This window comes from Trachypithecus francoisi, unplaced genomic scaffold (genome assembly GCF_009764315.1).
Source record: "Trachypithecus francoisi isolate TF-2019V2 unplaced genomic scaffold, Tfra_2.0 Lachesis_group10, whole genome shotgun sequence".
Lineage (NCBI taxonomy): Eukaryota > Metazoa > Chordata > Mammalia > Primates > Cercopithecidae > Trachypithecus > Trachypithecus francoisi.
Window position 1 is genome coordinate 46,936,987 of NW_022681455.1, and position 50,727 is coordinate 46,987,713.

Below are 50,727 nucleotides of genomic sequence, written 5' to 3' on the forward strand. Positions count from 1 at the left end.
ATTTTGTGCACATATGTGTGAGTTCCTTTAGCATATAGACCTAGGAGTGATGTTTCTATCCTATGAACTGTGCACATTTCAACTTCATTAGATAGCATCAAATTGATGTCCTACTAGATTTCCTATTTTCTTACCTTCTTGTTGACATTGATATTGTCAGTCTTCTTAATTTATGCCAATCTTAGCTTGAGGTGGGTATTTTACTGCTATTTGAATTTATATATTTTCTGATTACTTATGAGGCTAAAAACCTTGTTACATGTATATTGGCCATCTGGGTTTTTTGTGAATTAGCTACTCATATTGTTTGTTCATTATTTCCTTAGATAATCTCTTTTTCTTGTTATTGATTTGTAGAAATTCTTTACATATCCTGAATACTTATTCTTATTCAATTATATGCACTATACATATTGTCTCTCATCTGTGGCTTGTCTTTTAATCATGTTATGTTTTTGTCATGAAGAAGTTTAAATTTTGATATAGTCAAATGTATTATTCTTTTCCTCTATAATTTCTATGTTTTTTTCATGTTCAAGCAATCTTTCTTGAAATCAAGGTTAAAAATATGTTCCTATATTTTCTTTTTCAAATTTTATATTTTCATATTTACATTTTTAATCTATCTAGAATTTATTTTTGTGAATGGTGTCAGATGAACATTTAATGTTTTTCCTCATATGGAAATGCAATTATTCCAACATTATTATGAAAGAGACCAGGATTTCCCTCTTGACTGTTTGGTTTCTCTCATACACAAAAGCCCCACATGTGCTTGCATCTATTGGGATATTACCTATTCCAAGCTATAGTTTCATTTTGTCTTTATTTTTGGAACTATTACACTCTAATTACTGTAACTTTACAAAAGTTCTTGATATTCTTTTAGGGCGATTCTTTTCTCTTTATTCATCCTTTTCAGAATTTTCTTATCTATTCCTCAAGGTTTACTCTTTCATGTGAATTGAACCATTTGTCAGCTTGACAAATTCCACTGAAAACCCTGTTAGGTTTTTTACTAGAATGAAAATGAATTTATAGATTAATATTGAAATAATCTATTAATATTTCATATATATGTATATATATAGAGTCAGTTTTTTTATGTCCTTCAATAATTGCTTTGTCACAGTTCCATAAATTTGAATTTATATTTTATTTGAATTAAATACTTAATAATAAAATGTTAAATTATTTTTATTTTTATTGTTAAGAGGATCTTCTGTTATATTATATGAATGGCTATTGCTGCCCTATAGGAATGTTATTACTTCTTATATGCTCATTTCAGTATTAATTTTTCAAACTTTTCCCCAGTCTCTGAAGCTTAAGCATTTAAGGTAAACTTAGTGTCTGTCCTCGAAAGAGTCAATGCTGTTATCTTTGACTACCTTTTTTAGCACTACGGTACATATGGAAGGGTCAAAGTTTCTAATACAACCGTCAGGGTAAAGTCTAAAAGGTATTTATGACAAGGTGTCTGCTAAAATCAGCTCACTCGCAGCAATGGCTTGGACTAGATCCACATGCATTCTCTCCTTTACCTTGTTTTTTGCCCACATAGCAGCTGTATCGGTAAGTAGAGTCCTGCTTTTTGGATATTTAGAAATATTAATTCTAGTATACGTTATCCATTTTCTGTATATTTATTTTTTTTCAGATTAAGTATCTTCCTAAAGAAAATGGTAAGAATTAGTTCAAATGCACAGAGAGTGTTTTTAAAGTTTTTTCGTTCAGCAAGGCTAATAATATTTTTTTTCCTCACTTTTAACAGTACATGATGCAGACTTTGGTGAACAGAAGGATATTTCAGAAATCAATTTAGGTGAGCTCAATTTTTGCATTATTAAAGTATTGAAATTACTTAAAACCCAGTGATGGGATTACTGAAAAGCACTTTCCTTCATAATACTGTATTGTGATTCTTTGGGGGAGAAATATTTATTGATGCTTTGTGAGAAATTGCATTTTCTGAAAGATAAAAATGTGGAAAGAGAAGACAGTTAGACCAGACATTCTAGGAGAGCTAGGGAGTCCTCAATGGATCTAGATACATAACAAGTTTCTCTTTATAAAAAATTTATTTTTCCGATTTGTATTTGGAAGAAAAGGAAAGGAAATAGATAATTATTCTGATTGTTAAAGAAAAATATAAGAATAAGCCTCTGGTTATATTTAGTGGGGAAACAAAACCCAACCCCTCCACTGGCCATGATATTTTTATTTGTCCAGTCTTGTTGTGGAGTAAGTGCTGTTTTCATTTTTTGGGGGGAGGAGCAAGTGGTTTCTCATGGTTAGAGTGACCTGCTCAGGATCATAGGTAGCAGTGACGGGGCTCACTTCCAGATCTTGCAGCCCGTACCTTAATAGCTCAGTGCTATCTGAAGACTACAAAATGAAAATACCTATACCTAAGGGTCCATTTTTCTGGCTTTCTCTCACTCACAGAGAAGCCAGTTAGTTGATATTTAATTGGAATAGCTGGAGAATGGCTGCATAGGCAGAGCAGAAATAGTTTAGGAAGGTAAATGGGTGAATACATGAATGAGTGCCAAGACTTCAGAGCCAGGCACTAAAATATCTCTTTTTAGAGTCAGCCATTGTGTAAACAGTTCAGAGAATCTGATGTATTTTACAACAGGGCTGGGATTTGAATTTTTAGAGTTTTTCTAAGCTCATCCTTATCTATCTAATAAAAATAATTCTTTACCTCTTTGTCATTTTGTACTCTTCAGGCCCACCACCACCTCTGAACTTTGACCCCAGTGAAGAAATCTCATTACCATGTAATCTTTTTTTTAGGCCATTTCAACCAAGCCACCAGGATTGATTGGGTTAGCCATATGGCCAGATTCTAACACCGTAAATTGATGGTGAAAATCATATAGAGAAAATTGCCACCTTTCACCATCTTCTTTTTGCCTCACAAGGCTGACTTAACATTTCTTATCCTCCACCCCAAGACCTGCTCCTCTCAGTCCTTTTCATTCCAGTAAATGTAACTCACTCCTTCTAGATTTTAAGCTCAGAATCTTAGAGTTGCCCCTAACTCTTGTCTTTCTGTCATACTTTATGCAAAATCTGTCAGCAGATTTTATTAGATCTATTAGATGCTATTAGATCTACTTGATCCTTCCTTCCTTCCTTCCTTCCTTCCTTCCTTCCTTCCTCTCTTCTCTTCTCTCTCTTCTCTTCTCTCTCTTCTCTTCTCTTCTCTTCTCTTCTCTTCTCTTCTCTTCCCTTCTCTTCTCTTCTCTTCTTTCTCTTCTCTCTCTTTTTTCTTTCTTTTTTCCCAAGATATGGAGTCTTGCTCTGTTACCTAGGCTGGAGTGCAGTGGCACAATCTCAGTGCACTGCAACCTCCACCTCCCGGGTTCAAGGCATTCTCCTGCCTCAGCCTCCCAAGCAGCTGGGATTACAGGTGTCCACCACCACGCAAGGCTAGTTTTTGTATTTTTAGTAGAGACAGGGTTTCTCCATGTTGGTCAGGCTGGTCTTGAATTCATGACCTTGTGATCCGCCCACCTCATCCTCCCAAAGTGCTGGAATTACAGGCATGAGACACAGGCATGAGCCACCGGCATGTCCGGCCTAGATCTACTTTCAAATCATACCACATTTGAGACTTTTCAGTACTTTTACTGTCCCCACCTTGGTCAGCCACCTCATATCTGACCTGGTCCTTTCAGGGGCCTCATAACTGTGCTTCCTTTTCTGCCTTTGCTCCCTACAGACTATTCTGCACAACATAGAACTCTTCCTTTAATATCCTTCAGATCATGTCATTTCTCTGCTCCAACCTTCTAATGACTTCTCCTCCAACACAAAGTAAAGGCCTTAGAGCCTTGATTCCCAAAGTGTGTTCCACAGGCCAAAGTGACTTGTGTCACTCAAGAGCTTTCTCTTGGAAATGCCGCATTTGAGGATCCACCCCAGACCTACCAAATTAGCATCTCCAATTTGACAGACCCAAGTGGTTTCTATGCACATTAGAGTGTGAGTCGATCTGCTGAAACAGGGTTTGTGACTACTCTTCCTCTTCCCACTTGAGCTCTCCAGCCACCCTGACTGCACAGCTACTCCTGTAAGGAAGTGATTTTCAGTGTGTTGTCCCCCAGCCAGCAGCATCAGTAAACTTCTTAGGAATGAACATTCTTAGGCCTCGCCCCAGACTTAATGAACCAGAAATCCAAGGGTGAGGGCTCATCAACCTGTGTTGACCAAGCCTTCCAGGGGACTCTGATGCTCCAGTTTAGGACCACTGCCCTAAGACATCAAGGCTTTCCTGCCACAGGACCTTTCTATCTGGTGTTGCCTTTACCTCCACCACACTTCCTTCATTCCCTTACTCTATCATATTTCTGCTAAAATGCCACCTCCGCTGGGGGGGCCCTCCCTGGCAACTCTTTAATAAAATAGCAAACCTATCTCACCTCAGCACTCTTCCCACCTTACCTTTCACTTGTTTCTTTTTTATTGTACTTTTCACCATTCGTCATACTTTACAGTTATTTGTTTATTTGTATGTCTCCCTCTTCCCCCAATCAAGAGTGTCATCTCCTTAAGGACTTTGTTTTATTCTCTGCTATGTCCCAGCATCTAGAAAAATGCTTCAGACACATTAGGCATTTAATAAGTGCGCACCACATGAACAAACTGGGTAATGAATAGATTGAGGCTTGCTTTCACTGGATGTGCATTTCTTTGGGAAGTTCTCCCTGCCCCCCATGACCCCATCCATTCTCACTGACCACTGGGGCCAAAATCTGAGTGGGCTCATTCACTTCACTCTGGAAGAGCTCCCTCAATTCCATTATAATGCAGACCAGGTGTCAGGAAATACAGATTTTTGCTCAGGACAAATAGTAGAACTATTCTCAATGAAAGAATAGATGGACCAGAACAAAGTCCTTTTATTTAAAAGATTATTCAAATCTGGGTCCTACTGACAGTGGTACAGTGATGTCATTGCTGTTTGTGGTTGTTTAATTGCACTGCTAGCATACGAATAGGTCAGGGCTAAGGAGGTTAAGCAACCTAGCAAATGTGTGCATGAGGAAGGGAGTGATGCAGGGATAGCCCTAGTTAGTCACTGGCAAATGAAATCATGATGCCTGCTAATACCTAACACCTCCTTGGTGTCCTATGTATAAATGGAGCTGGTTCCTGAATGAGCCATTGGCTTTGCCAAATGGGGCCTCTGGTGGCTCGTGAGACTGTGGTAATTAATCTGTGCTTTGGTTTCCCAGCCTGTAAATCAGGGCTGTCCTCAGAATGAAGTACAATCCAGTAATTCTGTCTGAAGTTGTTGCATTTTACAGAAAATGTTGCTTGTCACATGAGAGTTATGATAAGTGATGCTCTTTTAATGCTTGAGAAATTTTCCCACAAAGATCTTCACTTTTAAGAATCTTGCTTACTGAAACAGGATGAGGCCAAGATTAAGCAATACCAGTAGTGGGAGAGTGTATTCTGCTAAGCACCTGAGAACAGATGTTTGGAGGTATGGTTTTGAATGGATCTGTCCACAATCCTCTGGTCTTCCTTATGACGTGGGCAGCACCTTGAGCTTGGTTTTGGAGGGTATCATCGTTTTTTCATGGGAAAGAGCAGAATACATTCATTTACCCTGGGACAAGAGGAAAATGGTACAGGGGCAGAAAGAGCCCTGAATGGGAAGGCAGGAATTTCGATGCTCACTTGGCCCCTGGATTACATAGTACATCACTTCATGTCGCTGGACTCTATTTTTTTCTCCATTTCTCTCAATATTTTTCTTTTCTTTTTTGAGATGGAGTCTGGCTCTGTCATCCAGGCTGGAGTGCAGTGGCGCGATCATGGCTCACTGCAACCTCCACCTCCTGGGTTTGAGCAATTCTCCTGCCTTAGCGTCCTCAGTAGCTGGGACTACAGGTGTGCACCACCAAGCTCAGCTAATTTTTGTACTTTTAGTAGAGAAGGGGTTTCACCACATTGGCCAGGCTGGTCTCAAACTCCCGACTTCGGGTGATCCGCCCACCTCGGCCTCCCAAAGTGCTGGGATTACAGGCGTGAGCCACCACCCCCAGCCATTCTCTCAATAGTTTTCATCCTCCTTATCAGTGCTGCCTCAAATCCCTTTTTTATAGTCAGTGATCAATAAAATCCCTTCTAACTTATCTCTTACTTTTAAGATTCTTAGACAAGATTTATTGTTCCAAAATTGAAAACAGAGTCTATGACAGTTCATTGGCCATTCATATTTGCTGAGCTGGAATTTTTGCATTGTTTTGAAAAGTTTTGCCACATAAAGACTAATATTCAAAGATTTATAATGGCAAAGATTAATTTTATTATGAAAGATGCCTTTTAATAATGTTCACTCAAATATTGTTTTTTTAAAAAAATTCCATTTCCAGCTGCAGGCTTGGACCTCTTTCAAGGGGACATCCTCTTGCAGGTGAGTATCTGTCAAAGATGCAGTAAGTTCCTCAGGACAGACAGTACCATTGGGTGTCAGTCTCTGCTCTGTGGCCAGCCCTGCGATGGGCACTGTGAAGGAGATAAGAGAAATCTCATCTATAATCTGTTCCAGTGAGGAGTTCCACTATAACTGGTAAGGACAAAAACAGAGGGAAAATAAGTAAACAGCATAAAAGAGTCTAAAATAATTAAATGGTTTATCTATTTAATTTTCCTGGGATTGCAGGCCCCCTTTATTTTGTTCTTAATAATTTCTCTGATTTTTCCAAATTATCTCTCAAGGGACTTCTATTGCTTTCATAATCAGAAGAGAAATTGCCACTAAACTGTTTGAATTGTGTGATAGACTGTTTGCTGTGTGAGAGTTTATTGAAGGAGGAAGTCAAGGTGACCTTGAGGACTAAGCTTCCCACTCACCTTTATCTTTGTTTTCACAGAACTCCAGAAATGGCCTGAGAGACCCAAACACCAGGTGGAAATTCCCCATTCCTTACATCTTGGCTGATAATTTGGGTAATATTAATTGCTCTTAATTAGAAGTTTTCGGTTTAACTCTCTCTCCCCTCTCAGCCTGCTCATGGGCTTCACATTGGGAGTAACCACCAGGGTCTAAGAGGGTTTTCAAGTCCTGACGAATCTTTATCTCATGGGGAAAAAGACATGACATTACATCAAAACCAGTGCTGCTTAACCAGTCTGAGATACATAGTATCCAAGAATAACTTTTAAAATGCAACACACTTTAAAGTGTTAGTATAACCAGGAGCAACATGAAAGAGCAAAAACCCAATGAAATATAGTTTGCATCAGAGCAAGGCAAAGTTTGCACTTTGTTTAGGTGAATCTAAATGTAGTGTGAGGACACTATTTTCAGCATATTGATTTCTTCTCTTTTTGTTACGAGAGAAACATGCCACACTTTGAGAAATAGACAAGTCCATATTTCATATGTTCACAATCCTTTTTTCTTGGTGTTATTAATGTCTACTCTTTTCTCTCTTGAGAAAAAGATCTGAATATGGTACATTTTACTCATTGTTAGAAATAATGACTAGTAGAATCACTTCTCTGCCTTTTAGCTAAGATTGTATATAGAACTAACAGCCGGTAGAAATAAATAAATATTAGAAGCCCCATGTAGGCACCCTCAAGCAGTTGACTGACAGCTGAGCAGCCATGATGACTCAATGCCTACAAGGCCCCACCTGCTTAGACAGATGGACAAGATTAGAGTGAAGAGGGAAAGCCAGGACAAGGTTGCTTCATCTTGTTGGGCTGCTAGGCTGCTTATAGTCTCAGCAGGTGTAGATTATGTTTCAGTATTTTCCATCCTCTTTATCAGTGCTGCCTCGGATCCCTTTTTATGGAGAACAGCTAGATATAAACAAATGTTGTTGTTCTCAACTAATACTTGGAAAATTGAGTTATTTTCTCCAGTGTTTGCCTTGCAAATTCATGGAACACCAATACTTAATGGAACATGATTTAAGAAACACCAACTTTAAAAGGGGTTCTTTCCCATTACAGGTTCTTTTATCCTGGTTGTCACATCTCCGCCACCCTATTATGTGCCAGGCACTGTGCCTTCATCTAATATTTTATGTAACCTTCACCATTGCCTCTGTGAGGTGTAAGGCAGTGCTTCTCAGACTTTAATGTGCATAGGATTCATATGAGGAGCTTGTTAACCTACAGAGTAGGTCAGAGTTGGTGCGTGAGATGTTGCATGTCCAATGGTCCTCCAGTGATGCTGATGCTATTGGTCCCCATGCAGACCACAGCTTAAGTGGTATGGTCTCTCTAGCTGCAAGGTAGGTAAGAAATTATATTTGAGAGTGATTTGAGACAAGTGACCTGACATAAGATAAAGGTAGTAAGGATACAGTAGTATTTCTCAAGCAACACCATGTGAAGGTCACCTTTAGTGTTAAAGTTCAGATGCCCAGACCCAGACCACTGTGAAAGCAAACTTTCTAACTAGAGTTCAATATTTACATAGAATTGTTTTATTCAAGTTAAATTTACATAGAGTGAAATACACAAATCAGTATATAAGGCTTTTGACAAACACATATGCCTATATAATGCACACTTCCCTCATTCCATAAAGTTCCTTTCTAGGCAGTTCCCATCCCCACTCCCTAAGAGACAACCACCATTCTGATTTTTCCCCATGCATTAGTTTTTCCTGATTTACAATTGATTTACAGATAAATGAGCTCATATACCATAACATTTATTTTATAAATACTGTGTGTCCGGCTTCTTTGACTTTTTAAAGTTCTTCCATATTGTTGTGGATCAACAGTTAAATCTTTTTTTTTTAACTACTCAGTAATATTTCTTTACATTAATATACTGTAAATCATTGTCTATTTTTCTGTTGGGGCTACTATGAAGAAAACTATTGTGATAATTCTTTTACAAGTTTATGTGAATACATTTTTTATTTATCTTTGGTAAATGCTTAGGAATATAATTGCTTGGTCACATGGATAACTGTGTAAGAAAACACCAAACTGTTTTCCAAAGTGGCTGTGCCATTGCACACTCCTCCTGAAAATATATGAGTGTTTCATTTGCTCCACATCTTCACTAATGTTGATAGCATTAATCTTTGTAATTATAGCCATTTTAGTAGTTGTAAAATGGTACCTCACTATGATTTTAATTTGCATTTCCCTAATGATTAGTGATATTTAGCACATTTCAGTATGCTACTGGCTGTTTTTGTATCTTCTTTTATGAAGGTCTGTCCAACTCCTTCATGAGTTTTAAAAATTATATTGTTTGTCTTTTTATTATTTGTAGGATTTTATATATTATGGCTAAAGCCCTTTGTCAGATAGATGTATTATACATATTTTCTGTTAGTCTGTTACTTACCTATTTGTTTTTGTTTTTCAAGCAGTGAATTTTGAAATGCAAAAGCTTTAAATGCTGATAAAGTGTGATTTATCAATTTTTTAACTTACAGTTTACATTTTTACATTCTAAGAAATCTGTGCTTAAACCAAGTCGCAAAGATATATTCCAATATTTTTTTGAAGTTGTGTGGTTTCAATTTTTGTCTATAATTGATTGCAAACTAATTTTATGTACAACAAGATGAAGAGCTTGAGATTGGTTGATTGGTATTTATTAGCCCAGTTGTTCTAGCAACATTTGCTGTAACACTTTGCTTTTCTCATTGAGTACTCTTTGCAAGAGTCTTGTTTGCCAAGTTTTCCAAGACTCCTTATCTCTTGATCTGGTATCTCTATTTTCTTCTCTTATTCTACTTGTCCATCATCATGTCAAAAATCACTATGTTGATTGCTCTAGCTTTATAGTTAACCTTGAATTGAGTGCTCCAGCTTTGCTCTCCAATTTCAAGACAGTTTAGCCTACTCCAGATCTTATGCGTTTTCATGTATATTTTATAATCAGTTTCTCTAAATAGCCTGCTAGGATTTTGATAGGAATGTGTTGATTCTGTACATAAATTTGTAGAAAACTAGTATCTTAAAAATATTGAGTCCTATAATCCATAAACATGGTACATCTATCCAGTTAATTTCAGTCTTCTTTAATTTCTCTAATCCACGCTTTATAAATTTCAGTGTAGAGATCTTGCGTGTCTTTGGTAAATTCATTTCTAAGCATTTTATATTTTTGATGCTATTAAAATGAAATTTAAACAATTTTTTACCACTTAATGTTTTCTGCTAATACATAAAAATACAATGGAGTTTTATATATTGATTTTGTATCCTGTTACCTTGCTAAATTTACTCATTAACTTTAATTGTTGATTTGTAGATTTTTTTTTAGGACTTTTAATAAAAATTCTTCTTGCCTATCAGTATAGACAGTGTTACCGGTTCCTTTCCAATTTTTACACCATGTATTGCTTTTTCTTGTCTTACTGTTCTGGCTAGGACCGTCATTACCATGTTGAATAGAAGTGGTAAGAGTGGACATCTTTGCCTCATTGGCTTGTTTTAGTGGTAGTATTCAATACTTCATTCATGTGGGACATGAATGTTTTCCACAGATGCCCTTTGTCAGATGGCATATTTTCATCATGAATAGTTGTTACAGTGTATCAAATGCTTTTCCTGCAACAATTTAGATAACTATACTTTTTATTCCTTATCGTGTAATATGGTAAATAACATCAAATTTGAATGCTAAACCAACTTTGCATTTCTCAGATGAGCTCTACTTGGTTATGATGTATTACCCTTTTCATATTTTGCTGGATCCCATTTGGTAATATTTTGTTATAGATTTTTGTGTTTATATTCATAAAAAGTATAGGTTTCTAATTTACTTTTTCATAATATCTTTATTAGGCTTTAGTAATAAAGCTATGTAGATCTCAAAACCATCTTGAAAATGTTTCCTCTTCTTTTATCTTTTGAATAAGTTTGTGCATGATTAAATTTTTTTCTTTCTTAAATGTTGGTAAAATTCACCAATAAAATAACCAAGTAATGGAATTTTTTTTGTGGGATAGTATTTTTATAATGAATTCAATTTATGTAATAATTATACAATTTTTCTTATTTTCTATTATGCTGCTTTTATTAAATTGTATTTTTCAGTAATAAAAAATTAAGATTACCTTAATAGATGCAGAAAAAGCATTTGACAAAACTTAACAATTATTTCAACTAAGTTGTCAAAATATTGGCATAATATCTCATTATCTTTATAATGTCTGTAGAATCTTTAGTAATATTCCTATTTCATTCTTGATATTGGCAATTTGTGTGTTTCCTCTTTTTCTCTTGACATGTCCTGCTAGGAGCTTATTGATTTTATTAATATTTTTACAGAATCAACTTTTGATTTGTTAATTTTCTCTTGCTTCTCTGCTTTCTATTTAGTTGCTTTCTGTTATCTTTATTATTTCCTTTCTCCTACTTATTTCAGGTTTAATTTGCTCTTCTTTTTCTATGTTCTTAAGATGAAAATTCATATCACTTATTTTAAATCTTCATTTTTTCTGATGTAATATATTCTACAACATGGTTACTAACGCTATAAATTTTATTTGAAGCACTGCTTTACTGCTTTCTTCAAATTTTGATTTGGTGTATGCTTATTAAAGTTTAGTGTATTAATAGATACTTCATAGTTTATCTTGTGAATATTTTCATTCATGGATGGGATAAAAGTGTGTTTAAATTTTTAAAAATATTGTCCTTTGCCTTACTACTATGCAAGCATTTTGCAATGTTATAATTCCATTTATACCCCTGCCCTTTATGGTTTAGTGTTTTCCATCTTATGCTTCATGAGTCTCACACTATAGTGTTAGGATTTTTGATTTAAACAGTTGTCTTTTAAAGTAATTAATGAGAAACAAGACAGTCTTTATATTTACTTTTATATTTGCAATTTCTGGTGCTCTTCATTGCTCCTGTAAATTTGAATTCTTATCTAGTACCATTTCTCTTCTGAAGAACTTCCTTTAGCATTTCTTATAAAGCATATCTGTTGATGACAACTTCTGGTTTTTCTTTTACCTGAAAATGATCTTTATTTTGCCTCCATTTTGAGAATATTTTAACTGGAAATAGAATTTGGGTTTAGAGTAGTGTTAAAATTATTATTTTAACATTTTTCAGTTTTAATGCAATGTCTTTTTGTTTTCCAACATTTGATTATAAAAACTTTTAAATAATCAAAAAGTTAAAAGCGTTGTGCAGCGAACACTCACATACTCACAAACTAGATTACAATTAACAGTTTTATTTGCTTTATCTCATCTATCCATCCTAATATCACTGTATGAATCCATTGTATTTTTGATGCATTTCGAAGTTGCTTTCAGACACTAGTAGACTTTACCCCAGTCACTTCAGTATGCATGTAATTAACTACAGTTCAATATTTGTGTATAGTTCCCTTTAACATAAAATATATATGTGGTAAAATGCATGGGCCTTAGATATACAATTCAATGAGTTCTTAAAGATTTATGCACCTATGTAACCCACATTCCTATCAAGAGATGGAACATGTTTATAATATATATACCTCTGAAACCTAACTTCCTATGAAGAGATGGAACATTTTTATCATTCCAGAAAATTCTTTTATGGCCCTTCCAAGTCATTCTCACTTTTCCAGAAAAAAAAAAGCCACTGTTCTATTTTTTCTTTTTTCTTCATACGTGAATTTAACCTCATCTAGAATTTCATATAAATGGAATCATATGTTATATACTCTTGATTAAGGCTTCTTTTTACTCAGTAAAGTGTTATTGGGATGCATCAATGTTACTGTGTTTATCAGTAATTTGTTCTTCTTTTGTTACTGAGTGTCATTTCATTGAATTGAGTATGTCACAGCCTGTTTTACTATTCTCTTGGATTGAATCTATGTTTTGGCTATTATGAATAAAGGTATTATGAACAGTCTTGCACATATTCGTTTTTAAAATATATTTTCATATCTCTGGCGTAAATACTTTAAGAATAAAATTGCTGGGTTATAGTATAGGTGTAGGTTTAGTGTTAGACCTCTTTCAATATGCTGGTACCATTTTACACAACCACAAACAATGTATGCGAGTTTCATTTACACCATGTCTTTGCTAACATCTGGTGTTGTCAATTTTTTAAATTTTAGCCATTCTTTTGGGCATGTAGTGCTACCTCATTAATTTATTGATTTTTATTTCCCTGATGACTAGTAATGTTGATCTTCTTTAAAGTTAGTTATTGGTCATTTGTATATCTTCCCTTGTAAAATATGTTCTCGGTTAACCCATTTAAAAAATTGGGTTATTTGTTATTTAGTATTGAGTTGTAAGTGTTCTTTATATATTTTGGATATGTCTTTTGTCAGATATATATTTTGCAAATATTTTGCTCCAGATACACTGTTTCTTTTCTCCAGTGTCTGATAAGAAATCATCCATCTTTCATATTGTTGTTCTCCTGTATGTAATGTCTTTTTTCTCTAGTTCCTTTCATATGTCCTCTTTATTTTTGTTTTTATAATGGTTTGATTATGATATGCTTATGTTGATTTTCTTTTTATTCATCCTGCTTGGGCTCACCAAGTTTCTTATATTTTTAGCTGATTTTTAAATAACCAAATCTGAAAAATACTAGGCCGTTATTTGCTCAGATATTTTTCTGTGCGTCGCCTATCCATCAGAGACTCTAACTGCACATATCTTAGACTGGGTGGTATTTTTTGCATTGGTCACTAAAGCTCTATTCATTTTTCTGAACATTTTTCTCTCTGTCTCTTTTATCATTGCCAGTCAACTTTTAAAATTATCCAGTGAATTTTTTATTTTGGATATAATACTGATAGAATTTTCACTGGGTTCTTTTATATAATTCCCATTTGTCTGCTAAGATTATTTGCATGTTCATCTTTTTTTTCCATTAAATTCTTTAACAATGTTTGTCTGCTAATTCTAACATTTTAGTCATCTTGGGGTCTGTTTCTCTTTCTAGTTACTGCTTTTAATATTATCTATGGATAACAGTTTCCTGTTCCTTCACAGGTCTCATAATTTTTGATTATATATTAGGCATTATATTACATTGTAGTGATTATGCATATTCTCATTCTTCTCTGAATTGTGTTAATTTTTGTTAGAGCAGTTAAATTACTGCATGATCATCTGGAATTTGTGGAGGCTTTGTGTGGTTTTGTCCTTGGTTCAAGGCAAATATCTTAGTGCTGGAACACAGTCTTTACTGTTAAGTCACGGTCCCTCTGGGGTTTCAACGGAATGCCTGAGTTTCCCCAGCCCCTGTAACTTTGCATGACTCAAACTCCAGATTGTCCCTCCACTGCAGTGGGCAGCAACTGATGTATCTGTTCAGGTTGCTCAGTCTTCCAATGGCTCCTTCCCATTAAGGGCCTTGGAGCCTTCTCCCATTTATGCAAAGTTCATGAGTTAGACAAGGATTGAAGGGGCACTTATCCACAAACTTTGGGATGAATCTCCTCCTTGTCAACCATGACTTTCATTTCCAGGACTTCCTCCCTTGATTTTCAGACACTCAGGTTAAAACTCAGCCCCAAACCTGTCCCTGTGGTATGTTAAGAAAATACAACTGCAGATTTATACCTGTGTTCTCTTTTTCTCGCACTGAAGAAATTAAGACTTGCTCTCATGCAAAAAGCTGTATAAATGTGAATCTTACCCAGTAAAATTTTCCTTTTTTAAGAAAAAAGTCCTCCATTTTCCACCTGCTTTAGCTATTTTCCAGCATATTTAAAGAGTTTATTTTCTTATTTTTTCAAATTTACAACTGTTATCTGTGGGAGGATTAATTAGATTCAAGCTCCTTGACCATTATGAGCACCAGAGATTCTCTCAAAGGATTCTTAAACTGAATCTAGGTAGCCTTCTTATGCTTATCTTCTAATACACACAGCCATTGGTATCTGAAGTTAACTCTTCTCAAAAGAAAAAGAAAAAACAGAATAAATAAAGTTAACTCTTCTCATATTATTTGATCCAGGGTTAAAAGAATGTTAGTGGTTTTCAAAACTAACTTGTTGTTTGACACAGAACTATGTACAACTTACTATGTCAGGGCAGTTGGCTAGGAAGAAGAGTTACAATAAGACAAAAAGTATACCCCATTCTCTCAAGGAGCTAACAGTGTCTTAAGTGTAGTAAACCACCTACATAAAGATGACTCATGAAATCAAGCTTTGGCCACCTATAACCTTAGCACCTTGCAAGGCCGAGGCAGGAAGATCACTTGAGCCCATGAGTTCAAGACCAGCCTGAGCAACTGAGACCCACATCTCTGAAAAAGAGAGAAGGGGGGCGGGGAGAGAGAGAGAGAGAGGAAGGAAAGAAGGAAGGAAGGAAGGAAGGAAGGAAGGAAGGAAGGAAAGAAGGAAGAAAGAGAAAGAAAGAAAGAAAGAAGGAAGGAAGGAAGGAAGGAAGGAAGGAGGAAGGAAGGAAGGAAGGAAGGAGGAAGGAGGAAGGAAGGAAAGAAGGAAGAAAGAGAAAGAAAGAAAGAAAGAAAGAAAGAAAGAAAGAAAGAAAGAAGGAAGGAAGGAAGGAAGGAAGGAAGGAAGGAAGGAAGGAAGGAAAGAAAGAAAGAAAGAAAGAAAGAAACGAAGGAAGGAGAGAGGGAGGGAGGAGGAAGGAAGGAAGGAAGGAAAGAAGGAAGGAAGGAAGAGAAAGGAAGAAAGAAGGAAAGAAAGGAAGAAAGAAAGAAAGAAAGAAAAAGAAAGGAAGGAAGAAAGAAAGAAAGAAAGAAAGAAAGAAAAAGAAAGAAAGAAATGAAGGAAGGAGAGAGGGAGGGAGGAGGGGAGGAAGGAAGGAAGGAAGGCAGGAAGGAAGGAGGGAAGGAAGGAGGGAAGGAAGGAGAGGAGGGGAGGAAGGAAGAAAGGAAAACCAAATGTGGCTCCTGCATTCAGAAGAGGGGCACTCAGAGTTGCCTTCATGGAGAAGAGGAAGACTTCAAATGGGCTCTATTTTCATTTATCCCAATGATGTAGAGGCAATTTTTACAAAATTATTACAGAGTTGCTTAGTTCCCTCTTTACGACTTATTCAGGTGTGGAGAAGGAAGAAGAGGTATGATTTAAAAACTAACCACTCTCAGAAATCCCACCACTTGGATTTAGGATTAAAAAAGTCACATAGCCTTCTAGGAAGCTTGACTTCAGTATAATCACTTTTTTTCTTACATTGTTGTAACACCACAGCTATCTTAGGTATATCTCTTTGTATTACAGATGTAACTAAATGAGAATAGGCAAAAGTGCATGAAAATCTCCCAGCAGATGTAATGAATGCTCTTGTTGTTGTTGTCTGTGTTGTTTCCACAATTAGTTTATTGACTATTCCCATGACTATTTCTTTAATGATCTTGATATGATATTATGACATCCAGGCTATGAAGCTCCAACTTGATAGTTTATCAAATGAAATAAAGGCCAGAAAAATATGATGTAATTCCTGGCCAATAATTATAAACTCTTTGAGAGAAAGCACTAAATCAAATGTGCAAGAAATATAATTTAATTTTATATAGCTTGGCTTAACTTTTAACTTAGATTCTAGCCTTCAGTAAGTTGATGGGAGGGGAAAATATACACAAAGTAAAACATAATCTCAGTTCCTCTGGAGTATCTTTCTTCTCTACCCCATCTTTGTCTTACAATGCCAAAGTGCATGCATGCTAGGTGAAATGAAAGGCATTTGATCTTTGGTCATTTGTCCCCACAGGTTACTAGTCAGCATCTATTTTTCCTGCCACTTCAAGTCCGCTAGTCTTCTGCTGCTTGGGTACTGAGCTTGGGTTACAGAAATCTTTTCTAAGGCTGTGTGCAGTACTAGCTGTCTGGTCTTGCCATCTCCTAGGCATCTTTCTGGGAAGCAGGGTAAAATACCGTATGTGCTTCTTATGCTCTCAGAACCCACAAACCTCTCTAAGCTCTGCTTTCCTCCTCCAGAAAGAGAGAACATCTTTTTAGATTGGGGTAAGGAACACTATCTCACTGCCTTTCTCTAAGGTACTTTATCTATGTCTACTAAAGCCAGAGCTACTCACAAGCCACTTCTGTTTTCTGCTCTGCCATGTGACTCTCCTGAGGCAATGCACTCTAAATCTCAGCTTCAGTGGGGGAAAGGGAAAGGGAGAAAGTGTTGAAGTTATTTTATTATTTTATTTAGTCATATACACATGTGAGTATTCTTATTTTGTAGACACATATGCATTGTGCATTCAAGGTATGCACTTAATGTTTATGTCCACAACTAAGTTTGCAGATGTCCATAACCAATTTTGCAGTTTTAGTTACCAGGAAATCTATTTATTAACAAAAAATCTATCATGCATCTCTGTGGATTTCATGTGGTAGCATGTTTTTCTCTAAACTATAAGTTATAGATATTATCCAAGGTTTAAACTAATGCTCATTGATATTTTCACTGATGTCTGCAGGGCTGAATGCTAAAGGAGCCATTCTGTATGCCTTTGAGATGTTCCGCCTCAAGTCCTGTGTGGATTTCAAGCCCTATGAAGGAGAGAGCTCATATATCATATTTCAACAGTTTAACGGGTTGGTATGAAATTTTACAGAGTGAAAATCATGCATACTTTGGTTTATAAAAAGCGACACATCTCTTTCAAATGTGAAAAGAAGAAATTGGAAAGAAACTAAATGGAAAATCAAATTGTTCACTGTGAATTTTTAAATTATATAACATTTTTAGCATACTCTGTACAGAATGAATTATTTGGATATGTCTTGGCTTCAGGGAAATCTATTTCAATACTATTTGTAGGTTTAGGTCATGTTTTAAATTAGAGTACTTTTTTAAAAGTCAGCTTTATTGAAGTATAAACTTGACCCTTTAAAGAGTACTGTTCTAAGTTGTAGTACTTCGTTGCTAGACTTTGAACAGTTGTAGATATAAATTTGCTCTTTATAGTTATTTATTTCTAAGAAGAACTAAATGATGTATCAAGGAAGAAGCCGTTTTTCTTCAATGGTGTTTATGTCAACCAATAGATTGGGAAGCAAAGCCACCATCTGTTGTGATGCTGTATGTTTGTGTCTTCAGCTCCACATGGGGGTATTTCCTCACTCCTTCACAATGCAGTTTCCATTGCTGCCTCCAGGCTTTGCCTGCAGCAGTTGTCTGGTTCTGGCCATGTGTGATTTATTTATTTATTTTTGGTGACATGAATATGTTCTTTAGCAGTGATTTCTGAGATTTGGTGCACCCATCACCCAAGAACTGTACCCGAAGTGTAGTCTTTTATCCCTCGCCACAGCCCATCCTTTCCCCTGAGTCCCCAAAGTCCACGTACCATTCTTTTGCCTTTGCGTCCTTATAACTTAGCTCCCACATATGAGTGAGAACATACGTTTGTTTTTTCCATTCCTGAGTTACTTCACTTAGAATAATGGTCTCCAACTCCATCCATTTATATATATATATATATACACACACACACACACGTATATATATGATGGGCATTTGAGCTGGTTCCATATTTTTTCAGTTGCAAATTGTGCTGCTATGAACATTTGTGTGCAAGCATCTTTTTCGTATAATTCTTTTTCTCTGGGTGGATAAATACCTAGTAGTGGGGTTGCTGGATCAAATAGTAGATCTACTTTTAGTTCTTTTAGGAACCTCCACACTGTTTTCCATAGTCATTGTACTAGTTTACATTCCCATCCACAGTGTAAAAGTGTTCCCTTTTCATGCATCCACACTAGTGTATATTATTTTTTTATTTTTTAACTATGGCCATTCTTATAGGAGTGAGGTGGTATCACACTGTAGTTTTGATTTTCATTTCCCTGATAATTAGTAATGTTGAACATTTTTTCATATGTCTGTTGGCCTTTTATATATCTTCTTTTGATAATTGTCTATTCATGTTCTTAGCCCACTTTTTGATGGGATTGTTTGTTTGTATTTTTCTTGCTAATTTGTTTGGGTTCTTTATGGATTCTAGATATTAGTCCTTTGTTGGACATATACATTGTAAAGATTTTTCTCCCACTCTGTGGGTTGTCTGTTAACTCTGCTGATTATTCCTTTTGCCATGCAGAAACTTTTGAGTTTATTTAAGTCCCATTTATTTATCTTTGTTTTTGTTGCATTTGCTTTTAGCTTCTTAGTCATGAAGTCTTTGCCTAAGCCAATGTCTAGAAGTGTTTTTCTGATTTTACCTTCTAGAATCTTTATGGGTTCAGGTCTTAGATTTAAGTCTTTGATCCATCTTGAGTTGATTTCTATGTAGGGTGAGAGAAGAGGATATAGTTTCATTCTTCTACATGTGGCTTGCCAATTATCCCAGCACCGTTTGTTGAATAGGATGTCGTTCCCCTACTTTATGTTTTTGTTTGCTTTGTTGAAGATCAGTTGGCTGTAAGTATTTGAGTTTATTTCTGTGTTCTCTATTCTGTTCCATTGGTCTATGTGTCTATTTTTATACTTTCCTGTTTTCATGACTATGGCCTTATAGTATAGTTTGAAGTTGGGTAATGTGATGACTCCAGATTCATTCTTTTTCCTTAGTCTTAAGTTGGCTATGTGGGTTCTTTTTTGGTTCCATATGAATTTTAGGACTGTTTTTCTAGATCTGTGAAGAATGATGGTGGTATTTTGAAGGGAATTGTATTGAATTTGTAGATTGCTTTTGGCAATTGTGGTCATTTTCACAATATTGATTCTACTCATCCATGAGCATGGGATAGCTTTCCATTTGTTTGTGTCATCTATTATTTATTTCACCAGTGTTTTGTAGTTTTCCTCGTACAGGTCTTTCAGTCTTTGGTTAAGTATACTCCTAAGTATTTTATTTTATGTTTTGCAGCTGTTGTGAAAGGGGTTGAGTTCTTGATTTGATTCTCAGCTTGGTCACTGTCAGTGTTTAGCCAAGCTACTGATTTGTGTAAATTAATTTTGTATCCTGAAATTTTACTGAATTTATTTAGCAGTTCTAGGAGCTTTTTGGATGAGACTTTAGGGTTTTTTAGGTATACAATCTTATCATCAGCAAACAGTGATAATTTGACTTCCTGTTTACTGATTTGGATGCCCTTTGTTTCTTCCTCTTGTCTGATTGCTTTGGCTAGGACTTCCAGTAGTATGTTGAATAGAAGTAGTGACAGAGGGCATCTTTGTCTTGTTCCAGTTCTCAGGGGAAATGCTTTCAACATTTTGTCATTCACTATAAAGTTGACTGTGGGTTTGTTGTAGATGACTTTTATTACCTTAAGGTAGTCCCTTCTGTGCCAATTTTGCTGAAGGTTTTAATCATATAGGGATGGTGGACTTTGTCAAATGCTTTTTCTGCATCTATTGAGATGATCATGTGAATTTTGTTTTTAATTCTCTTTATGTGGTGTATCACATTTATTGACTTGTGTATGTGAAACCATCCCTGCATCCCTGGTATGAAACCCACTTGATCATGTTGAATTATCTTTTTGACATGCTGTTTGATTCAGCTCACTGGTACATTGTTGAGGATTTTTGCATGTATGAACATATTAGGGGATACCAAGGGATATTGCTCTGTAGTTTTCTTTGTTTGTTGTAGGGGATGGGGGTGTGGTTCCCAGTCTAGTGGAGTTATATTCCAGGAGGGATTATAGCTGCCTCTGCTGAGTTATACAGGTTGCCAAGGAAGTGGGGAAAAGCCTGCAGTCACAGGTCTCACCCTGCTCCCATACAGCCCGCAGCCCTAAAGGCTGGGCTTATTCCCACCATGCCCCTTCAACAGCACTGAGTCCATTTCCAGGCGGCTGGTGACCAGGGCTGAGAACTTGTCCCAGACCACGAGCCTCCCTGTTGAGAAAGCAAGCAGACTCACAGGTTTTCAGCATCTCAGGGAGCATGCAGCTGTGATCCAGTTCCTTCAAAGGGTCTATGGATTCTCTCGGCTTTCCCGGTATGTTCCTGCGGTAGTTCTTGGAGCAAAAAATCGTGATGTGAGTCTCCATACACTGCTCTGTCCAGGCAGCTGCAAACTAGTCCTGCCTCCTATCACCCATCTTAATCCCGAGACCTGACCATGGGGTTTTAATAATCATGGATGGATAGTGTGATGAAAATGGTAGTTAGCACATGATTTAGCCTCTTAGGAAAAAAATGCAAAAAATAGCAGTTAAATAAAAGAAAAATACTGATAACTACTTAGATACAAATTAAAAACCTCACTCACCTGAGTAGTTATTTTTGGAGCTTAATTATTTATTTTGTTTATTTATTTTTTTAAGACAGAGTCTGTCTCTGTCAGCCAGGCTGGAGTACAGCGGCATGATCTCGGCTCACTGGAACCTCCGTCTCCCAGGCTCAAGCAATTCTCCTGCCTCAGCCTCTTGAGTAGCTGGGATTACAGGCATGTGCCACCATGCTCAGCTAAGTTTTGTATTTTTGGTAGAGACGGAGTTTCACCATGTTGGCTAGGCTGGTCTTGAACTCCTGACCTCAGGTAATCGGCCCATCTTGGCCTCCCAAAGTGCTGGGATTACAGGCGTAAGCCACCATTACAGGCATGAGCCACCGCGCCCAGCTTCATTCTTCTATTTTTTAAAAAACTGTACACCTACTACATTCCAGGAAGTATGTTTGACTGTAGGTGCAACAAAATATGCAATACGGTCTTAGCCCTCAGCAGGCTTACAGTTGGCGGGTGGGGATGGTGGAGAAATTAGTATATTGTCTTAATACATGACAATGAGTGTCCCAGGTTGCAGCAGGGCAGGAGTGGGACCACTGAGAAAGTGTGGGATGAAGCATCAGGGAGAGTTGAGATGAGTGTTAGAAGAAGGGAGGACAAATTGGGGACAGGAAGGGGGGAGAGGGTGAGGGAGGAGAAGGAGGAAGAGGAAGGGGTGGAGAGGATCAAAGGGAAGAAGAAGGAGAGGGTGAAAAGAGAGCAAACATGAACCTGAACCTGGTTACATGGAGAACCCCCTAAGTTCGGTGTGCCTGGAGTTTTGCATGTCAGTGGCAGATAATGAGCAGGAGCCAGGAAGGTGAGCAGGAGCCTGGTGATGGAGAGCCATGTGTGAGGGGCCTATTGTTTGGTGCAAGGTTCATTCTATGCTAGTTTTCCATTGTAGAAAGATTACTTGATCAACAGTGGTTAAAGAATTGAAATAGAGCAAGACTGGTGGCAAGAGATCGATTAACGGATGCTCCCATTTTCCAGGGGAAAAATGGAAGGGACCTGCACCAAGGAAGAAGCAGGTGATACAAAGAAGAGGGAATGGATTTCAGAAATATGTGAAAAAGTAGATTTATTAGAACTTAACCTTATCAAATTGGTTAGTGGGAGGGGTTAGGAAGGGAGAGGAGTCAAAACTCTCCGAGATTTTGGATTTGGATGGCTGGCAAGTGGTAACTTCATTTGCTGAGGCTGGGAATATTGCTGAAAGAATAACTTTGGGGATGAGGTAGGAGGGTAAACTCATCTTGTGGCATGTATTTTATTGCTTGAGGTTTTTGCAGGTCATATAAACGGAGATAACCAATAGTAGTTGGATGGTTTATTTTTCCGTAAAGGGGAAACATTTAAAGTATATCTCAGGCCTTGCAAAGACCACACATTTCAGAGGCTCTCTGCTTTTGACTACTGCATTTTGTCCCTTGGCAATCTCTGACCTTCAAGAAAGTACTAAAACCTTTAATTTTTCATTGAAAATGTCAGAGAAACAATTAACTTTCTTAATTTTATTTCCATTCTTCAGCTACCACTTTTGCATCTTTTTTTCATAAAGAAAACTCCTTAAAAATAAAACAAAATCCACATAATTACTTTCCAAAATTCTCCCTTTCCCAGTGAAGTTCTCCCGGCTTCTTTTTTTGTTTTCAACTGAGTCCCAAGTACTTGATTAAGGGGTAGGTCAGCTTTGAGAGACATCTTTGTAAAAATGCTGAATCTGGGAAACCCTATCACCTATGGCCAGGAGGTGTCTCTGTTACAAATAACTTAAGAGATGAAAAAAGAGAGGAAAATATTTTGGGAAGCGACTCACCCAAAGTGCCACTAAACCCTTCCGGGCACTGGTCCCCTGAAGTTGGAGGCTAACTGGGGCTCTTTCAGAAAGACAAGGTCAAAAGTTCTCAGTGAGGTGGAATGTATGGTATTTTTACAACTTATGTCTTTCTGTTGCGGGAGGAATTTAAAAAGAAAGATAAATAATAAATGCTTTCTCTGAGTTGTGAATATTTTGCAGAGTAAACTCTGATTTGGTAATAAAATGCCACTATCAGAGAGGCAAGTTGATCATGGTTACATTTGCATAACACTGTAAACTTACTAAAAGTCATTAATTGTATACTTAAAGAATTTTATAGTATGTAAATTATGCCTTAATAAAGTTATTAGAAAACAAATAGGCCGGGCGCGGTGGCTCAAGCCTAATATCCCAGCACTTTGGGAGGCCGAGACGGGCGGATCACGAGGTCAGGAGATCGAGACCATCCTGGCTAACATGGTGAAACCCCGTCTCTACTAAAAAATACAAAAAAACTACCCGGCGAGGTGGCGGGCGCCTGTAGTGCCAGCTACTCCGGAGGCTGAGGCAGGAGAATGGCGTAAATCCGGGAGGCGGAGCTTGCAGTGAGCTGAGATCCGGCCACTGCACTCCAGCCTGGGCGACAGAGCGAGACTCCGTCTCAACAACAACAAAAAAGAAAATAAATAAGACTCATCTTTGAGTTAAAATCACATGTTAGCCTTTAAAGCTATACTATGTCAATAATCTTGGGGAGAACAATGGCAGGTAAGACACTGTGACTGTCATCATGAAACTTGCAATCCATTGGTTGCATTTATGACTATCAGGAAATCTTTCTTTTCTGCTCAGCATTGGTTAAAATATAGATCTTCATTTGACAATTTAAAGCCAATAGGGAGGGATTGCATTGGGGAGTTATACATGATATAAACGTCATGCACATGTACCTTAGAACTTAAAGTATAATAAAAAAATAATAAATAAATAAAAAAGCCAATAGGAGACATTGTGGAAAGCTTTAGGTTTGCTAATAGAGGTGAAAAATTGGGTTTACGAGAAGAGAAAAAATAATTGGGAGGGGGCGTGGAAAGAGGAAGACATTCTATCACAAGGAATTTAGGGAATCTGTCAGAGGTTCTCGAGCCCATTTATTTCTGAAGGAAGTTATGGGTCCTCCTTGCCTGATACCCTTCAGAAATAAGTTAGGCAGCCTTCTCTGTGATGTCATAACACTATAGATCTGCTATTTGCAAAGACATGGATTTTATTAATTTGCTTTTTAATGAGGTTCTTTTTATGGTCATAAAATATATGCTTATTTATTATAGGAAATTTGAAAATTTATTAAAGTATAAAAGGGCTGGGTGCAATGGCTCACACCTGTAATCCTAGCATTTTGGGAGGTCAAGGAGGGTGAATCATTTGAGCCCAGGAGTTTGAGACCACCCTGGGCAACATGGTGAAACCCTGTTTCTACAAAACAATAAAAACATTAGCTGGGTGTGGTGGCACATGCCTGTAGTTCCAAGTCCCAGCCTCTCGGGAGGCTGAGGTGGGAGGATCATCCAAGTAGAGGAGGTTGAGGCTGCTGTGAGCTGTGATTGTGGCACAGCAACCTGAGTGGTAAAGTGAGACCACCATCTCAAAAAAAAAAAAAAAAATTAAAGAAAAAGAAAAAAGAAAGAAAAGAAAAAAAATTAAATCAACAACAGCTTTCCCTTGGATAACAATTTTTTAGATAAAGGCAATAGTGTTATTCTTTGGAGTGCCCTGTGGGTTTGTGGAGGTGAGGAGGAATGCCAAATTTTATTGCTTTCTACCTTGATGAATTGTTATGATAGGACTGATTTGCTTCTGAGTATATGCCACTTTTATAATGTATTATATCTTCACTTTTAAAGCCTGCATAGTATTCCCTCTGGGGAATGTTCCTTCTTTAAGTGTCCCCCATCTTTGGACCATTAGCATATGAGAATGCTGTTGGTAATTTCTTTTTAAAATCAAGCCTAATTCCCTCCTAATTTGTGTTTTGCAGTACTGTGAATGACAGCCACTTAAAAATTCTCTAGAAGAAATGTTTCCTCTTCTCCTCTTTAAAGGTGCTGGTCTGAGGTTGGTGACCAACATGTGGGACAGAACCTTTCCATTGGCCAAGGCTGTGACTATAAGGCCATCATAGAACACGAGATCCTGCATGCTTTGGGATTTTACCATGAGCAGTCAAGAACGGACCGGGATGATTATGTGAACATCTGGTGGGACGAAATTCTTTCAGGTGTGATTGGGTGGAGATTGCTATCACATATACACTGGCTGAGACCAATCCTGGAATGACCAGGCCAAATCTGTGTGGACAGGAGCTTCAGCCTCTCTAGTGGGAACAAAGACTATGAAGAGGTTATGAATTGTTGGCCCTTTATGTGGGCTGTGCTGATCTGACCGTAATTCATCGCAGATAAGGGTCTCAGGGATTGGTGTTAACTCACCGTGGGGGTCAACTGAAAGTTAATCAGAAGCTTTGCTTTATATCAGTGTTTTCATTAAAACTCTATCTAAAACCGTCTACTTTCCTGTCTTAATGAGGAAAGTGAATCCAGATATTACAGTCATTTCTCTGGATGTGAAATCTCCTGTGCCTCTAGAAGGCTGTTTGAGGTTTAGTTGATTATTCCATGACTATAGGACATACTTGAGAAGTATTTTTTTCAGTTGCTTTACCAAATCAATAAAAAATATTTAAAAACAAAAAAAAAACATGCTTTTATCTGAAATAACACCCCAATTATGTTAATTCTGGCTAGTTATCTGGGTTCTGATTAATCAAAGGTTAATGTTTTTTTCTTCCTTGTTTCTAAGTACCTTGCTTCTTCTGCCTCCATCTCATACTATGCAAAAGATAACAGTTTTGTCTTACATATTATTCAGTTATATTTTCTAAAAATTTCATTGTTCTTTAGGTTGTTTTGTTTTGAGACAGAGTTTTGCTCTTGTTGCCCGGGCTGGAGTGCAATGGTGCGATCTCGGCTCACTACAACCTCTGCCTCCTGAGTTGAAGCGATTCTCCTGCCTCAGCTGGGATTATAGGTGTGTGTCACCACACCTGGTGAATTCTGTATTTTTTAAGTAGAGACGGGGTTTCATCATGTTGGTCAGGCTGGTCTCGAACTCCTGACCTCAGGTGATCCTCCTGCCTTGGCCTCCCAAAGTGCTGGGATTACAGGCATGAGCCACTGTATCTGGCCTTTACTTTCCTTAATTGTTTGAGACAATGAAGTAGAGTGCTTTTGAGTACACTAGAACATTTATTGAGCAGTTTTCTGATGTACTAGGAAAAAAAAAAGTCAATGCTATGTTTCTGAAGATAACTAGTTTTTAAGTAGGAATTAGTGTAGAGAATGCAAAAATATTGTTTTCGGCAGTAAGAGATTAATGCAACTTTAATGTATTTAAAATGCCGTAACTGTTTCCAGGCATGGCTTTTATAAAACAAATCATAGCCTTGTGTAGGTATCTGTTTTATTTAGATCCCAATTTTATATGCGGATTCATATATTGCAGTGCATCTATAATAATTTTACTTTTAGGGGCTTGGAAGAACGGACCAACCTTTAAAATTAAGTATGAATCTTCAAAAGTTTTCTGCCAGGACTGTAATAGTTCATTTCAGAGTAAGACGGTCAATGATTTTCACATGAGATCAGGGTAGAGAACGCTGGCTAATCAAAATCACCTGTGAGGTTTCTCATCCTGTGCCTTCCCAGTCTCTTATATGCTGGTAACTCTATGAATGTGGGTCGGTGTAGTAAGGAAGAAAACTGTAACTTATAAGTCTGATAGGTCACCGGGTTTGAGCCTACCCACTTACTCCAACCATCTTACCACCACCCACTGGACCAGAGGCCAGACAGCACTCTTCTTTGCCTCCCAGTCCAATCTAGAAAAGTTTTGGAGCATATTCACCCAGAGATGAAATAATAGCTCAGGCTTCGTGTACCTATCTCTCAGTAGTAATTGTGTTATAACTGTGTGTGTAGAAGGAAGAAGGAAATGGAGTAATAGGTCAAAGGACTGAATCTCTGATTGCACTACTCAGGGGACTATTAGACTTTGTCTATATTTGCCTGTAAGCCCTAATTTCTTATCTTCCTGTGCATATACTTGGCTTTGATAAAAATTTTGTAAGAAAGCAGAAAACATTCCTATTTTCAAGTCTTATAGAAGACAATACTTCGTGCTTTTAAAATGGTTTTAGGCCAAATGAGGTTCCCTTTATCAGAGTGAGGGACATTTGCCAGGGTCAAGTGCAGACTTGCTCAGCTCTGGTTTGAGCACAGGTTGCTCAACACATATTTGCTCATCTCCTATCTGTGTTTTCATCAGGTACAATTCCATATATGTAAATTGCCTGCAACCACGGGAGAACTGTTCTCAAAAGAGACATCAAATCTAATAAGATCATCAACACAGGCAGTATTATTTATCAGGGTAATTTATGAGTTTTATTGATTTAACTTTGGTTAATAACAAGCTTTCTGTTTAACTTAAGAAGACACAGTACTGGCAACGTAATTCTCTCCAATGTCCATCTCCATTTCTTGAATCGGAATTGTGTTTTTGAAATTTGTTTCCTTATGCTAGGGAAAAAACTCAACTTTTGAGGTCTAGCAGGGGTTGACAAACTATAGTCCATGGGCCATATCTACTTGCTTTTGTAAATAAAGCTTTATGGAAACACAATCATAACCATTTGTTTAAGTATTATCTGTGGCTATTTTTGTGCTACAATGGCAGACTTGAGTAGTTACAACAGAGAACATATTTTCTATCTACTCTAGAACAGGTTTGCTGACTGACCTCTGGTTTACAGGATCACATGCCCTGTATTATAGCCCCTTTTCAGCTCTCAGCTGTGAGTCCCTATCCTATTCACTGTTGGGGGCCACTAGCAGCCTAGCACAGCCCTCAGTGGATACTAGGCCCAACAAAAACATGTTGAATACATTTTTAAAAATTATTCAAAATATAATTTCGAGTATATTTCGTTTGTTAAGTATTCTCATAAGAATCCATGAGTAATACAGATTAAAATAATCCAACCTGATGGGATTTTTGTTTTTGTTTTGAGACAGAGCCTTGCTCTGTCATCCAGGCTGGAGTGCGGTGGTGCAATCTCGGCTCACTGCAACCTCCACCTCCCGGGTTCAAGCGATTCTCATGTCTCAGCCTCCTGAATAGCTGGGATTACCAGCGTCCGCCACCATGCCGAGCTAATTTTTGTATTTTTTAGTAGAGATGGAGTTTCACCATGTGGGCCAGGCTGGTTTCGAACTCCTGGCCTCAAGTGATCCACCCGCCTCAGATTCCCAAAGTGCTGTGATTACAGCTGTGAGCCACTGTGCCCTGCCTCTAATCAGATGATTTATGGAAAATTAAGGAAAGCACATCCAGTGAGTTGAAAGTGCTTTGCTTCAGGAGCCACCGAAAGTTACCAAAAGATTCTAGACTCTTGATGCTCTTTACAATTCCATTATCTCAAATGACATCCTAGGACCAAGTACTGTGGAGGGATTAACTTTCCACTTCCCTGTTAGAGCCATTGTTTCTTTTAGACCTGTCCCACCTTCAAAAATGCTTTGATCTCTCTCAAGTAATTCCCAATACTATCCCCATGAGTTGGGAGAATGAAACATCAGTATTCAAATTTTACAGTTAAAGCAAGATATTGCTCAAACGTGGTCTTGCTCCTTAGATTTTCCGAAAGCATTCAGAGACTCCCTCAGGCACCTGCTGGAGCACCGCCTGGCCACACCACACTTCTGCAGTCCTGCATGTAACTCTGTAAGAGGCAGTTATGTTTTCTTCTCTCTAATTGTTCAAAGTAACTGGATGAGGCCAGGCACGGTGGTTCATGCCTATAATCCCAGCACTTTGAGAGACCGATGCAGGCGGATCACCTGAGGTCAGGAGTTCGAGACCAGCTTGGCCAACATAGTGAAACCTCATCTCTACTAAAAATTCAAAAATTAGCCAGCCATGGTGCAGCACGCCTGTAATCCCAGCTACTCAGGAGGCTGAGGCAGGAGAATTGTTTGAACCCAGGAGGCGGAGGTTGCAGTGAGCTGAGCTCTTGCCATTGCATACCAGCCTGGGAAACAGAGCAAAAACTCCGTCTCAAAACTAAACAAGCAAAGAAACAAACAAAAAGTGACTGGACAAAGAGCTAGAGAAGAATATGAGGATGGGAAGTTATGACTGGAAGAGTTAGCCGCATTTGCAGTCAGTTTTCCTATCACTCCACAGGAAGAAAATCAAAAATCTGCAAAACTTTCCATTAATGCAGCCCAAACAGTAAATTCCCGATGGTTATTAGTCAGTTCAAAGACCCTCTGATCAGTTATTTTGTTCAGTTTTTTACATGGCAGCACATCTTATCTCACTTTATCTCACTTATCTCACTTTCACTAATCTCAGAAAAATATCTACCTTTCCTCTTTTGACAGGAAATAAGTTTTCTTCTTCCTGTTTTATTTTTGTTCTCCATGAGGCTATTGCTGGAACAGAAGGATGTGAGCCTTGATTGACAGGATCCCCTGTCTTGCTTTCAGCTACTTACCTTTCCCTCTGCCCCTCAGATTTCCTTCTCCTAACCCATGAAGAGTAGGCCAGGTACAGCTCTGGGCAGACTCAGTGGATGAAGTACTTGGCTGTTAGAACGATGTGTCTTGAACATAATCAATTGTGAACATTTTCCTGAATTCAAAAATTGTTTTTCCTGTCCTTTGGAATGACTTCCTCAGCTTTGCTATTTTACCTTCTCTTTCTGAAACTCTTACACACACATACACACACACACAGATACACACACAATTATATGCATTTATAATGTACCATTGGTGTAAACATGTACATATACTTAGTAATTTCTAATATTTATCTGTATTTTATATGTATTTTATAGTTATTACAATATTGTACACATTATTGTATATTAATATATTAACTAATAATCAATGATACATAGTAATTTTATATTATATTGCTTATAAAATATAATTTATATTTAATTTATATTTAGATTTATTTAAATATATATTTATTAGATTTATTTATATGTTATATATCTATGTATTATTTATAGAGTATATATAATCAATATAATATTTATTAAAGTAATATTTATTAATAGTTATATATTATATATTATTTATAATATATTTATTTAAATATAATAAATCTATTTAAATATATATATTTAAATATAACTATTTCCCTTTTTTGGAGGGTCTCTGGGTCTGTAGTCAAAGAGCAGCACGGGGAAAATACCATGACAGAGCAGGACCTGTGGATTCTCTCCCTAACAGGTTACCAGCACAACTTTGACACCTATGATGACAGCCTCATCACAGACCTCAACACACCCTATGATTATGAGTCTTTGATGCACTACCAGCCTTTCTCATTTAATAAGAATGCAAGTGTTCCCACCATCACAGCCAAGATCCCTGAGTTTAACTCCATTATCGGACAGCGCCTGGATTTCAGTGCCATTGATTTAGAGAGGCTGAACCGAATGTACAATTGTAGTGAGTACCTCCGTTTCTGAGAACTTGGTAAAATAGCCTCAGCAGAGATTCCCTCAGCCTTAGAGATTTCCTTTACATTTTCCTTTACTCTTCTTTAATGTTCTAGCTAAAAGAATAAGAACAAACTGCATAACTTTTGTTGGTCTACTTCTAGACCCATTTGTTTAAGTATTGTCTATGGCTGTGTTTGTGCTACAATGGCAGAGTTGAGTAGTTAAAAACAAAAAACAAACAAATAAAACTATAACACCAACCTTACAGAATGGTTATAAAAACCAGTTATGTAGTTGTGTTTTGTAAAGTCAAAGTACTGGACAAATGTAAGGAGCTGTTATTGTCTAGCTTCTTTTGCTTCTTTTGGAGGATGCATTATTATGTAAAGCTCAAGATACGTGATAGACTTGAAAGCATTTTGTATCCTGCAAAATTCTTTATGTACATTAGTTATTCCTAGAGTAATCTAATCCTCTGGGGCAGGGTATTTTCTAAAGATGATCCCACTAGCCTTCAGAGATAAAATGTTTGATTCTGTTCAGTAAGTATGTACAGAAGACCTACTAAGTACAAAGCCAAGTATTATAGGTACCTTGTTCTTGATCTAAAGGAGTTAATGGTTGGTATTTACATAGCAGAGAATGATTATATATATATTTTTTAATCTTGACTCTGTGAGGTAGGTAGGGCTGTGTCTATATTAGCAAGTACTAAGATCTGATGACAGTAAGATTTGCGTTTGAGAAACAGTCAAGAAAACAAGCTTGTGATCCTGTTGTATCTGAACAATGAGGTTTTAGTGGCTTAAGACACTAGCTATTTGGAATGACTATCTTTCATTTTTAACCAGATGATAAAAATATCATTTGCAGCCACAACTCATACTCTTTTGGACCACTGTACCTTTGAGAAGGCAAACATCTGTGGGATGATTCAGGGCACCACAGATGACACTGACTGGGTCCATCAGGACAGTGCTCAGGCTGGAGAAGTGGATCACACCTTGCTGGGACAATGCACAGGTCAGTGAAAGTGGAAAGCAAACACATTGATGTGGTTCACCAGGTTCGATTAGGTTATGCTAATCTCCATGTTTTGCCTCAGTCAGAATGTTAGTTATCAAACTTGAAAATCTGAACAAGGACAAAAAAATTTCTCATATCTTAATTATTAACTCAATAAAAAGCATCCAGTCTCTGGGCACACAAAAGAAAGATGCATTTAAGCAAAACTGATATTGGTATATGATTGATAAGATAAAACCTCGTAAATAAAGGCAATGTCTGTAGAGCCACACCCTCCTAAAGAAATATAATGTGAGTCACATATGTAATGTAGAATTTTCTAATGTCCACATGAATCTGGCTCTGTGGCACAATGGATAACACATCGGACTTTTAATACCTACTTGAAAAAGTAAAAGAAAACAGGTGAAATTAATTTTAATAATGTATTTTGTAACTCAGTATATCCAAATAGTAGCATTTCAACATGTAATCAATATAAAAGTTGTTATGAGATGCTTCACTTTTTTCAGGCTAAGTATTTTAAACTTGACACATATTTTACTCCTGCAGTGCATCTCAGTTTGCACTGGCCACAATTCAAGCACTCAATGGCCACATAGGTTTAGTAGCCACTGTATTGGATAGCACAGCTTCAGATACTTCCTATATATGGTTTGTGTAGTGAAAAAGACAGACAGTTATGAACTAAGTGACTTCACCACTTACTAATTGAAATATGGCTTCACCACTTACTAATTGTGACCACAGGAAGTTGTTGTCATGTGTGTGTTTTTTCTAAAAGTCTTGGCTTTTGCAAGCCTCTGTAAACATCAAGATATTGATGTCTGCTTCACAGTGACAATGGAGGAAGATAATGCATACAAAGCCCCTACCTGCAGACCAGCAGCTTCACTTCCCATCTTTCCATCTTCCCTTTCTCTCCAGAGCTTCCATTTATTTTGTTTTTCTGTTTTAGCCTTCTAGTGTTCTGTGCCTGCCATTGAATTCATCTTAGCCATAATTGGAAGCAGATGAGGTTATAGATTATTATAGCTTTTTAAAGACTAGACTATTGTGAAGTCACTTAGTCTACAACTGTCTGAGAGTTGGTGAGATTCCCTTCCTAGAAGGGACACAGCCTGTCACCCAGATACCAGGCCACCACAGGGAATGTCAGAGGTGATAAGCCACTGACACTTCCTCCACCTTTGGAAGAGGGTAAAAGTTTCTGTCACAGATCAGATTATCAAACATATCATTCCAAGTGTCCAAAGGTTGATCCAAGTCTGAAGTGCTCTCTAAATTTCCGTTTTAGCCTCTAATCCAACCTATTCTGTGGGCTTGCTGCTAGGCTAATGTACACTTGCCAGCTAAACACAAAGGTAATCTTTACTGTGAGAAGAATCTGCTGAAAGAATGTTCTAGTAAGAGAAAAGGACCACAGCCCAGAAGAAAGATCTGGAAAAGCTGTATCAGGTTAACTTGAGCAGCTATTATGCTTCTTTCAGAGGAGGTATTTAATGAAACATATCCCTCTGCTAGAGAACTCTTGCATAGTTACAGGTGGATGCATAGACATGAAGAGCTCAAAGGATCCCTTGGGAGGAACCCTCCCATTCAAAACTCACAGAAAAAAATACACACCTAGGTATTGGCAGAGCTGGGGATAATTCAGGCCTCCTGAGTTCTGGACTTGAATTATTTGACTCTCAATGAATGCTTCATAAAAGAATTCCTCAGTAAGAATTACCTAGAAACCTTTTTAACCTTGTGCACTCTTTTTTTTTTTTTTCTAACCCAGGCATTCAATATATAATTATAATTCAGAGATCTCAGGCAAGTTCAAATATTGAGAAGAAGCTACAAGGGAATATAATTTGCCCTGCTTTAATATTAAAGTTATTGTGATATTTTAAGCTTGGTGGGAGGCTTATTTAAACCATCATTGCTTGCTGCTGATATGAAAGGCAAGTGCCTCAGTGTGAGGCAGGATGAAGCTGGGAGCATCACGGAGCAACACTGGAGTACCCAGCACTATACTGTACACTTACTTTATTTTTATCTTGCGAAATGTTTTGATTGAAGCATTTTGATATGGAGTTGAGTGTTGGAACACAGGATAAAGAACTTCTTCACATGCAAGAATTTTTCATTGTGCTTGACTTTGACAAGTGTGTGGTTTATCAAACGGTACATTTGTTTAGCTGCTTGATTGTTTTTAGGGGAATGAGTTTTGAGGTATCTGAGTCAGGTAAACCCCATCTCTGGCACTAATGTAGACACTTTTCACCCTCTTCAGTGTCCTTCCAATGCCTTCCTTTACATTCAGGAGAAATTTCCATTTAGTCTCTAATGTGTCTGGAATAGCCCTTCTTATAATACAGTAAAGATTATTTTTTGCCACTGATTATTTTTGCCACCTAGTTATTAGGCTAGCAACAGGGGAAACTGAACCCTTATCATTGTCAATGTTTAAAACCAAATCCTAAACCTTTGAATTCCACAGTGTCTTATACAATGACGAGACCAACCCAACTCTTTTCCTTGGAATGAATCTCTAATTTAAACGACGAAATCAATGAGAAAAATAGAATTCATCTCACAGACACCAAATTCCATCAAACATTGCTTGAAGCCTGTGTTTCTTTAAGTCAGAGGTATACATTTCACAATCTTGGAACAAAGGCAATCAAACGCAACAGTGGAGAGAAAGCTTTAGCCAGTGACTAAGTCCATTGAGACAGATAATATTTGTTGACAAATGTCCTTCTTTTTATTTTCCTCTGAAGAGTTCTAGCTTTTGTTGCCTGGACAATGGCCATGGTTCACTATTTCACTTTGTTTGGGTGGACAGAACCCTCGGGTGTGGGAAGCCAGACGTGTGATGTCTGGGTGCTCTTTCCATAGGTGCCGGCTACTTCATGCAGTTCAGCACCAGCTCAGGGTCCGCGGAAGAGGCAGCCCTACTGGAGTCTCGGATTCTTTACCCAAAGAGGAAGCAACAGTGCCTGCAATTTTTCTATAAAATGACCGGAAGTCCTACAGACAGACTCATTGTCTGGATCAGGAGGGATGACAGCACAGGCAATGTTCGCAAGCTGGTAAAGGTGCAGACTTTTCAAGGTACTTAGAGGCATCCACACAAGGAATGGATTGGGTTAAAATCTGGGATCCTGCTTCTTCTCCTCCTTCCCTCTTTCTTCCTACTCCTCCTTCTTCTCTCTTGCCTCTTCCTTTTCCTCCACCCACTTCCTCCTCTTCTCAGAGCTTAACATAATGTATGGCATGTTTTAATTACTCTATGAATGTTTTAACCACTGAGAAATTAGAAGCAGTATCTTGGGCTTAGGTAGGGATGAAATATACTTTTGTAAGAAGCCAGTCAGAATATACAAATCCAGTTTTCACTAGAAATTTAGAGACAGCAAAGGCCAAGACTGAGAAAATGGATGGTTCAGGAATGGAGATAAGAAGGTAAAAGACCTGTGGGAATTGATGCTGCTGAAGAGAGAGTAGTTAAATAGTTGACCAGCTCATGCCTGGAATCCCAGTACTTCGGGAGGCCAAGGTGGGCGGATCACAAGGTCAGGAGATTGAGATCATCCTGGCCAATATGGTGAAACCCCGTCTCTACTAAAAATGCAAAAATTAGCTAGGCATGGTGATGCGCACGCGTGTAGTCCCAACTACTTGGGAAGCTGAGGCAGGAGAATTCCTGGAACCCGGGAGGCAGAGGTTGCAGTGAGCCAAGATTGCATCATTGCACTCTAGCCTGGCAACACAACAAGACTCCATCTAAAAAAAAAAAAAAAAAAAAGAAAAAGAAAAAAAGTTGACCATAGTTTTTTGCATCTGTTTCAGAAAAACAAATGATACCATTATTTAATATGCTGATGTAACTTGAAGCCTACTTGTGAAGTTGGTGGCAAATAAATCATTTGTATACGTTAACTTCCTATAATCACTTACATGTTCCTAAGTGTCACTTTGTATATTTACATAAGAAGGTCAACATGTAAATGATTACTGATAGAGAAACTTTTTGTTGAAAAGTAAGAAAGCTTGTCTCCCTTTTCCTAGTTATGAATGAACCACCACCACCACAAGAAAAGAAAGCAAATACTTTGCTTATAACCCTGATTTATGGCCAGATTATCCTAGCATCCAACTGCCTACCTTAGCATTTAATTTATCCATTGAAATGAGTCCAGAGAAAGGAATTATTTTTTATATATCTGCTGCTCTTGAAGGAGAAACCTTCCTTAGAGGTTACTTGTAAGAACAGGTGCCGAAATCGCCTATATCCAAGCCACTGTGTGGGCTGCCTGGGAACTCTACAAATCACAGTTTTGAGGGGCTCACTTTTCTGGTTGAAATTTATCATAGTTTACATGATGAAAGGATGACAGCTAGATACCCTTTAGGAGTTGAGGATGTGTTATGTTACCAAGGATTGTAAATATTTAATGAGAAAATGAGTTGGAGTTTCAATAGTATTGATGGGATCTGTTATCACTCACTTTCATCTAAAGCTAAAAGTGTTACTTCTAAGCATAAAACCAACCAAGCAAACATCCCATGGTTAATTATTTTCTTACACTGCTGTGCTTTGTGTTTCACTGAATTCAGAGTATGTCTGTGTAAGTTCCCTGGGAACACTGTATGAATGGGTTTTTAAAGTAGTCTGCTCCAATACTGGTTTGTCAAAGAAATTTTTCAAAAAGGTTAATTGAGTATCACTTAGTGTTGTTTATGTGATATTCAACCTAAGACATTTGCAACCAATTTGAATAGCTTTTAAGTTTTGCAAAATGTATATTTTGACCAAAACACTTACACACAAAATATGTCCATGTGCATATCTCTATATAATATATGTTACATACGTAATGCTTATATACAAACTTACATGAAAAATGTTTGCATGCAACTATGTGTATGTACACACACACGCACACACACACACATTTTTACTGAGGCTAGGACTTCCTTATAGATGGCAATTCTGAACTAACAGGGATTAAATTTGTCTCAAACAATCTTAGTAGCGTTATTGCCTGACTGATTTAGGGCAGCCCTGTAGAAGCATATAAACGAAACCTTCTTAATAATTTCACAGATGAATCTCTGCCTATATAGTATAGTCTCTTGGGTCTCCTTCCCAGTACCAAATTCCATCTCAACCTCATTTTGACATCCTATATTAAGAAAAAACAAAGCAGGTACTTGTCGGCAAGAACGGAATCCTATTCTCTTGACAGAATTCCCGTGATTCTATTACCTGCTGGATAAATAGTTCAAATCCTATATCTCTGTTCCTATTCCTAGACTTTATGGCACCTATTGCCCTTCAAGTCCATGTGTCTTCCAGTAGGCTGCAGTGCTCTGCCCAGGAGACGGCAGCTACCTAGATTTGTATGTTACAGAGGTGGTCGTGTGCTTTCTCTAGCTCTCTCCTATGTTCCCATGTAACCTAACCACACAGACCATAATCAGCTCCACCCTAGGAAACAGAACATTGTTAGACCTGTCCCTTGAAGTTGTCCTTAAAGAGAATGGCCTGAAAACAAAGGGAGATTAAAGGTCTTTTCCATTTCAGGGAAAATATAGTTCTGTAAGTAGATTTCTGGTTAAAAGACACAGAAGAAGGAAAAAAGACACTCATCTGTAGGAACTCAGTTTGGCCAACATGACTCCCACTTGGAAGCATTTTTCCTCTCCTCTTCAAGCCCAACTCTAGGGAATATCCTGTGCAAAAATACCAATGTAGGTGCATCTCTTTGGGGAATTGAGTTGCTCTGCTTTTGCAGTTTCCTCTCTCCAGTATCCCCAAGCTCCTGTCTGGCTTTGTATGCTGTTCAACGGAGGATCCCATGTTCTAGAACAGCCTTCTCACCATCTTTCCTCAGCTCCTAATTCAAAAGTCCCACTTCTAGTTCTTGCTCAGAGAAAAAGCAAGTAGACCTAATCTTTATTAGAATGTGAATTTCTAGACAAGAGTACTCTCTTTGGATTACTTCGCTCCCCTACATGGTGGACTTTCAGATAATATAAGGAAGAGGAAAAAGTCTAGATGTTGGAGAGGGAGTCAGTTTCAAGTAGGGAAGACCCAGTTAGTCCTACAAGGTATTATCTGCTCTTCAGCATTCCTTATAGCTCTCTGGCAACAAGTGACAGGTCAGACCATATGGAGTTACTATTTTTTGATTTTTGGCTTACAAAATGGCTATTTTATATGATTCAGCCTAACACTCGGGCTTTCATTGCTAACAGGGGTTACACTTGAAACCAGCCCACTCAGGAGCAAATCCAGGACCTGGATTCTTGTACTGATAGTGGAAAACAAATTCATGGTTAAGACTTGAATGTGAATTTTAAAATAAATCATAGTATTTTAAGAAACCATTTTTCCTTATTAGATATGTAACTTTGGAAAAGTTACTTAACCAGTTTGTAATAGTACCTATTTTATAGGGCTATTGTGAGGATTTGATGAGATCATTTATGGAAAGCACATGGCACTGTGCCAAACTCACAATAAGTACTCATTAAGTGTTGGCCACAATTCTCACCAGCCTTGTTCTCTGTCCTCAGGAGATGATGACCGTAATTGGAAAATTGCCCATGTGGTGCTCAAAGAGGAACAGAAGTTTCGCTACCTTTTCCAGGGCACAAAAGGCGACCCTCAGAACTCAACTGGGGGAATTTACCTGGATGACATCACTCTAACAGAAACCCCTTGCCCCACAGGGGTCTGGACAGTCCAGAATTTCTCCCAAGTCTTGGAGAACACCAGCAAAGGGGACAAGCTTCAGAGCCCTCGATTCTACAATTCAGAGGGATACGGTTTTGGGTTAACTTTATACCCCCATGGCAGAGAAAACTCTGGCTACCTGAGACTTGCTTTCCACATGTGCAGTGGGGAGAACGATGCTATCCTGGAGTGGCCAGTAGAAAACAGACAGGTGATAATTACCGTCCTCGACCAGGAGCCTGATGTCAGGAACAGGATGTCCTCAAGCATGGTGTTCACTACCTCCAAGTTGCATACGTCTCCAGGTGGGTGGTGTCAGCATAAATAAGAACTACTCCTCTACCCAGAAAGGCCCACAGATGTGATTCTGTTGTGCAAGAAAGACTAACGTTCCCCTCACATTGTCTCCTTGGGAATACCAATAACATAGTTGTATTGGAATTCCAAGTTAAGATTTTCAGTGCCATGATATACCCCTTCCCTTTCCTAAATTCACTCATCAAACATCTGTTGAGGGCTTACCATGTGCCAAACTCTGTGCTAGGTACTTAGAATACAAGTGAATCAGGTGGTCCCTGCCTCATTGAGCTCATTGTGATTGAGGAAACAGATACTGCTAATCATTTATCAAATACTCAGAACTTGCTAGGCTCTGTGCAGAGCTAATGTACTTACTCCTAAAATAGTACTCAATGTTACTATGTTCATGAAATAAACTTACATCAGTAAAGAAATGGGCGAACTTTTTTTTTTTTTTTGAGATGGAGTCTCGCTCTGTCACCCAGACTGGAGTGTAATGGGCAATCTCAGCTCACTGCAACCTCCACCTACCAGCTTCAAGCAATTCTCCTGTTTCAGACTCCCGAGTAGAGACGGGGTTTCACCGTGTTGCCCAGGCTGGTCTTGAACTCCTGAGCTCAGGCAATGCACCCCGCCTCGGCCTCCCAAAGTGCTGGGATTACAGGCATGAGCCACCGTGCCCTGCATTATTATTATTATTTTTTTCAAAAGAGAAGACCTAAGCCTTAGAAGAAAGAAGTCGTAGCTGTCCCTCTCTTTTCATTAAGAAAGTCACTCAGTAGCAGACAACAGATCACTCAGAGCTGTGATTCTCTACCTCTCCCATCTTTCAATTCTGAATTGCAGTTCTCCTGGAAAGAGTATATAGCCTAATTTTTTTTCCAACACGGTTGGTTTTTTTTTTTTTTTTTTTTTTTCTGATTTGCAAAGCCCTGTATCCTTATCAAAGACAAACTGGAAAGTGAAGTCTAAAGAGGTAATGTGATTTTGTGTTACCTACAACTTTGCAGTGATAAATGACACTGTCATCTGGGACAGGCCGTCCAGGGTAGGAACCTATCATACAGACTGTGATTGTTTTAGAAGCATCGACTTTGGCTGGAGTAGTTTCATCTCCCACCAAATGCTGAAAAGGAGGAGTTTCCTGAAAAATGATGATCTCATCATGTTTGTGGACTTTGAAGGTACTTTTGTTGGTCTTCCTGAGTAAATAATCCTATGCTCTTGGCACTCTACTAATTTTATCCTGATTTTAAAGCACACGTGGAGGGTGGGGATGAGGTTAAGAAAAATGTGTTGTAGGAGAACCACATTTTATTCAATTGGTCAAGGACTCACATCTTTATTTTAACTGTCCTTGAAAGAAACTGAAATATTAGTGTCATCTTTCTGATAATTTTATCAGAGGTAACAGTTCACTGATTTCAATTTAGTTTCCATCAGTCTATCCATGCTAACTTTATGCTTCATTTTGCAAATTCAATAAATAAAAATGTGACTGGATTACTTTAAAATAAAAATAGCTAATACTGTGGGAATCAGCTGGATTCAAAGCCACTTTTTCATGTCACTAAGGGTGATGGGAGATAGAAGCAGGCTGGGGAACTTTCACCAGAAGTGGGAGTTAATTGTAGTCAGTTACTAATCCTGGATCTTCCTCATGACCCTCTATTTCCTGAAGATATCACCCACCTCAGCCAGACTGAAGTTCCTACTAAAGGCAAAAGACTGAGCCCCCAAGGCCTTATTCTCCAAGACCAGGAGCAGCAGGTCTCCAAAGAAGGTTCGGGAAAGGCCATGTTAGAGGAAGCGCTACCTGTCAGCCTGAGCCAGGGGCAGCCCAGCCGACAGAAGCGGTCAGTGGAGAACACAGGCCCCCTGGAGGATCATAACTGGCCACAGTACTTCAGAGACCCATGTGACCCAAACCCTTGCCAAAATGATGGCGTCTGTGTGAACGTGAAGGGGATGGCGAGCTGCAGGTAGGCTCTGTGACCGGGGAGACAGGCAGGCCAGCAGACCTGGGCCGCATGCATGCTTACCCCTGGTAAAGGGTGCTGTTTGCAGAGTAGGGCGAAGACTACCTCAGATGATCAACTGGATCCTTGACTCTAAAAGGTGTGCCCTGGATTCATGGGCTTATGCTGCCAGGACAGAGGTGTCCCAGGTCTCCTTGTCTCTTGACTTCCACCCCTTTTTCTCCTCTGGGGTATTATCAACAGCATCTTGGATGTTGTTGGAATTTCTAACTCTAACAACATCCAAGATGGCTTCTAGCCTAGGGACTTTCTACTCCATGACAGTGGGTCTCAAGACGAAGCTTAAATCTTTGCTGACTACAGATGTTATTATTAGTTCCTAATGATTATTAGTTCTATAGTCTGTCATTTACACAGTGCTATTATTACAGTTATATTTTCAATAATAGTAGTAAGAACACCTGATATTTCTGACCCCTTGTTATGCATCATGTAGTCTCCTGAGCATCTTCCACACATGATCTAAATTCATTCTCACTGCCACCTCTGACATAAGGGCTCTTCTTATCCCTATTTAATGTATCAAGAAGTTGAAGCTTAGAAAGATTAAGTAATTTATTAAAATGTACCCAGATGGAAAATGCTGAAGGTGGGACTTGCATCTAGGTCTGTCTGGCAGCACAGTTTGCTATATTTAATAGTTATTTTTATAATGTTTGCTTGCATGAAACCCTAAAAACTGTTTTACAAAAGGAGGTATGTGATGACAGAAGTAGCAGTTCCATTTGAACAGTAGTAGATGTAGGAACTATTCTGCCTGCCTCAAAAATTTACATTTCTTCTGAGTTCTTTTTAGTTTCCATATTTTTTTTTCTTTTTGTAGCTTTTATTTTGAAATAATTTTAGACTTACAGATACAATGCAAAAATACTACAGAGGCTTTCTCTGTACCATTCACCCAGCTTTCCCTAATGCTAGCATATTACTCAAACAGTAGTACAATTAGCATAGCCAACAAGTGAACATTGGTACAATGCTAGTAAATAAATTTCAGGCCTTATTCAGCTCTTCCCAACTTTCCCACTAATGTTCTTTCTCTGTTTCAGGATCCAATTACAGATCTCATGTTATATTTAGCTTTTATGTCTCCTGTCTCCTAATCCCCTCCAATCTGGGACAATTCCTCAGTTCTTTCTTGTCTTTCATTACCTTGACACTTTTGAAGATCATTAAGAAACAAAACTAAGGGCTGTCCATTGTGTGCTTACTCTGTGTCAAATACCTTGATAAGTACAGTGTCCTCATTATCTCATGTGACCCTCAGGGCAACCTCATGAGATAGTGACAATACACTAACCTTACAGTAACATTTTATTTGATATTATTTATAAGTTTCCAAGCTACCACTGATGCTCTAAGTCAGACTGTATCTGGGGAATTTCCTTTATAGCTTATATTCTCAGCCAGTGTCAGGCAATGTATTCCTTTAGCGTCTCAGACCTTCCTCCTGAATCCTTGGTGGCTGAGAATCCTGGATCTGGAGGCATACCTCTTGGGATTAAATTTCAAGTGTGAAACGCTTAGTAACAATGTGACCTTGAGCAAATTATTTAACCTTCCTGTAAGATGAAGATGATGAGAACGGCCAAGTAGTAGCCTCCACCTCAAAGGGTTGTTGCAGAGTTAAATTAGTTGGCTCATACACAGCACTTGAAATGAGACCAGGCACCACGTGGACCTGCTCAGTGAGTATTTGCCGTTTTTATTGCTGTGGAGATGAGTTTTGCTAGGAGACACCTGAGGCCTGGGTAGTTCCCACTCTCCCTTCATGTCCTTTTCCCTCAGGTGCATCTCTGGATCCGCTTTCTTCTACACAGGGGAGCGCTGTCAGGCCATGCAAGTGCACGGTAGTGTCCTGGGCGTGGTGATCGGAGGCACAGCTGGCATGATCTTCTTGACCTTCTCCATCATTGCCATCCTTTCCCAAAGGCCAAGGAAGTGACCTCCCTGCTGGCATTGACCAGACCACAGCAGCACCTCCTCCATGCAGGCCTTACCTTCCCATGATCAGTGCAGTTTGGGGGAGCTTTTTTATCAGCCTTGCTTTGGATAGGACCTCCAAGGACTAAGGCCTCCAGCCCCATAGGTGACCCTTGTCATGTTTCTGCCCCACATAATCCTGTTACCTTGCTATGTGCTCTTAATGTATCTAGTGTGTCCTGTGACAACACTCATCACACTTCATTGTAAATCACTTGTTTGACTGACTGTCTTTCCTATAGACTGTAAGCTCCATGAGGGCAGGCACATGTTGTTCTCATTGACTATGCTGGTCCCAGTGCCTAGATGCATGGCCGGCACATTGTGGGCACTCAACAATGGTTGAATGAATAAAACAAGAAATGAATGAATAACTAAGATGTAGAAACTCTCATTTATATTGCAGATCAAATATATATGATGAAATTCATATGTTGAATATGTTAGAATCAAATGCTCATTTTTCATTAGACACAGTGGTGTCATTCTCTTTTAAGATCTTGTTAAAGATTTCAAATAAAGGTTCTTCTGGGCAACCAGACTTCACAGCATTTGCTTTCCTCTGAAATTCTAAGAGAAGGCCTTTAATAAATTTAATAAATATTGAGTTAGCACCTTCTTTGTATCTGGTATTGTATGTAAGTGTGGGTGTGCATGTGTGTGTTGAAGGGTGGGGGTGTTCAAAAGCTCTTTCCCAGATCTTTTAAGTTTAATAGTATATTTTATAGCTATTTATGTACAACATTATCATATTAACAAACTGAAGGTATCAGGGAACTTTAAAGAAATATTTTTAGATATGCTTTCTTTCCATAGTTCCTAAGGAGATAAAATCTGGCTGGGGCAAGGAAGTTCCAAGATAGATCAAGTTCCAAGATAGATAGATAGAAAAAAAAAAAAAAAAGCGAAAGTTTCTATACCCAATCAGCAAAGAGTCAACTCTGAAAGTTTAATAAAAGAGAAGCTTTTAAGGGTTCTGAGTGGTCCTTTAAGTTATCAGGCTTTGTAAGTAGAGATTTTATGACAATTTTGTAGAGTTAAAATGCACTGGAAACAAAATGAGAGATTAACAAGAGTTTCTTTAATGCAAAGGTATAAGAACAGTTTGTAGCAAGTGAAAACAGCACCCCTGAGGGCAATAACTCTCAAACTTGAGGTACATCCATATCCCAGGGAGGGCTGAGTAAAACAGATTACAGGGCCCCATCCCCAGAGTTTCTGGGTCAGTAGATCTAGGGTGGGATCTAAGAATGCACATTCTTAAATATGCCAGGATCTAACAAGATATAAGAATGTGCCAGAATCTAATAAGTTCCTGGTCCATGCTGTTACTGCTACTGACTCCCCCACAAACCCCACCTCCCTTCACCTTGAGAACCACTACTCTAATGGATAGAAAACATGTCTAGAAGCCAAGCATCCTGCCTGCAGGTTTGGATTGCCCATCCAGCTAGCTGGGTAATTTTAGTAAGAAATCATTTAAGCTCTTGATCTTAGTTTACTAACTTGTCAAATGGAAATAATAGCTGACTATCTCCTTCCACATGACTTTACCACCGTCAGAGTAGCAGAATAATACAATGGGATAATGAATATGAACCTATCTTAGAGTTTAATATGCATGAAAATATTACTATTCAATGTTCAGACTAGATAGGAAACTATCCTGTCACCAGCCCAATTGTATTATCTCCAAAGACCAGATTGGAAATGGATTCCAGCTTTGTTTCTCGCTGTGCTTCACATTCCTGCAAACCCTCCACTAACCTCACAGTTAGGCCTAAAGAAAGCTGTGCCCTTAACACTCTGCTCAGTATCTGACCTCAGAAGTGAACTCTAGGCTTAGTTGCTGCTGCTGCTGTTATTTTCCTTTTGTTTTATTAAAAGGAGCATGCTGTGGCCCATCTCACGTGGAAAGGCCCCAAGCCCAAACCAACGACAACATTTCTTAAATACATGAGTTTCTCTCTGGAGGTAGCAGAAGCTCAAATTTCAAAGATAACGTAGCATTTTCATCTAGTACTGCAAATTAAAACTGCTAGGTCAAAATAATAATAAGGAGGTACCAGAATGGGGGGAAAGCATGTTGATATTTATTTCTCTCTAGATGCTCATCCAGCACCATGCCTACTATCTGTGTTCATCAGTTTTGGTGATTAATGGTCACCTCTGTTGATTGATTAATGATCTGGCTCACCGTAAATCTGACATGGTATTCAGCTTTTCTTTGAACCCAAAGCTGTCAGTCATTCCAGAAGGACTAGCAGATACTTTATTCTTTTAAGGTGTTGGCATAGTAATGGCAGAGTGGGCATATAGGATGTGGAGTGGGTAGAAATTAAGCATTTCATAATCTGTAGGCAGTGTGGAATTCGGGATTTAGATGAGCAACATGAAACATGTGGGAAATCCTCCCTGCATCTGAGTGTCTGACTTCTTTAACCTTACATAGTGGGAATAAGTCGTAGTGGCTTGAAATTTTGAAAATGTCTCATGCTTCCACCACGATATCCTTGATACATCCCCATCTGTATCTTTTCCTTCTGTGAACTGACTTGAGCCAATCTGGCCATTCACAAATGTCAGGTTCTTTCAGTAATATCTGGAGCCTCTGATAATTAGAAGTGGGTGGGAACTCTAACCCCCTCTCTAATGATGTTAAAATGAATCAAGATTTGAACTAAATTCTGCTACACACTCATATTTGTTAACCATCAAGCACACAAAGAGCCACCCAACCTGTTTTGTATGTGTAAGGAAGCCTCTGCTCTGTCCTTTTAAGTGCTCCGCCACCAAGCCTCTTGGTTTAAAGATTCATTCTAGACACATGCAGCCAAATAATCTGAAGGCCAGGATCAGTCAACTCTCTACCTTAGGGTTTGCGAACCTCAGCCCTGGTGATATTTTGAGCTGGATATTCTTTTCTGTGAGGGCTGTTCTGTGCATTGTGATCTGTTTAGCGGCATCCCTGGCCTCTACTAACTGGATGCTTGTAGCACACTTCCCTAGTAGTGACAACCCCAAATCTCTAAGACATTGACAAATGTCCACTTGAGGGGCAAAATCATTACTGATTGGGAGTCACTGGTCTAGTTGGATCAGCCAATGAAACCTTGTATTAAGTGAGGGAAAACTAGGACCAAATAGAGTTCTAGTCTAAGGTTCTACCCCAAAAGTTAGTTCACTGGGCCTGCCAGAGTATTGTACCTATAGCTATCTTGATAATTGTATTTAACCAATGCAAAAATTATTTCAAGCTTCCTTTATACTAACAACAAATCCTCTGGTATGGCTTGCTATATAAATATTTGAAGTTTTGCAACAGATATTTCTCCAGTAGAGACTTTTGATTAGGATCTTTCAAATACTAACTAACTGCTATTGGAGTGTGTGTTCCTTTTCAGAATACTTTGCATACTATTTAACCTCCCTCAGGGTGTGGATTATAGTCCCCCTGCATGCTGCATACAATGTAATACCTATATGGAGGCATTTACAAGCAAATTACAGATGATCTCACACTTTCCCTTCTTGAGCTCCTCCTTTCTCACGAATTATATCATCTGTTTTATGGCTTGATGAAATTTTTGAGATTCTGTATTGGGTAATCTTCTATTTGGGAAAACTGAGGCAATTCTGGAGAGGCTAAGTGCCTTAGGTAGCTCACAGAGCCACTTAATAGCAGAATCTATTATTCTTGTTTGACTACAGAAAAGCTTAGTAAGATCAGAGGTTTGGAAGGTGCTATAAAATATAGGCTAAACTATATCAAACACTATGTAAAGGTCTTTTTCACTTGGTTCTCCTTATTAGGGATATCAGTTTTATGGATGATTAGTCACCTACTCAAATTTCTATGTGTTTATAAATATGGCTAAAACACCTTTCTTATGTCAGTTTTAATATAAATATGTTTTTCAAAAGTCTCTAAGCAAAGAAAAGTTTGAAAGGATTTATAGTCATCCTGTTGCTGTGAGTATCCTTTAGAAAACTCTTGAAAACCCTCATGAATGGGGGATAGGAGACAATGGAGTCAGGTGCCAGTGATCTCTAATGAGTACTGATGTGAAAAAATTTGATAGGAAAGATTTTATATGGGTAGGGCAGCCCAATAGGATGTGTGTGTGGATGTGTGTGTGTGTGTGTGTTTGTGTGTGTGTAAGAGCTGCAGCTAACAGTGATATCAGAATAAAGACAGGACCCATCTCTCTTTGCCGTCCACAATTTTGCCAAGGACTAGTCCTGGAATCCCAGAATGGATTGAGACATGGGTCTCATCTGGGTCACAGCATCCCTTAGGGCCTAGACAAATTTAGGACAAATTGACCCATGTGTGGTTCATCAACTCAATGAAAATCATTAAAAACATTTAAAGATCCTATCTGGTCAAGAGAATAAAAGGAGAATAAAAATATGGGGTCATACGAAAGGTATGAGAAGAGAGCAGGAGGTACAGGAGATGTTCAGATGATTAGCCCCCAACAAAAATGGTCACCAACATCCATTCTTCTTTTCTCAGTAATAGAATCTCCAAACTCCAACTGGTCAAATGGCTACTCAGAGTCTGGTTTACATTCTCCTGCTTCCCTTGCAGGTAGATGGGTGATATGGTTTGTCACTGTGTCCCCACCCAAGTCTCATCTTGAATTGTAATCCCCATATGTGGAGGGAGGGAACTGGTGAGAGGTGATTGGATCATGGGGGTGATCCAATGCTATTCTTGCGATGGTAAGTGAGTTCTCATGAGAGCCAATGGTTTTAAAGTGTGGCATACCTCCTTACTCTCTCACTTTCAAGTCTTGCTGCCACGTAAGATGTGCCTTGCTTCCCCTTTGCCTTCCACTATGATTGTAAGTTTCCTGAGGCTTCCCCAGCTTTGCAGAACTGCTAGTCAATTAAACCTCTTTCCTTTACAAATTACCCAGTCTCAGGTAGTTCTTTATAGCAGTGTGAGAATGGACTGATAGAGTGAGGTAGTGTGACCAAATTCAGGCCAATGGAATGGAAGCAGGAATGTTGCATATGAGCTTCTGGGAACCTTTCCTAAAGGAGTCTTGGTGCACATCTGCAGTCCCTTCCTCTATCCTAATGACTGATAAGGTGACGTAATGGCCAGAGTGAGAGCTGCCAAATGGGGCCACGCCGTGACCTTGGGAAAAGCAGATTAAAATATAGAAAGTATATGGATTTCTGAGAACTGCATAAGGCCAGGCTGCCACACCAGTCTTGGGCTGCTTATCTGTGTTAGAGAAATAAACTTCTACTTTAAGTTACTGTTATTTTGAATATCTGGTACTCATAGAAAACATGATCCTAATGGATATAATTATTTCTATGGGGCCAGCATATGGCTCAGACTATGCCAATCATGATACCCTGTACTGCCATATATACATGTACATTTGGAGAAGAAAAGAGTTGGTCTTCTTTTTAAATCTCAATCTATGGGTCTAAGGACCTTATAAATTTCTCTCCCTGAAGATCTACCTTGGAATGAAATAAATACACAAAGAGAGACAACAACCCAAAAGGAAGAGCCAGAACTCTAAGAACACTGTTTGGGCACCTGACTTTAGCTGTATCTGAAGGTATACCAATCTAGTATCTTTCCCAATTATATGGTAAGTGCCTACTTTTGCTTAAATGAGTTTGAGTGTGGTTCTATTACCTGTAACTGAGAAAGCCTTAATTAGTACCACTGCTATAGTGCATAATTGGTTCATCTGTAAAGAAAAGAAATAACAAAATTAGTTTGAGGATTAAATAAAATTATGTAATATGTAAGATCACCAAAGCTGATTTGAAATGCAGACATGGGGAAGTTAACCAGGCTCACACACTTGTTATGTGAATTATTCACCAATTCTGGCTTCATAATGAGCATGATTTAAACTCAAACTTTGGTAAAGTTATGATTGAGGATGTCATATACCTTTGACATTATTCTCAAAAGCTCTTAACCATGAATTAAATGTGACAATGTGAAAGGCATATGTAGTTTGATTCTGAATAGAGCTGGTGTCTAAATCTGAATTCTATCAAGATCTATCAAGTATTCTGAGTGTTGGATATTATTTAGATACATAGGAAGAAAATATGACTTCTCAGAAATGAAATGTGATTCTGAGGCTGTCTTTAAACATATCAAGTGGAGAACTGAGATATTTGCCGTAATAAATTTGGCCAAGTTGTGATGCATGATGTATATATGTGTGTATGATACATATCTACTGTAATGTTTATGCATACACAGTATGATGTAAAATAATAAAGACTAACTTTATTCAGCAATAATTGCATGCCAGATATGATTTTGTAGGCTTTATAAGAATTTTATAACAACCCATGGAGCCTGTGCCATTATTATCTCCTTTCACATAGTGTAAATTGAGGCAGAAAGAGTTATTTTACCAAAAGTCAAACTAAGAAGTGGTTCACCTACAATTGAAAAGCACACAGTTTGGCTCTAGAACCAATGCTCTTAACCACCATACCACATTTTCCGAACTGGCTGTCAATCAATGCTGAAGAACAGCCCAATACACCTGTCCATGCAAAATGAAGCAAAGAATGCAAAGCATTCAAGTAGCAAATCAGCTGCTGTCTCAGTCTGCATGTCATAAGGAAAATCATGACTTAGCTAAATGTATTAGGGCAAATGCTCCAATTCTCCACTTGATATGTTTAAACATAGCCTCAGAATCACTCTTCATTTCTGGGAAGCCATATTTTCTTTCTACGTATCTAAATGCCATCCAACACTCCCAGAATTCTTGATAGATCCAAGACGTAAATAAAAACAACAACACTGGTGATTGAGACCTTACAGGAAGCTCACTTAAATGAAGACTCAAGCTGGGGGGTCCACTAGATAGCTAAGTTGATATCTACCTTTCATAAAGCAGCACAGCAGGAATTCTTTGATGCTTCATCAGAGACTTAAAAAGGAAGTAGGCGCACTCTGAAGTTTGCTCAGAACATTGGTCATTATGTCCCGGGCTGACCCAAGGTAGAATTATAAAGCGAGATGAAGCCTTAACTCCTCCACCTTCTCTGTCACTATTGTCTTCCCTCTCATTTTGTGCATTTGAAACTCTTCCTGCTATGGAAGCCTACTTTTAAGAAAGTAACTGGAGTCAGGTTGCACAGAGAAGCAGTATAAGGCGGTGGATACATGTCCATGTTCTAGGTCAGACACTGCATTTAGATCTTGGTTCTACTGGTCTTCGGCTGTGTGACTGTGGGCAAGCTATTTACTTCTCTGTGCTCAGTTTTTTCCTCTAAAAATGCAAAGAAAAAGAATCTAGTTACTTTTGGTTTGGTATAGAGTTTAAATGAGATTATATGCATAAAAATCTTAGAACAGCACCAGGTACACAGCAAGGGCTCAAAAAATGTTGATTAACATAGTTACCTAGTTACCAGTCATTTTCATTCGACAGTACATTTAAGTTACTGTGTTTCTCACCCAGAGGTATATTTGCGTACCTTTTCTCTCCTTGAGATTAACCTGAGATTAACCTTGTTAACCTTATCTGTCCTTGAGATTTCAGTTTTTGTAAAAGGAATGTCCAACATGAGGCAGAAGGTGTGAGAGCTATTCCGAGGGGACAGGAGCAACAGGCCAAGGTGTGTGACATCCCCTCAAACTGGCAAGCTGTCTGCCTCATTACTTAAGTCCAGTTCAGTTTGTCCCTCTACTCCAAGGACAGCCCTGCTGGCAGTTGGCCCTGTTGACTTCTCCTGGGTCTTCTCGGATCACACGTTAGCCATGTGTGCTCAGAGGCCAGGGTAGGAACTTGCCATCCAGCCTCAGCTGCTGGCTGGACTGTCAGATAGCCCTGGGATAGCTGCAGATTCATCTGCAGATTCTTCATGGATTGAAAATGAAAATCCAGGCCAGCAGTAGCTTTCAAAGGATGAATTAAGAAAGGGAATAGGTGACCACCTATGTTAATCCTTTTGCAGCTGCCTTGATGGAAAAAGTATTAGGTTCCCATGAAACATGGAAGGCACCCATTTTTCTTCCTCAAACGACCTTCGAGCAGCCTATCTGAAATGGGTGAACCAGATCATTTCCGAGGCTTTCAGCTTTGCTGTTGGTGCCATAAATGAGAGTCAAT

General features: G+C 38.4%; 1 protein-coding gene across 2 annotated transcripts; it reads left to right on the plus strand.

The window, feature by feature from the left end:
* The first annotated feature begins 1,470 nt into the window (after positions 1 to 1,470).
* MEP1A (meprin A subunit alpha) lies at positions 1,471 to 43,222 on the plus strand. Of its 2 annotated transcripts, XM_033217382.1 has the most exons (14): positions 1,471 to 1,575; positions 1,661 to 1,685; positions 1,775 to 1,825; positions 6,399 to 6,439; positions 6,900 to 6,975; positions 17,397 to 17,514; positions 25,047 to 25,222; positions 30,309 to 30,530; positions 31,397 to 31,546; positions 34,439 to 34,654; positions 38,126 to 38,590; positions 39,596 to 39,769; positions 40,267 to 40,567; positions 42,410 to 43,222. In XM_033217382.1, the coding sequence occupies exons 1-14, from the start codon at positions 1,507 to 1,509 to the stop codon at positions 42,564 to 42,566; spliced, it is 2,241 nt and encodes a 746-aa protein (XP_033073273.1). In that variant the 5' UTR covers positions 1,471 to 1,506; the 3' UTR covers positions 42,567 to 43,222. The 2 variants fall into 2 exon arrangements, with proteins under 2 accessions (XP_033073273.1, XP_033073274.1); XM_033217383.1 differs by lacking the exon at positions 1,661 to 1,685 and having other exon boundaries at positions 1,510 to 1,575.
* The last annotated feature ends 7,505 nt before the right edge of the window (positions 43,223 to 50,727 follow it).

What these genes read in the sequence shown, in the direction of transcription:
- MEP1A (XM_033217382.1), top strand. Translation starts at nt 1,507, where the DNA reads ATGGCTTGGACTAGATCCACATGCATTCTCTCCTTTACCTTGTTTTTT. An exon ending in CCCACATAGCAGCTGTATCG is followed by an intron (nt 1,576 to 1,660) that starts GTAAGTAGAGTC and finishes ATTTTTTTTCAG; the next exon opens with ATTAAGTATCTTCCTAAAGA. An exon ending in AAGGGGATGGCGAGCTGCAG is followed by an intron (nt 40,568 to 42,409) that starts GTAGGCTCTGTG and finishes CTTTTCCCTCAG; the next exon opens with GTGCATCTCTGGATCCGCTT.